The 60,948-nt window shown below is 40.4% G+C and overlaps 2 protein-coding genes across 2 annotated transcripts; one reads left to right on the top strand and one right to left on the bottom strand.

Moving 5' to 3' along the window:
* The first annotated feature begins 28,334 nt into the window (after positions 1–28,334).
* LOC308369607 (uncharacterized protein) lies at positions 28,335–34,197 on the top strand. Its single transcript, XM_080844104.1, has 12 exons — positions 28,335–28,729; positions 29,373–29,454; positions 29,616–29,772; positions 29,942–30,177; positions 30,530–30,655; positions 30,780–30,913; positions 31,034–31,142; positions 31,542–31,636; positions 31,835–32,059; positions 32,475–32,785; positions 32,911–33,039; positions 33,455–34,197. The coding sequence occupies exons 1-12, from the start codon at positions 28,656–28,658 to the stop codon at positions 33,979–33,981; spliced, it is 2,205 nt and encodes a 734-aa protein (XP_080700230.1). The 5' UTR covers positions 28,335–28,655; the 3' UTR covers positions 33,982–34,197.
* Positions 34,198–37,499: 3,302 nt separating this feature from the next.
* Positions 37,500–60,625, bottom strand: LOC308374764 (integrin alpha-L; the record flags this gene model as incomplete). The annotated part of the gene is made up of 31 exons (XM_080850692.1): positions 60,506–60,625; positions 55,354–55,474; positions 51,722–51,840; positions 51,511–51,572; positions 51,262–51,373; positions 50,872–51,002; positions 48,959–49,101; positions 48,455–48,626; positions 46,274–46,412; positions 46,072–46,145; positions 45,839–45,962; positions 45,546–45,688; positions 45,118–45,258; positions 44,418–44,615; positions 44,061–44,185; positions 43,138–43,292; positions 42,034–42,200; positions 41,595–41,711; positions 41,207–41,277; positions 40,944–41,088; positions 40,465–40,563; positions 40,219–40,298; positions 39,513–39,590; positions 39,276–39,360; positions 39,051–39,158; positions 38,889–38,936; positions 38,527–38,643; positions 38,327–38,428; positions 38,199–38,234; positions 37,868–37,978; positions 37,500–37,718 (listed from the first exon to the last, which is right to left on the bottom strand). Exons 1-31 carry the CDS (start codon positions 60,549–60,551, stop codon positions 37,500–37,502), a joined length of 3,588 nt encoding a protein of 1,195 aa, XP_080706818.1. The 5' UTR covers positions 60,552–60,625.
* Between the last annotated feature and the right edge of the window lie 323 nt (positions 60,626–60,948).

Raw genomic sequence — 60,948 nt, forward strand, 5'->3', positions numbered from 1 at the left:
CCTTGTATGAATTATGTGCTTATGAAAGCAGGAGCATGGCTTTTCTCTCTGTGTGTGTAACTAGAATATTAGGTGCCACTAAGTCTGCATATGAACAAGAGCATGTTTAGACCAGAGGAGATAAGAAAGGAACTGTGCTTCTTCCGACCTTGTGCAAAACTGCCATCCTTGCAAGACAGGGAGCCTCGGACGTGAGAAATCTACCACGTGATCATCCCTGCTCAAAGCTAAACTTCTGACTATATAAACTTGGTGCGAAGAGTTTATCATGGCTTCACTGTCAGCCTCGGCTGGGAGGGGAGCCCAATTGCAATTGTTGTTGTTTGTCTGTCTAATAAATATACTTTCATGCAGCTACGGAGTCCTGAGGTAACTAGGGTGATTTTTCACCTATCATAATTGGGGGCTCGTCCGGGATTCCAACAACCTCTTCGACTCTCCTTGCTGGGCTAATCATCAGGACCTGCACCGTACGGAGGAATACGAGACTCTGTTTTTCTAAAGACCTCCAACACGAATTGGAAGGAGGCCAGGGCCTGCCAGCAAGGAGAGCCAAGAGTGAAGGAATTGAATTTGACTATAGGGGATGGACTCCGACTGTCTGTGAGTATATTGGTTGTTTTATGTAAGTGTACGATAGTATATGGTTCTTGGTTGTTTCGGTTTTGCGTACACTTGTCTTGAAGTGGGGTTGAAAATAACTTTTTGCATGTTTGCCGCGGAGTGGCAGGGGAACAGAGTCAAGGACTTTTTCCTGTTTGCCTCGTGTGTTGAATTAATTGCTAGAGTTAAAGAGACTCCTGTGTGTTGTTTTCATGTTTTGGAGCGCTAAGGTTATAAGCACTGTTCACCTTCCCATCACCTTCCTGTCAACCACAAGAGTAGAAGGAACGGAAAGAAGGAAGGGTAGCGTTCGTTTTTGTAATGCTAAAGGCTATATGTAAAGTGAAGACACCTGTTGCCAAAGAAAAGGCTAGCGCGCGCTAAGGTTATATAAGCCCTGTTCACCTATCCATAAAGACAAGAAGGAAGGGAACCGTTCATTTTCAGAACGTTGAGGCTATATGTAAAGTAAAGAGACCTGTTGCCTCATGCGGTTGCCTCGTGAAGGCCCCATGAAAAGGATAGCGCTTTATCTGAACTTGAAAACTTTCTAGGCCTATTTTATCCGGATATTTCTGTATACATTCCTGTTCGCCTTGAATGAAGGGAACACACTTTTCACTTTCTGTTTTCCTGTTGGGCCTTCTGGTAGGCCTCTTGGTGCATTGTTAAAAAAGAAAAAAAGGGCTATAAAGAAGGATATAGTCTGAAACATATAGAGACATACCTGTCTAGCCGGATTTTAACAATAAGAAAAAATGGGAAACAAGGGATCTAAAATTGATGACATATCCCAGTTAGAAGGGGACATGAAACATATGGCAATACAAGAAAATGCTGACTGTGTAATGCACAGACATATGTGGAAACAAGATTTTGGATTTTAAGGAGTCTCTTTAAGAGATAAAGAAAAAGAGTCAGAGATACTCTAATATACTAATACTTGTGTGTTATTTTCCTGTGGGGTTGAGACAAACTTTTTACAATGGGTAAAACCAGATAAATATAGTTATAATCTATGTAATTAAAGATTTCTCATTACTGAGATGCCTTGACCCGGAACCAGTAGGGGACTGATCACCCCAGGGAAATTCCCTGGCCTCAACCTCCTCAGAAAACGAGTGAGATGGAGGACCTCTGGTCGGGCTCGGGTTGACTCAGCATTGCGATCTCAAGAACAAACTATGAGAGTCTGAAAATAGAAACATAACTAACCCTAATGTGAAGAATAAACTAACGGTAATTTAAAAGGTTTCAATATCAGTTAAAGGAGAAATACATAAAATGACTACAACAAGAAGAAAAATTGACTTAGAAATGGGAAAAAGTGCGTCAAAATCAGAAGACGTACATGATAATGGCAATAAGAGATGGATTTAAAATGTCTACAACAAAAAGAAAATTGTAAACACAGCTTTGAAAATGTTTTTGCATTATTGGTTGCGCCAAACAGAGAAAAGCTTACGTTAATGGTGGCAGGAGAGCCAATGATTTTTTGTTTTGTTTTGTTTTGTGTGACTTTGGTGCCTGCAGAACCAGAGCCTCAGTAACCAGAGAATAACATGCACAGAACAGAAAAAGAATGAGACATCTAAAAGCAGTCATACACATAACCCATTACTTTTGAAGAGTCTGAAACGGGACAGATATTTAAAATGCAGATTATGTTTAAAAAACATGCTCTACAAACTTATTAGGAAGAGATATGATGTGGGTTGGGCATTACAATTGTTCCAACAATACATGGGTTTTAGAATAAATTAAATAATGTTGTCCCAAAATGTTATGTATAGAATATACACTGTTTAAGCCAAACGATTTAAAGAGAAATTTAAGCCTGTGACACTAACTATATTAACTTAGATTGATGCATTGGACTAACACAGGATGGGTGGGGGCTGAGTGCTGGCTCAAAAGACTACATTCTCACAAGCCATGAGCTCAAACTTAGCTACAGTTCGAGAGACAGTCAATTGTTGTTGAACATCTTGTGCTGTTCTCCAGATAAGAAGATTTTAGCAGAAACAAGGCCACAAAATTAGCAGCTGTGGTTCACTAAAGTAAAGCTATCTTTTAAAAAGCACCTTTGCCAGACACAAAGAAATAAATTATACATTTTCTGGAAATAACTTAATTATGTAGATAATGGAATCCTAACCATGCGTTAGAAACACAAATGTTGCAGAGTTTACTTTATTCTCAGACCATGTCAGCTGGAGATATTATTAAAAAGCCTGAAGCGGGAAGGCAAGCATTTGATCACATTAAGAAACTATTGGTTAGTTCTACTGTCTTAGCATATACACGGCAAAGCCATTCGTACAAGCTGTAGACTGTAAAAAAAAAAGAAAAAGGAAAAAGGTTGTATGATATTTGTGTTAATGCATAAGTGGGGACTTAAAGTTGAGACCAGTGGCATATTATTCAACATGGCTAGATCCAGTAGCCCAAGCAATGTCTGAATGTTTACAAGCAGGAGTGGCTGCAGCCTTGACGGTGCAGGCCTCTGCTCCTATTGTACTAAACAGACACTTACACTGAAAGTTCCACATGCTTATTTTTTATTTGATTTGTTTTGCTCTCACAGCCTCATATCACTTTTGAGCACTGCGTGACATTTAAGCCAGCTACACTTTTACGTACAGCCAAACAGATAAAAACTATGGCAACCAGCGCTGACCTACAAGATATGCCTATTCCAAAAGCTGATTTAACCATTGTTGATGATTCAAGCACACAAACCTTGAACACATAGCCACTACTTCCACACTATTCCGCACAGGCAGCGGAACTTATTGCACTGATAGTGCACACACATGCAAAAGAGTTTCATTGGGAAACCACAAAACAGACAAAGAGATTGACCATAATTTTACTCCATATATAGCTTTTGCTGCTTGCTTTTCTTGATTTAGTGTAAAACACTTTGAGCTGCAACAACCATCTGAGACACATACACATTTGAAGAATTAAAACACACAATACTAAAACATATGCTGCAATATTGAGCCATGGTGAAAACATGCCTCAATAAGAGGGGATAGTAAGCATATATTTTTAGTTCTTGTTTTTATTTTATGAGAAAGAAGGTTAATCATGCATCATTGATTTTATATTGTTTTAATTCTTATTACATTATTTTGTGTGAAAGATGTTTTAACATTCAGTTATAGATTTTATTGAGTTAAATCCCAACGAAGAAAGAAATATTGTCTAGCCATAGACAATCACTGCTCATACAACCCCCAGTCAGCAGGACTGGTAGAAATGAATGAACCGACCTTAAAAGCAATTTGAGAATCTATTGAAAGCCAATTCCGGAAGTGAAATTAGTGAAATTAAGCATGCATGTTGATACCACTGTGAAATGATGTATGGAAGAATCTATACTGCCTAAACTCTCAAACCATTTGCCAAAACAGACAAAGAGATTGAAAATACATGGCAAAGATGATGTTGAAACTAAATGCTCTCAGACTTCTCTCCCCTACACAGGAACACTGTGAGGCTGAATCCAAGGTTGGGCCAGGAGACTGGGTCCTAATCAACAGTCTCAAAAGAAAACACTTCCACTTGCCCAAGTGGGACAGAGCATACCAAGAGCTACTGTCAACATCTACCACAGTCAAAATAGCTGAGAGAGCCACGTGGATACATCTGACTCACTGTAAACGGGTAAGCCTGCAGATGGCGGATGCAGAGGAGTAAGGACCATCTTTCTTTGCTGTTTCCAGGTATTGCCCGCAGTGACAGAAAGACCAGTCTACAAAGGGGGGTTGATGTATAGATTCTTCTCGTCTCAAACGCTGGCAGTAGATATAGTACTGTCCTGTGGGATTAGAACCGAGTGGAAATTGTGGAGTAAAAGGTCTATTCCTCTGCAAAGTCATGGGAGGTTACCCAAAGTGGGCCAAAGTATGTGGGGGACTCCTAGCAACAACTGTGAGATTTTACATTGTTGGTCTAACAACATGCTTATAAATGATAGCTATACAACATCACTGTTCACATTTTAACTGGCCCTTCATGCCAGACAATGCTTCACCACCTCCACACATCATTAGCAAAGATGCTCTGTTTGAATGCTATTTAAAACCTGGGGAAAAGAACGATGCACACCTAGGACACTGGACACAATGTAAAACCATTACATATGTGCTTGATCATGGAAGAGAAATACAGTTAAATACTTCATCTGAATGTAAAACTGCGGGGATGTGTTTGAATGGCAGACTTCTTGAAGTACAGGATATAGCTATAGCTCATATGTGGTGGTTATGTGGGAATGGTGAACTAAGAGCTACACTGCCTGTGGGTTGGTCTGGGACTTGTGCTTGAACAATGTTAGTACAACCTTTTCAGATTACCCCCAGGTCCAAGATACACCAGTACCTGAGGAACGTTCCAATGCATTCCGTACGAGGGAGGAGAGACAGCGGGATCTGGTTTCGACAGCCTGGGCATTCCCTGAGGCATTCCAGACGACTACAAGGCATTGAACCCAGCAGCGAATGGCCTGGCATCTACCCTCTGCCCCTGGTGCGTCATCGGAGCACACACAGATTGGATTAATTTCCTTTACTACGCTGAGATGATATTCCAAAACCTGACCAGAGACGGACTACAAACGATCAGAGAAGAACTACACGCCAACTCCAGGGTAACACGGCAAAACACGGCTGTGCTTGAGATCCTCACTGCCGAGAATGGAGGCATTTGTGTCATGCTTGGTACTGACCAATATTGCACACATGTCCCTGACAACACCAGAGATGGGAAAGACTTAGATCTGATCCTACAAATAAAATGCAAGCGAGTTCTGGCACGCATAATTGGTTTATGTGTGCCCTGTCGACAATGTTTTCCTCATGGGAAGGAATGTTGATGTCTTGTGTGGGATTGATTTTGGGTATTCTTTGTGTGTTGGCTACCTGTGCATGCTGTGTAGAACCCTGTATACAGAAGATGGTGGCTGGAATGATTAAAACTGCTGACGACGAATACCTTGCCTTACAAATACGTAGCCTGTGCCTCTGATGGAAACTTTGCTTAATAATTACTTACTAAGGTAGATGAAACAATGCTCATTAATGACCTCTGTTCCGAAAATCCATGTGATGAAGCTCAGAATGATGATTTTGAAGTTATCCATTGAAATTGATCATGAACAGAGTAAGAAGAATGATTTTTGAATTTGATTGTGTTTGTAATTTTTGATTATCCATTGAAACGGATAAAAGGAGGGATTGATAGAGATTATTTCCAAACACTGTTAATGACTTAAGAATATAATAATCAAGTGACTTGTATTAATATATTCCTTGTATGAATTATGTGCTTATGAAAGCAGGAGCATGGCTTTTCTCTCTGTGTGTGTAACTAGAATATTAGGTGCCACTAAGTCTGCATATGAACAAGAGCATGTTTAGACCAGAGGAGATAAGAAAGGAACTGTGCTTCTTCCGACCTTGTGCAAAACTGCCATCCTTGCAAGACAGGGAGCCTCGGACGTGAGAAATCTACCACGTGATCATCCCTGCTCAAAGCTAAACTTCTGACTATATAAACTTGGTGCGAAGAGTTTATCATGGCTTCACTGTCAGCCTCGGCTGGGAGGGGAGCCCAATTGCAATTGTTGTTGTTTGTCTGTCTAATAAATATACTTTCATGCAGCTACGGAGTCCTGAGGTAACTAGGGTGATTTTTCACCTATCACATACTTTTTCTTCGTTTCATAGGCCTCTCTGTCCTGGTCCTGCCACTGGTGTTCCTCCACCGGCATTTCTTTCATCTAAAAGGTCACGTTCACGTGAAGACCGTTAGTGTTGTGTACACTTACTATATTATTGCACGTTAGTGTTGTCTACACTTATCTTATTACACGTTAGTGTTGTCTACACTAATCTTATTATACGTTAGTGTTGTCTACACTTATCTTATTACATGTTCAAGGGAACGGAACCTCTTTTATGACTTGGTCAAGGTGAAGTGGAAATTGGGAACATTTGTGAATTACATTTACAGACATACACTGGGTGTTTTATGTCATGTGTGGATTCTACCAGATGCTTGGAAAAAGCGCATTAAATGGCAATAGAAGTGGGCTTGTGATTGAATTTAATCTCCTAACAGTGGCAGTGTATAATATTCATGATGGGTCAGCCCATATTTAACGTAGCATTTCATATTGTCACGACATTCCAAATTCAGCTCACCAAGATGCGATCGAATGTGCTCATGTTGAAGCTTTTGAAATTGTTGGCAAAAACCTTCCCGTATGCTTCAGCGTTTGTGTCTTGGTGAAGGCCACACAGCTTCAAAACCTCTTTGGTGATGTATTCCTGGATAAAGACAGGAGATTCGATTAACTCCCCAGAAGATGTTTTTAGTTGAAAATGACTCAGGGGATCCTGCAGAGGATCTTAATTGAATGAACTGGGCAGGCAGATGCTGCCTATTCAAATGCGATGCAACCTTTTACCTTAACTTTTGAGATGTCGTCCAAGGATTTCAGCTTGTTAACATAGTTGTGCCGTTCTGGCTGAGGGGTACTCCAAATGGGCTGTGTAGTTGGATCTCTGGCACAGAGGTCCTGAAGGATCTCCCAGGACAAATCAAAGATGTGCTTTACATGGACAAAAATAAGTGCAAATATACGTCAGTAAACAGTGGGGCAATGAAATCTTTTGTACTGCAAGAGGAATCTTTTATTATTTTCACTTCTACAAGCAGATGATAGATACATTATGAAATTAATAAAAGTACATTACATACAAAACACTAACCAAAACGAACAACAAACAAAAACACAAAACAGCAGAGGTTACAAATGATAATGTGCAATAAGAACATTCAAGAACATCTCAGATCTCATGATGGCAGGCTCTATGTAGTTCAGATACGGTTCCCAAATGTTACAGAACCGGTTTGTTTTTTAATGCAATATAGAGTACATGCAAGCTACTGGCAAACAGCCTTTATTAGTTGGTACCTGCCAAACCTGCAGTAAAATGTTCTTCCTTGCAGCAAGGAAGTATACAGTACAGACATGTCTTGATATTTAACTGAACTCTTGTATTGGCAATTCTACCCAGTCCCTCTACAATTGTCCGACCTTGTTGTAGCTGTGCTTGCTGCCAGTTTTAAAGACTTGTCCAGGGGGCACCATCTCTAGGTAATGCTCCGATGGCATGGGTGCAGGAACTCCGGATAGATTCTTCGGGCCTTGTCCCAGCCCAAAGATCTGCCACATCTCCTGCACAGCATAATGCACAAGCATCTCCAAGGCCTGCTCCTGTCTGGTGGGAGGTGTGGTTAGGGCCTGCTCCTGTCTAGTGGGAGGTGTGACCAGGGCCTGCTCCTGTCTAGTGGGAGGTGTGACCAGGGCCTGCTCCTGCTCCTGACTGGTGGGAGTAGCAAAGTCTGCGTCCCCCTGCCCAGCGGGAGCCCTCGGGGGACCCTCATCCTGAGGTCTGTGCTCAGGGGGATCATCCAGCTCATCTCGGAGAAGGTTGCCTACAGCCTGCTGGCCGGACTGGGTTAAGGTTCTGGGTGTTAACTCCTCACGCAGTGGGTTGTAATCCAGGGTCTCCTCCACATCTGACAAATCGCTCTCAGTTAGCTGAGGAAGAGAGCTTGAGTTTTTAAGAGGGTCTTAAAGGCACCCAGTGCAACTTTCGAGGCTTAAAAATAAGCATTCAATTTCTAGTCTTTTTTACACGTAGTAAGTTTCAATAACTCCATACCATTACATACCGACATTCAAGCAGCAAAGATGAGACGTCGTTGTGTGGTGAGAACTGATAGAAAATCGATAACAACAACAATCGCCGCCATTTTCTTTATTTTTTTTAACCTGCAATAAATAAAGCAGGCTTCCAGTCAATGGAAAAATGGCTTCTCCCCACCGGCGATTGTTGTTGTTTACGATTTTCTATCAGTTCTCACCACACAACGACGTCTCATCTTTGCTCCTTGAATGTCGATATGTAATGGTATGGCGTTATTGAAACTTACTACGTCTAAAAAATAGTAGAAATTGAATGTTTATTTTTCATTGAATGTTTACATAAAGTTGCACTGGGTGCTTTTAAAGAATCAGGTAAACACCTAAGGTAAATGTGGTGGTCTTAATTTGCTCTAACGTAAATGCCTGGAGAAATAGTTTCCATCACACACAAATGACTCAGGTTGTCCATCTCAAGACTGAGAACTCAACTGTGTCTGCTATGATCTGTGATCGGTCATGTTAGTAATGGGCGAAGGGCAGACAAGGAGAAGGTCTTACCAGAGACTGGGTGAAGGGCAGACAGGAAGGTCTTACCAGAGACTGGGTGAAGGGCAGACAGGAAGGTCTTACCAGAGACTGGGTGAAGGGCAGACATGGAGAAGGTCTTACCAGAGACTGGGTGAAGGGCAGACATGGAGAAGGTCTTACCAGAGACTGGGTACAGACATCAGAGCAGCTGGAGATGGAGCAGGTCTCAACGGAGCTCTCCACCTCGTCCTCTTCAGACGTCTCATCAAAGTCGTCTTCATACTCAGGGCAGATGTCTTCTTGGCCGTCTGGCATCCCTGAGGCATAGTGGCAAGCTGCTTCACACCCAAGTGATGGAGTGTAGAGAGTGAGGTTCTTCACACACACCTCTGGAAGCTGGGAAAGACACGACACACAGTCAGTGATGTCAAGGATTGAACAACTGTATCCATACACTTGAACAATCATTAGTTCAGCTGCACTCAATTTTTTATGTTATTAAATAAAATGTATGCTGTACTTGGGTGATTAAACTAGTGATGTTTGCCAGCTAACAGGGTCTATGCTCATCACTTACCTTCATGGAGAGCCCGTCCCATTTCAGTAAGTCTCCTGTGCTCTTCTCGGAGACGTTGCCTTCACATGAACGCACCTCTGTGGCCAACAAGAGTCATTCCATTATCGGCGGCTCCTTTTCATGCTTGGTATTCTCAAATAAAAATGCTCATCTCATTTCACACTTTTATTCAAAACTAGTGCAGTGCCCGTAGGAATTATGCATTCTGTAGTGTTAGCAGACGTAGTAGGTGTAGCTGTTGGGTAGTGTAATAGCAAGACATATTTGCACTCCACATACTGTAGGTACAGGTTACACTGAAGTATTATTGTGACGCATGTTTCCTTTTCATTAAGAAATGTTTTAATGTTAGCCTTTTTGGAGATATACCAACAAATAAAGTTTGAGATTATGTAGTGGATGCAGTTGAATATAGATGTCAAAGTTGCTGTCTAAACTATAAACTAAATGTCATAAAGAAAGACATTATTTTAAATGAAGTTATGGTTGAAATAGGATCACTTCTTTATTGTAAGGGTAAGTGTAGGGTAAGAATGGTCATGCAGTTGGACTCAAATGTAGGTTAATTTTATTGAATGTATGTAGCCTACTGTACTGTATGACTTCGATGATGCTAGCTTTGACAGCCCACTCTCAGACAGATCGTAAGCTAATAAATGTCCTTACAATGGGAACACAGTTTAAATACTCTGACTGGAGATGGCCTTACTATCCCCCACCCGAATTCAGTGCAGGACTGGGAGGATAACATGACAACGTGGCCAACATAATTTACAGCGAGATTTGCGCTGACTGGAGATGGCGTTACTATCCCCTACCATTTGTAGCGGTGTATACTCAAACGATAAAATAGAAATATCTCGCGGACTATGAATTCAGAGAGAGAGTTGTATAGAGTAAAATTCATACGTGTTGCATATGCCATGATTATTATAATAATAATCACAGTTACATTTCAACCATGCTTATGGAATGAGTTTGCCAAGTTGTAAGTCGAATAAGTGCAGAAATGTACTGTAAAAATACGCTATACTAATAAACAATATGAATATTTTGATGGATTATTATTCCCTGTCTGTTTGATGACTGTACATGAATATGAGTCATGAATCACTGTCTTAAGATTACCTGAGCAAAAGTCTGTATCTGTTCACCAAGAAGAATTTGAATGCGGACCTCCTTATCGAATCCAACGCTATTCTGAACTTTGAGTGAAGGCAGGATAGTTTAATACCGCTACGCGTATATTGTTTGATTGTGACGTAATTTCGGTGCACAATCGGTCAGTGGGACTTGCTACGGGAAACGATAACCCATAGTGCCTATGGGAAACGGTAAAATACAAATATCTCGCAAACTATGAATTCAAAAATCTTCAAAATCAAGGATGCACAGGTTCATGACATGCGTAAGCTACATGCGAAATCTCATAACTAACGTAACTACCGTCAGGGAGATACGTCCTAGACAGACTGACTGACACACAGAGATTTCTGGATTTATAGATAGATGTTGTGGGGTATTTTCTACACTTGTTCTTCCTATTTCTCCAGAGGCACCTTTCTGCGCTGACACCAAAGCAGCCTGAGCTTCCCCTCCATGACACCCCTATGAAACAGTTAAAAAGAGGCCACAGGTGGTGCTCCTACCTGAGGATGCAGAGGTGGTCGACTCCAGTGGCATGTGTGAGGATTGGGCTGTCTGCACGTCCTCAGGGTCCTGCACCTCAGGGTGAATCTCAGTGGCCTGGTCCACCACCTGGTCAGGTACCTGGAAATCAATGCACTGATATCAGGTAACCTGTGTGGATTTGGAGTCTAAAGTGTAAAGGTTTACAGGTTGAAATGCATTTATATCACGGCCAATCTGGGTGGATTTGGGTGTGTTTTACCTCATCAACTGAGGGCATGGAGTCCGTCTGGAGTTGTTGACAAACCGTCATGCCCAACAGGACCTTCTCCTTGAAGGGGCCAGAACCATCCTTAGAGCTGACATCAATGTTTGCATTAGTGTCAGAGTCAAAATGGAGATTTATCTCGGGCTCCGCAGACTGAGGTTGCCTGGACTTCAGGAAATAGTCCTCCAGCTCCTGACACTTAATCATAACCAGGTCATTAAGTCTTTCGTAGTCAGATACATAGTCAGTAGGACTCTGGTGAGCGTTCTCCTTAAACTTGACCTCCATGCTAACGCTTTGGGCCTCAGGGTCCTGCACCTCAGGGTGCACCTGGTCAGGTACCTGGAAATCAATGCACTGATATCAGTGGTGTGATTAAACTACAGTACCAATGCTGTAAGGGATCTCAGTAGATCAGATACGCTCAGTTATCCCACAGGAAGTACAGTGGTTTAAGGGGAGGCAGAGTGAATCAGCCAATGACTTACAGATGCTGAGGAAGACACCAGCTCGGCATGCTGGGAAAGCTGAATGACCTTGGGATTCTGCTGACACTTAGTTTTAATCAGGTCATGAGGTTTTGAGTCTGGAGTAAAGGATTTGCAAATCAAGATTACAATTCAGTATTAATTAATAACATTGACAATAATCCAACGAATCTCATATTCATTTGTATTTAGCCTCTTAATTAGACTAAGGTCGAGGCCATAGGTGTCTTTTCACCACCCCTCATCTCATTTGCTCACAGCTGGATCCTTTAATTGACAACTTCGCCTCCTTTAATTAACAAACATTGTGGCTACTCCTGTATCAATAAGACTGATACATATTCATGTAGAGTCGGGGCTATTGGTTGACACCCATTATTCTGTTGAGGATACTTAAACTTGGACTGTTTCAACGTCTAATCAGAGACACCGTGAATCTGCTGAGTGAAACTTTCCCCTCTCCCTTGATGTGCATCATTGCAAGAATACCCTGTAAGCAAAATGACGTCCCCTAGACGTCCTGTAATGGTCTCTCTGAACGTTCTAAAAACGTAAATGTGTATGGTTCCCGTGACAACTTTAGGACGTTTTGCACGACGATCCAAGACCGTCCCGAGGACGTTGCGGTGACAACTGGGAAACGTTTTCTATAGGTCCTGGGGACGTTATGCAGGACGTTGCAAGCACCTCCCGAGGGCATTGTGGTTACGTCTGGGGAACGTGTTTCTATAGGTCCTGGGGACATTCTGCAGGAAGTTGCAAGAACGTCCTGAGGGCATTGTGGTGACATCTGGGAAACGTGTTTTAGACGTCCTGGGTACGTTATTCAAGGATGCACCGCGGACGTAGCAGGCACGACCGTTTTTGCTGAGCTAAATGAAGAAAATAAAATAATAATAGATAACGGAGCCGTCATTTTGCTTACAGGGCGCACACACACACAAGTTCAAGTTCATTTATATTACAGATTTCATATGCATAGACACAGACACACACGACTACAAACTTGATTGCGGGCATGGGAATTGAACCGTAAACCTTCCGAGATTACCAAACCAGATAGCTACCTACTGTACTAACACTGTCTGATTACTATTGTGTCACTTTAACACGTTTATCACAGCCAACAAACTTAGTCTTTTTTTCCGAGGGAAAAGCATGTTGTAGCGATCTCAGTCACTACGCATTGAGGGTTTTCCTTAATGATTCCTTTTATAATTAACATCCATGGCACGTCACGGACGTGCGGGCAGGGAGGCAGAATAACTAGCCAAACTAAGAATGATGAAATAAAATAAATATGAATGCTTCCCTACTGATCTGTGCTATAAATGTAATGTCTGCATTATTCCAATACAATGCATACATAGGAAGGTCTATCAAGAAGCTTTAACATTGAGCTTTCCACAGGCCTTCAAAGATGCTGCAACAGAACGTATAGAGCTCACCGGTCAAAATGTCTGATTGGAATTTCTTTAAAAATCCCGTCTCGCAAACACAATCTGGATTTGACAACAATCCTAATATTTAGGCCTATAAAGCAAACGTGCACTGCCCTTATTATGTTTTAAAGGAACAGGCTAATCTGCTGTTAGAAAGTTTTTTAACAACACGCATATGCTGCATTTTAAATAAAGCGCAAACCCTCGGTTTCAAACGAGGAGCGAACTGAGTGAGAAGGATCCAACATGGCCAAGCAGACTAGCCTTAAAAGCTTTTTTTCAGAGGCCTAACACAACTGATGAGGGTAAACCTTCTGACGAGGATGAACCTATAATACCTGCAGTGTTGCGTCTGAGCACGTTTAATTTTATTATACTGTCTATGCCTGTGTGTTAGCGCCGAAGTTGAATATCCGAGAGTGGTATTGCAGACAGAGATTTGGAAAAATTAGGCTATAGCTCGCACCCGCAGCATATTGAAAATTGGAGCTGTGAACTTTTGAAATTTTGAATGATGAACAATGAACTGAGCTTCTTCATGTAGAAAGCGAACTTTCCAAACACTGAATACCTGAAGCCCTAGATGTTCGAACAGCATCACCAGAGAAAAAGCTGAAATGTCGGGCGTTTATGTCATTATGGAGTGACAAGTTCTCTTGGCTCAGGTGCGAGGTAATTGATAGTCACAGTAAAATGTTCTGTTAGCAATGCGAAAAGGCGACACAAAGGATTCACAAGAGGGTCGAATAATTTAAGAACCTCTGCTCTCATTAAACAGAGCAATGACCATATTGCGGCGCTCATTTTAACGCCACAGCAGGTTGCGATTAAAGGCCACTTATTGACGCGCATCAGACATTAATGTTTTTGTTTCCCATTGTAAACTTAGGAAAATAAACATGTTGTATTCTAAACTACCTGATTATGTTATTATTTAAGCTATGCAGTCCGTCAGTTTTCTTCAATAGGCTAATTTAGAAGCAGAAATAGATATTTGGCCGGCTTATCATTCAAATGTCTCGCAAATGAAAAACATTTTTCTCTAGCGGAACCTCTGGTTCAGAGAGGACCATCAGAGGACGTCAAGGGGACGTTTTGGAAGGACCGAATGCGAACGTCCCACCACAGGTAAAGGTTACGGGGACGTTTTTAAAGGATGTCCTGGGGACGTATGCTGAGAGACCAAATAAGAACGTTTCCTAATAGTCCGTTTTAAGGCTCATGCAAACGTCACGCAGAGGACCTGCAGGATAAGGTAACAGGGACGTTTTTAAAGGATGTCCTGGGGACGTATGCTGAGAGACCAATTAAGAACGTTCCCTAATAGTTCGTTTTAAGGCTCATGCGAACGTCACACAGAGGACCTGCAGGATAAGGTAACAGGGACGTTTTTGAAGGACGTCCTGGGGACGTGTGCTGAGAGACCAAATTATAATGTTCCCTAAAAGTCCGATTTAAGACTCATGCGAACGTCACAGAAGGACCAAACGTAGACTTGCTACGAACGTCAAAAACGTTCTGGTAACGTCCTCTAGCGAACGTTGTGCCGGGGACCAATTGGGGACGATTGGGGACCTTGCGAATGTCCTGTTAACGTCCTGGGGACGTTCCCTGTTTGCGGGGTAAAGCCTGTTTCCTGATTGATCATTCTCTGACTGAGTCTCCACCAATCTTTGGTATTAGAAAAATACCAACAGTAGCCAAGAAGAATCTTTTATTAGGATTATTAGAATATCCATGTGCACATTTAATTAAAATGATGCCTACTTTTCAAACCTTTTTACCTCCAGCAAGGAGGTTATGCGATCGGGTCCGTTAATTAATTAATTTATTTATTTGTCCGTTTGTCTGTCTGTGGACAAGATTTCTCAGAAACTACTGGGCGGATCTTTCTGAAATTCACAAGAGGTGGATGCTCCTGGGACTTCCCTATTAACATTTCAGATTTCAGGATGATCCGGATCTGGAGCAATCCGAGATTTCTGACCTCCAGCAAGGGTTGACGTTGATAGTGTTTAGACTAATACACAATCTTTCTCTCAATGTCCCAATACGATATTGATCCTAACATTGCTTGGCGTGACTAACTAAACGTATGTGATACGTTGTCACTGTAATCGAAAACTGTGCATTGGGATCCAGCAACTGCTTGATACAAGATTTACACTGAGTTTTGGGTGTATACAACGTCACTTTGTGAATACAACGTCGTTGAAACGCAGTACTGCAAATATGCATACGTCAGCACAATGTCTGGGAAAAACCCGGTCCCGGAAGATTTTGTCTTCAGAATGGAAGAAATTGTGTTCTAGTTTTTGCTACTTCAGGGGTCCCAGTATGCGAAACAAATTAACGGACCCTTGCTGGAGGTCAGAAATCTCGGATTGCTCTTGTTTAAACAATATTTTAGGGTTGCTTTTCCTTGCTATACCTCCAGAGGCACCTTTCTGCTCTGACACCAAAGCAGCCTGAACTTCCCCTCCATGACACCCCTATGAAACAGTTAAAAAGAGGACACACGTGGTACTCCTACCTGAGGATGCTGAGCATGCAGATGGGACATCTGAGAGACTCTGCCCTGGGTCCTGGGCCTCCTGCAAAGATAAACGATGAGGTAAACCCATTGCATTCTGGGGGCTGGGGCTGGGGTGTATGTTTCCTGGTAGACTCTGACCTTTCTGTAGGCTTCCACTTGGTTGTGCATCTGAACGATTGACCTTCGTTCATTTTCCACCTCGGCCAAGTGTTTCAGAAGCAGCCTCCTGTCTTCATCTGCAGCCTGAGCAGTCTCAACAAACCCCTTGATTTGAGCCTGCAAAAAAAAATAACAGAAAAGAGATTTGCAATCTCATAAGAGTTACATTAAATGTATATAAAGTCGGGTCATTTTCAGCTTGCTTAAAGACCTCTGCATATTAAGCACGACTTGATTAATTAATTAATTAATTGATAAACATTACAGTATTTGTATTATTGTTATGGTATACATTCATGTCTCTCTCTTTTAAACTACAGCAAAGAGATAATTTGCAGTAGACAGATTGGTCACCTGCTTTTGCATCATCTGATACACCACATGGTAACTATCAGTAAGAGGGTCATGACCATTGTCTCCCTCTTGGCCACATCTGCAGAGGGACGTCAGGAAAAAAGGGGCAGTTAGGCATTTAGTCATCTTAACATGTGCAGAATTGGGATTCTACAAGCAGCCCCAGCCTTGGCTAGAAGGCCTGCAAGCAGTTTGAGCTAAAGTATGTGTTGATTTATATTTGTATACCAGCCTTGGCTGTCACTAGAGCAAGTTGAGTTAGTTCAGACATGTGTGGGTGTATAAGCATATGGGCAACACCAGCCTTGGCTGTCACTAGAGCAAGTTGAGTTAGTTCAGACATGTGTGGGTGTATGAGCGTATGGGCAACACCAGCCTTGGTTGCCAGGAAAGCAGGTTGAGTTGGGCCTGAGCAGTCTGAATGAGGTTTGCCTCTTTAAACTGGAGCAGGTTGGCCAAGCACTTGGCACGTGCATCCTGCTCTGACATAACCTGGCGAATCATGTAAGACATGAACGACCTCCAGCTCTCATCAGCCACTGACTGGGAGGCAGCCGCCTCCTTTCCCTGAGGGCACAGAGAGGGACGCGTGGTTACTGGGTAACAGTCAGGCAGACATCCCAGAGAGTATCTATCTCTGAAATGGACCAGAGTGGCTTCAGAATCGTGGTCGTTGATCTAGTCAGAGCCAGACCGGTTTTCGGAATCTCAGGCACTAAAATGCACTTATTTGGTGAATAGCCTGGGTTGGTTACAGTATGTGTTACCTCATCAGCTGAGGAGATGCAGGTGGGTATGTGCTGGTATTTTTCTTCCAGGGGTTGTGTCCCCGTCTGGGTCTGCAGCCAAACCTTTAAGCCCCGAAGGATCTTGTCCTTGTTTGGGCCTTGCGCCTGTGGGTAGACATAGGGATGGGACAAGGTGAAAAAAATGTAATTGGTTAATGGACTTTCTCATTTTAAACTTTCTCATAGGCTTAAAGCGTAACAAAAACAATCATTCTGGATGAAAGCATCTGCTAAATACCTAAACCTTGAACAATGATTTTGTGTTATAAGAACAAAAGATTTTTCTTTAGCACTTTAGTTATTTGAATGTATTCATCTCACCTTCTCCATTAAGGACTGGATCGTGCAATCAGTTTGGCCTCCAAGGCCTGATAACGCAAATAAGGATGGCACGTATGTAGGTTCGCCATCCCGTGGCTCACCTGAAATTGCAATTAAGATAGTAGGCTGAGTGCCGAGGAGAACATAAACGGATCAGGCATAAATACACGGAGAATAGGAATATGGTAAATAATCTTACCTTCGACCACCGATGCACCCATCGTGTGTGAACTCACACCTTATGAGTCGAAAGTTGGTCAGTCGACCTAAAATAAAGCAATTAATCAAGAAAGACCAAAACGCGTCTGCACACTAGCGAGGTAATGTCCAGAATAAACCTGCACGCATTCTACTTTTACTATTGAACTATATTCTAATACGGTAATAAAAAGCGTAATAAAGCTTCACAATGGTTTCTATAGAAACGGAACTCCCGTGGCCCACAGCTTCCACTGCGTCATACATGTTGAAATCATAGACAGTATGTCCATTCCCGAGCCATGACCAGGTTTTGTTAGGCTATTGACTTCATTACCATCCTCTTTACCATCACACTTCATAATTGACCAGTAACACTGGCCAGCTATTCATCAAGCACCACATAACACCAAAATCAAAGAATACAAGCTAATCATTGTAGCTATTATAGTTTGTGAGATGATAAGTAATGTAATTGTATCTGATGGTAAAGGCCTACTGAGAATCAAGACAGGCCACATGAACGGAAGATCAACTCTGCAGTGTGATTAAACAGTGCCATCTAGTGGTGGGTTAGGAGTAAAACATAGAGGGTGGTTTATTCATGAAACTGAGAAGGAAGAAGGAAGAAAGTGAGGTTAGCCAGGGATAGACCGCTTGTGACTGAGTACTGTGTGTTTGTGTGTGTTAGAGAGAAAGAAAAAGAGAGAGTGTGCATGTGTCTGTGGGGGTGAGTGTGTGTGTGCAAGATTGCACTTATTAAGGAAACTAGTGCAGTGCCCGTAGGAATCATGCATTCTGTAGTGTTAGCAGACGTAGGTGTAGCTGTTGGGTAGTGTAATAGCAAGACATATTTGCACTCCACATAGGTACAGGTTACACTGAAGTATTATTGTGATGCATGTTTCCTTTTCATTAAGAAATGTTTTAATGTTAGCCTTTTTGGAGATATACCAACAAATAAAGTTTGAGATTATGTAGTGGATGCAGTTGAATATAGATGTCAAAGTTGCTGTCTAAACTATAAACTAAATGTCATAAAGAAAGAAATTATTTTAAATGAAGTTATGGTTGAAATAGGATCACTTCTTTATTGTAAGGGTAAGTGTAGGGTAAGAATGGTCATGCAGTTGGACTCAAATGTAGGTTCATTTTATTGAATGTATGTAGCCTACTGTACTGTAGGCTACTGTATGACTTCGATGATGCTAGCTTTGACAGCCCATTCTCAGACAGATCGTAATCTAATTATGTCCTTAAAATGGGAACACAGTTTAAATACTCTGACTGGAGATGGCGTTACTATCCCCCACCCGAATTCAGTGCAGGACTGGGAGGATATGACGACGTGGGCCCAACATAATTTACAGCGAGATTTGCGCGTATTTCGTGGACTCCATAGCAACAGATGGGAAAGCAATGGACAATCTGAAAGCCTCCGAGGCTTATCAATATAAGCTACCATTTGTAGCGGTGTATACTCAAATGATAACCCATAGTGCCTAACGCAAACGATAAAATAGAAATATCTCGCGAACTATTAATTCAGAGAGAGAGTTGTATAGAGTAAAATTCATGCGTTTTGCCCTATGCCATGAATAAGTGCTGTAATCACAGTTATATTTCAACCATGCTTATGAAATGAGTTTGCCAAGTTGTAAGTCAAATAAGTGCAGAAATGTACTGTAAAAATACGCTATACTAATAAACAATATGAATATTTTGATGGATTACTATTCCCTGTCTGTTAGATGACTGTACAACTCTAGACATTACTTTGAAACTTAATATAAAGAAGCTTAAAAATAAACGAATAGATACAATCAATCACTGTCTTAAGATTACCTGAGCAGAAGTCTGTATCTGTTCACCAAGAAGAATTTGAATGCGGACCTCCTTATCGTATCCAACGCTATTCTGAATTTACGCTATTCTGAACTTTGAGTGAAGGCAGGATAGTTTAAATACCGCTCGCTACGCGTATATTGTTTGATTGTGACGTCATTTCGGTGCACAATCGGTCAGTGGGACTTGCTACGGGAAACGATAACCCATAGTGCCTACGGGAAACGGTAAAATACAAATATCTCGCGAACTATGAATTCAAAAATCTTCAAAATCAAGGATGCACAGGTTCATGACATGCGTAAGCTACATGCGAAATCTGATAACTAACGTAACGACCGTCAGGGAGATACGCCCTAGACGGACAGACTGACACACAGAGATTTCTGGATTTATAGATAGATACTAAAGGAAAATGTGTATTCAATTAAATTCAATTTGTATTTCTATAGCGCCATAACAATACAATTGTCTCTAGGCGCTTCACAGAGCCCCGAGCCTGATTATGGCCACCAGAAAACCTTGTAAAGTTGTTATTATCATTATTATGTAGGCCTATATTTACCATGAAAGTGGGCTGGAAAGTAGGACATTGTTATGAGTGTCTGTGGATGAACACACCCTGGTGTGTAGAGTTATGAGTAAATCAGCAACTTTTCTAATGAAATGTATAGATGGAGGAAAGAAGTGATATATGATCAGAGAAGAATAACTTTTATGTGGAACAGTGATCACTGTAACTAGGCTGATCAAAGCTGTTTTAACACTCTAAGGTCCAAGGCCTTTTAGACTTTTCTAAGTTGTCTGACATGCCTTGATGTTTTTGTACATTTTGCTTAACTAAAAACATTGATGCACAAATGGAATATATGATTCTATTCTAGAAGACCTCAGCAATAATATTAGAAAAGGGTTCAATGTTTCCATGGTTGTTCTTTTTATGTCTCTAAGACGAAAACTAAAAAAAAAAAAATCAAAGGAGAAGAGGAAATAGCATGAATAGATTAAGAATTAACAGTGGACTGTGTATATCCCGTGAAAACACAAGCCTGATACAAGACTCTTGAGGAAGCACATTGGAACTTGGTGGGCAGCGTTCGCCCGCTCTCTGTGAATCCAGTGGTGAGGTCTCTCAGGAGGATGGCTGTGTTGAGATCTCTCCATTTTGTGGTTCTCTGGGCAGCAGGTGGGTGGCTGGTTTTACAATGGTGTTTCTTCAGTACTCTTGTCCAGCTCTCACTGCTAGCCATGCAGGGAGGGGTGAGGGAGTTAATTTCCCTCTATGATGTGTTCTTTTCAGCCCAGTATTAGAGGTTTTCTAGGCCTGATGTAAAGAGTTGCCAATATATCAATACAGTATCAGTACAGTATATCATAGATTTTAATGGAGTTATATATCCAAGCATAAGATTTAACTGTATCTCTGCCTTCAAGATAAAGCTAAAGGCCCTTCTCTATTTAATGTACAAAACATGAGAAGTGTGCTCACATTTTTGAAGTAACCTGTCAACAAAAAACACTTTATTTTGTATTCCAATGTCATGCTTTTTACAGTACTGTTCCCAGTGTCATTGATATACACTTGTTACTTTATTGCCATGAACTCTTCCTGTTTACTTGCATCTTGATTCATGCTGGTAGTTGTTCTTGATCTCCATCTTTGTTATTATTCAACTCGAATAAAAAAGCCTTTCCCCGCCTGTGAGGTTTCAGCAGTTATCCTTCACTGAGTGCTTTGCCTCACCTCTTTCAATTCAGTGGCTGCTCTAAAGAATATTCAAGTTCTTGTTTTGAGATCAAATATACCCCATTCATTGTTAATGACCAATCTATCAACCAATCAATTATTTATCAGCAATGTATTAAATAGCTGGTTTCATTTGTTTTGCGTTCATTGTGTTCAGTGTGAGAAATTAAGAAAAAGTAAGGTGGCAGATGCCGGAGGTATTGCTTCCCTCTACGGAAGAAATATGTGATTGTAAAAGAAATCACTGTGTTAGAATGAGCAATATAACGCATGCTTTCCAATTGTTACGAATTGTAGGTGAGTTGCAGAACTCAAACGCAGAACTCAGCTGTGGAATGTATGAGAAACGTTTACTTGCAGGATTCGGTACACAGGTAGGCAGTCCAAAAGCAAGCAAACAAATTCAAACTGGGCATAGGCAGGAAAATAGTCGAGGTACAGTCCAAGGTCGGAAACACGAGCAAGCAAACAAAACAAAACAAGGCATAGGCAGGAGAATAGTCGTTCTACAGTCCAAGGTCGGAAACACAAGAAAATAATTAACATGAAATATTAAAGATGGCTAGGAACATTGGGAAAATACAAGGAACAAAACACTCAACATTAAATGACGAGAACGCAACGGGTAACAAGAATACACAGACTATACACCATAGATAACGAGGGACAGGTGAAATCAATCAAGGGGGGCAGACAATGAAGGGCAGGGGCGTGAAGAGTCAGACATGAGGAAACAAAGGTAAACAAACACAAAACCATAGAAAACGTGACAACACAAGGGAAACGAACTAAGAAACAGGACAGAGACAGAGCACAGACCTGACATCAATCGCATTTTCTCTGCCTGTTGAGTTTCTGATGCTGCTGTTCTGCTGATGAGTGCTGTTTCCAGTGCTTAGTAGGGATGGGTATCGTTTTGTTGTTTTCCGATACCGGTGTTAACCGATACTTTTAAAACGATACCGGTGCCTAAACGGTGCCTGAACCGATACTTAAGAAAAAAAAGAAAAAATAGCACAAAACGACGAGTGACGACATTAAAGAAAGACTTTTTTATTGCCAAGGCACATTTTTTTTTTCAAATTGAACGATATATTAACTTTTTAAGGTATACTATAAATATAAATAAATACAAAACACTTGGCTTCAAACTATAGCTTCAAACCTTTTAACTATGAACAATATATTAACTGTTAACAACAGTTTACACTGTATTTAAATAAATATAAATAAATACAAAACACACACACACTCTGTACACACAATACAGCTTCACACTTCAGTCATTCTTTTGCAGAAACATGAGTCAAAAATGAATTATTTTGTTTGCATTTATTTCATGAAATGTCACCATTTTCTGATTTGTATATACTAGTGCTGTCAGTTTAACGCGTTATTAACGCCGTTTACGCAAACCCATTTTAACGCCGTCAATTTTTTTAGCGCGTGATTACATTATTTTTGCCCTCCCAAACTGTGTAGTAGGCTAACGTTACGTTTGAGTGAATGGTGAACGCGATACGGCGAAATGGATGATAAAAAGCTTCTGAATAGAAAGTTTACCTTAAAAAGTTGTGTTGTGCCAAAGATGCAAGCTTCACTGTTGTCTGAAAATGTCAACAGGCAGCTGGCTGAAAGCACAGAAGTAGTAGGCTTACCTTTTATTGGTAACCTAACTGTTACGGTTCATTGGTTTTGAAATAAGAGGCCTGGGCCGTATTCACAAAGCCTTTTATCTTACCACTAGGAGTGCTCCTAACTCGCGCTAAAACCTTTTACGTAGGAGTAATTTCTTAAAAGTGATGCACAACGGCTCTGAGACCTACTCATACTAAGGATAATACCAACTCCTAAGCTTAAGATAAAAACTCCGTTGCTATGGATGACGTCGCTTCTCATGCACGAGTTTAGAAGGGGTGAGGACGGTGATTGGTTGTTGACAGGCTCTCTCATTAAAAACTCATTCGTGACGTCTCTCTAACAATCCCACTATATCGACTGAAAATAAGAGAATAACCTAGGCTACAAATTAAGTCATATTAAATAGTTATGGACAGTGCAGTTAGCAGAATGCACACGCATGATGACAAGTTTGTGCATCCAACGGGAATGACACTTAGCACGTTAAGAGAAATATAAAGCGATCAATATAAAATATGGCAAATTGCATGTACTAATCAAGGCAGTAATAATTAAAGCACCCAGCAAACTGTTAGGATATTATATTTCCAGCCCTTGACCACTTCAAATATCAGCACATACGGCCCTTCAAGCCCTCCAATCTTAATTGATCAAAGCGAAACGAACGTGAACCGTAGCCTAGGCGAAAGCCTACTGGTCCCAGGACCAATAGCCACTGTCACCCCAGCGGCATCCAGCTGGTAAGTTCTCAAAAACCTGCGACCGCTCTCCGTTGAAATGCACGAGTCATCGGTACATCCAGGCCACGGTGGACGAATTATTATAATGTGTGTCCTGTCACTGGACATTCCTGCGATCGCCATGGAATTTACTTTGATCTTGTGTAATTGGCGATTGTCCAAAGGCAACTGGATAAACTGTTGGATGATGTGGGGTCTACAGTGCGTTGATAGTTTGATGAATTAAACGGCTGACTGATGATTCCCAGTGTCGTCATTTGCGTTTTCCTGAAGCCAAATAGGTTATCTTTATGTTTCCAAACATTTTACTTCGGGACACATCGTTTAAAGGCGTCATTGCATCCCGCGCTAATTCTACGACAATATTAATACCTTCACGGTTTAAGCAATGTCATTTATCAATTCCAAGTCGGCTGCAGCCATCTTACGATATTTTGTGAATAGGTCTTAGTGATTTAGGAGTCCTCATGACATTTAAGACTGACACGCCCATTATTTTTAGGAGTTTCTCCTAAATTCGCCACTTATGAGCTACTTTTAGCCCTAAGATTCTTTGTGAATACGGCCCCTGACTTCTATGTTCACAGCAAACTTGAAAAAAAGAAAATATTAAGCCATGGTTTCACTGCACTATAGGCTGAGTCCTTGTTTATCTGAAATGTGCACTTTATAATTTTATTTTGTTGCCCTGTTTGGCAATGTTGTTTTTCAATAAAATAAAACATTGCATAAAGCAAGCCAATCCAATTCACTTTTCCATGTTGATAAGAGCATTAAAATAAAAAAATGATGAAAAAAAAAATGATTGAAGGGTAATTTAGAATATAAAAAAATGTGATTAATCGCGATTAATTTTGAGTTAACTATGACAAAAATGCGATTAATCGTGATAAAATATTTTTATCGTTTGACAGCGCTAGTTTATACCTATCTTTCCTATCTTCTTTATAATTAATCTTGTTATTTGAACCCACTGGGTACGTGAATTTGTACTTCCCCTTAAAGAGATTACGTTTTGGGCTGCAGGCATTAGTCTTTAGTCTGCGACTCTGCGGTTGCTGATCTGCCTTTGACTCTTGCCTTCTCTTCCCCCTTTACATGCAATTTTTGTGTTGCATTTGCTGCACGTCGTGTTGTTTGGATCTTTTTGTGTGAAATACATCCACACTTTTAACCGTTTACCTTTCGGCATTTTCTCTGTTTAATTGATGGCTAGCTCTGTTTGTGCTTGCTCTGTGAAATGCTGCCTTGTCTTCGCTGTCATAAGACTGTTGCAATGTAATCACCAATGAACATGAGCGACACAGGCCAAAGTTTGCATTGGGTGATGGGGCAGTTTTAAATGGCCCCACGAAATCTTTCTATATTGTATGTTAGATAAGCATATCGTTTTGTTATAGATCGCTACTATGTTTTCCACCAAAAATGACTACCACGATGGCGATACATTTGCCTTTTCAAGTGAATATATAGCATTAGACATGCTTGCTATGCCTAACTAAATGTCTCCAAGACCCATGTGACGACACCTGCTCCATTAGCTCAGAGGTAGCCTAATTGTCAGGTCAGTGACAGCTGTGAGGAGGGAGAAAAACAACTAGAAAATGCATTTCCTGAAGGAAATACCAGTGCATGAAATGCAAAAGTTAAGAAAGGAAGAAGAAAAGAAAGAAGGAGCGAAACAAGGAAATAAGATACAAAGAAGGGAAGAAGGAAAGAAGAAAAGAAAGAAGAGTGAAAAAAGGAAAGAAGAGTGGACGAAGGAAAGAAGAGTGAAAGAAGGAAAGAAGAGTGGAAGAATGAAAGAAAAAAGGAAAGGGTGAAAAAAGGAAAGAAAAGTGGAAGAAGGAAAGAAGAGTGGAAGAAGGAAAAAAGAACGGAAAGAAGAGTGGAAGAAGGAAAGAAAAATGGAAGACGGAAAGAAGAGTGGAAGAAGGAAAGAAAAATGTGAACAAGAGTGCTCTGTATAAAGAGAGAGTGAAAATATTGAAAAAAGGAGATAAAATAAAGTGAAGAAGAGAGGTGGAGTGTGAGAGAAAGTAGAGTGAGAGGGATAGAGAGAAAAATGGAGAAGAAAAAGAAGAGAATGGAAGGGATCTTAATGTTCCTAGTTAGTTAAATTGAGAGGGACAGAGAGAAGAGGTTCCTTGGATTTGGCGCAGGTGTCAGTGAAGCACAGGTGCAAGCCAGTTTAAAGACCCTATTATGATGTCATAATGGCCCAATGTAAGTCAATGGGAACATTTAGATTCGTTTTCATTTAATATCTTAGGAGGAAGAAGAAAAGAAAGAAGAGTGAAAGAAGGAAATAAGAAAGGAAAGAAGAGAGGAAGAAGGAAAGAAGAAAGGAAAGAAGAGTGAATAAAGGAGAGAAGAGAGGATGAAGGAAAGAAGAGTGAAAGAAGGAAAGAAGAAAAGACAGAAGAGTGAAGAAAGGAAAGAAGAGTGGAAGAAGAAAAGAAAGAAGAGTGAAGAAAGGAAAGAAGAGTGAAAGAAGGAAATAATAGTTGAAGAAGGAAAGAAGAAAGGAAAGAAGAGTGAAAGAAGGAAAGAAGAAAGGAGAGTGAAGAAAGGAAACAAAAGTGAGAGAAGGAAAGAAGAGTGGAAGAAGGAAAGAAGAAAGGAAAGAAGAGTGGAAGAAGGAAAGAAGAGTGGAAGAGAAAAAGAGAGTGAAAATATTGAAAAAAGGAGATAAAAATAGAGTGAAGAAGAGAGATTGAGTGTGAGAGAAAGTAGACTGAGAGGGATAGAGAGAAAGATGGAGAGATGGAGAGAGAAAAAAGTAGAGAATGGAAGGTGTCTTAATGTTCCTAGTTACAGTTAAATTGAGAGGGACAGAGAAGAGGTTCCTTGGATTTGGCGCAGGTGTCAATGAAGCACAGGTGCAAGCCAGTTTAAAGACCCCATTATGATGTCATAATGGCCCAATGTAAGTCAATGGGAAAATTTAGATTCGTTTTTATTTAATATCTTAAAAAGTATATAGTTTAGAAAAGTGAAAAATACATAGCATAAGTGTCCTTTACAAGACCTACGCGACAAAGTTTGAATTAAGTTTCTACGCTAAACGGTTCGGGCTGAATTAATCGCAGAAAAAGGTAAGAAGAACTAGAAAATGCATTTCCTGAAGGAAATACCAGTGCATGAAATGCAAAAGTTAAGAAAGGAAGAAGAAAAGTGAAAGAAGGAAAGAAGGGTGGAAGAAGGAAAGAAGGGTGGAAGAAGGAGTGAAGAATAGAAAGAAGAATGGAGAAAGAAAAGACAGAAGAGTGAAAGAGTGAAAAAAGAAAGGAGAGGAGAGTGGAAGAAGGAAAGAAGAAAAGAAAGAAGAGTGAAGAAAGGAAAGAAGAGTGGAAGACGGAAAGACGAAATGAAAGAAAAGTGAAAGAAGGAAAGAAGAAAGGAAAGAAGAGTGTTAGAAGGAAAGAAGAAAAGAAAGAAGAGTGCAAGAAGGAAAGAAGAAAGGAAAGAAGAATGGAAGAAGGAAAGAAGAGAGGAAGAAGGAAAGAAAGAAGAGTGAAAGAAGTAAAGAAGAAAGGAAAGAAGAATGGAAGAAGGAAAGAGGAAAGGAAAGAAGAGTGAAGAAAGGAAAGAAGAAAAGAAAGAAGAGTGAAAGAAGGAAAGAAGAGTTGAAGAAGGAAAGAAGAAAATAAAGAAGAGTGAAAGAAGGAAAGAAGAAAGGAAAGAAAAAGGAAAGAAGAGTGGAAGAAGGAAAGAAGAAAGGACAGAAGAGTGAAGAAAGGAAAGACAAGTGGAAGAAGGAAAAAAGAAAGGCAAGAAGAGTGGAAGAAGGAAAGAAAAATGGAAGAAGGAAAGAAGAAAGGAAAGAAGAGTGGAAGAAAAAAGAGATAAAGAGAGAGTGAAAATACTGAAAAAAAGAGATAAAAATGGAGTGATGAAGAGAGATTGAGTCTGAGAGAAAGTAGACTGAGAGGGATAGAGAGAAAGATGAAGAGATGGAGAGAAAAAAAGTAGAGAATGGAAGGTGTCTTGATGTTCCTAGTTACAGTTAAATTGAGAGGGACAGAGAGAAGAGTTTCCTTGGATTTGGCGCAGGTGTCAGTGAAGCACAGGTGCAAGCTAGTTTAAAGACCCTATTATGATGTCATAATGGCCCAATGTAAGTCAATGGGAAAATGGATATTCGTTTTTCTTTAATATCTTAAAAAGTATAAAGTTTAGAAAAGTGAAAAATACATAGCATAAGTGTCCTTTACAAGACCTACGCAACAAAGTTTGAACGAAGTTTCTAAGTTAAGTGGTTCAAGCTGAATTAATCGCAGAAAAAGGTAAGAAGAAGAAGAAGAAGAAGAAGAAAATGCCTAGGAATAACAATACAGGGCATTTCATGCACTGTAATAAGAAGAAGAAGAAGAAGAAGAAGAAGAAGAAGAAGAAGAAGAAAATGCCTAGGAATAACAATACAGGGCATTTCATGCACGGTAATAATAATAATAAGAAGAAGAAGCCTAGGAATAACAATACAGGGCATTTCATGCACTGTAATAAGAGGAAGAAGAAGCCTAGGAATAACAATACAGGGCATTTCATGCACTGTAATAAGAAACGAAGGAATAACAATACATGGCATTTCATGCACTGTAATAAGAAACGAAGGAATAACAATACAGGATATTTCATGCACTGTAATAACATCCTCCTTGCCTCTCGGAGGCAGTAATGTTCTCTTACACTGAGAATTCCGCGAGAGAGTGAATGTTTGTACACCCTGTCGGTACATCAGTTCGTGGAAGTAATTGTCAATTCGTGTTTAGAACAGCTCTGATTTTGCACTTAACGTTGGTTATGTTTTTTAATTGATAATAGGACAAACACGTACTCGGTAGCCGATGTCAAATCGTGTGTAATGCTAGTGCAACTAAATACAAGCAAAGTTAGCCAGCTAAGCTTAAAAAAGTGTTGCGGAGAACCATGCCTCTTCTTCAGTTTGTTTTTATATTTCTTAACAAACGTTTTGCTCGTTAGGTCACCATGTCTGGTTTAGACTTTAACTGCTGAGGTTGGTCTGTGTTTGACTTTGCTAATTGACCTGTAGCGAGAAATGGCATTTGCGAACTTATTTTCCAGTCCACCAGGGGAGGTGGATTTTAACTATGAAACGTCAGCATGTCCCAAGTAAGTTCATTATTTTACGTTGTAGGTACTGAACTCTATTAGCTCTGATATAGTTGACATATAGTGGACGGGCCTAATGCTGCCTTCAAGTGCTTGTCGTAATGGATGATATCACACAGAGCGGGGTTGGGCGTCAGACCGATGACCTCTTAGCCTGTGAACCATAGACATAAATGGGCCTATATTTCATTGAACCATGCTTCGGCATATTACCTTACTGTAACTCAAGAAAATCATCTGCCAACAATTCACCAATCAAGTTAACTTAAATCTAACTCTATGTTTATGGAAAGGACTTTGTTCAAGCATTGCCATACGCACACATTTAATGTACAACACGATAGTATTAAACACATTCTTATAATCTATTGATGTCATGCTTTGCCATTTTTGTAATGAGGTTATCAGGTTTCCCACTAGAAATTATGTTGTGTTTTTTTTAACCATTCATGATATCTCCGATAGCACCTGAAGGCCTTCACTTTTCTCTTTCAGGCATAATACCAGTGAATGATCTAGTGAAGTTTTGAGGACTTCATTTTCTTGCTATGTACTGTTTGAACACAGGTGTGACGTCAGACAAAGGCGTTTTAATTTCCTTCACTGCGAGTTAGTCAATATTACCTTTGTTTCACTGGTTTAGGTCGGATCGGCTGTATCAAAAGCCGAAGAGGCCCTACAAGAACCCCAGGAATGGAAACCCTGAGAAAAGGAAGAAAAATAACGTAAGAGGAAAACATGCCTTTTTGTGTTGCTTTACCATGATTTACCAGTAAAGCATGTAAGCATTCTTGCAAAAATAAATGCTACGGTTGCAGAATGTATTCATACCACGTAGCAATACAACATGGCAGTTTGATATACCATTTAATATGTCTTCCTGCAGGATGGTTCAAATGGTGATGCAAGGAAGGGGTATGATTCCCAAACAGATGGACCATTTCACACAGACCCATTTAGACGTGAAGAGGACCAGGCAGATGCCCATCAAAAGCTCAGTCGTCCGTCAACTTGGCAAAGCCGATTGGGTCCTAGTTCTGATGGTAAGTGCTTTTTATCACAGCTTATGCTGCTTGGGTGTCAGAGGAATTAACACACGCTTAAAAGGGACTTCTCTGGCTCCTGGTTGTTCTTCTAGTTGATGGGTTGAGATAAGTACATTTTACAAGTAACAGAAAAAGTAGTAACAACTGGTTCCCCCCTATTGTTTAGGTCACCTGAGGAGTGGACAAATGAGGGGGTGTGGAAGGGTCAACAAGAGAGAACACTTTGCCATAAACAATACGAACAGAGCAAACCTAAAAGACATCCATAAGCGTCTGGGCCAAGATACCAACAAGGCGACAGGATGTTATCCTGAGGACAAAAAAAGAACTCAGAGTCGAAGAGGTGCTTTCAACCAGAGACCTGAAGCTGGGTCAAAAAGGGGACGAGACAAGTGGCAAACGGTAGGCAAGGTGTTGTTTTTTGGGCCCCTCAAAGCAGTTTAGTTGAAACCGAATTGTAAACATCTGGTCATAATATTCAAATGCTTAACTTAGAAGCTCTGCATTGCCTTTAAGAACTAGAGCCAGTATAACATTATTCATCTTTGGATGTATGTTATTTCTAAGGTGTAGAGGCAACTATAGGATAATTTGGTATTAATACTGGTGGGAGCAATATTATTATTACATTTGTTTTGATAATTGTAAACCAATTCCTTGTCTGGCAATGTTGATTCTAACAGAGAGCAGAAGAAGGTGAGTGGTTTACAGTCCTTAAAGCCTTGATGTTTTCTCCACTGTGTTCATCTTCCAGCAGAGACACAGGCCCATACAGGAAGAGAGAAAACCCTTCATGTCCGAGGAGTTCAAAGAGCAGAACTCCATAGCAGTGAACGGGCGCCTGATTTGCAAGCACTTTCTCCGGGAAAGGTGTCTTAAAGTGAGTCAGCTTTGAGTGATGAATGTGGGAGAGGGTAGTTCAATAAAGTAAGTGTTCTTTTTAATTTTCACCCTTTGATTGGATCAAGATGTTTGACGTGTGTGTTTTTATTATTATTATTTAGGGTGACGAGTGCCAGTTCGAGCATTCCCGTGAGCTTGGAGATTTCAAGTTGAACGACGTGTGTAAATTTTATGTTCAGGGCTTCTGCTTGAAAGGAGACCATTGTCTCTTCATGCACAATATCCTTTACCTTCAGTGATCTGATGGTTAGGTCTTCTGAATGTATGAGTTTATCTGGTCAACATCAGTAGCCAAGATATTTCTGTGTTCTGAGTGCTCTCTAAAATATTAGGACTCCTTGACCCTTTTTGCAAGAACCTTTCCCTGCAAGTTCTTCCACACAGGCAATAAGTGCTACCAGGACAACAACTGCAAGTTCTCTCATGATCCACTTACTGAGCTTACCAAAGGACTACTGGACAAGGTTAGTCCTGGACAGATTTATGCACATCCCATAATATCATAGCTCAGCTGATCTCTGAGCTATCAGCATGTCGAAACCCTCTGGGGTAACTAAAGTTTACAGAAAACAGCTTCTATCCCAGAGCTATCATTGCACTAAACAATGCTCACAACTGACCTGTAAATCTGTATAGTTCAGTCTATATTTTTTATTGTTTTAGTTTTTTTTACTTTTCAATTACACTGAAGTCTGAGAGCTGCTACCTCAATTTCGTTGTACTTGTGCAATGACAAATAAATATATTCTATTCTATTCTAAGTGTATGCTGGGTTTCCACTCATTGAGAATTCATTGTTAGTGCCTTTGTTAGACAGTGGACAGTGAAGGCTTAACATTGACCGGTTTGTATGTTTACTGCAGTGTCTTGAACAGAAGGTGGATAATGGAACTCTGGAATCTGAAACACAGGAACCGGAACCTGTACCTGCTGTAGACTTCCTGACTAATCCTGTAAAGTGTGTAACTAAAACTCACATGGACAGTCACACACATACACATTCACACACTTCAGACAAGCAACAGTGGTGCAGATTTGGCCAAACATCATTGCCTGTAGCCACAGTTAATTATGTCTGTGTCTGTTAACGTCTGTGCAGTTCTTTTCCCCTTTGTGTGTGTTTCGTTCATGTGTGCTTCCTCATCTGCTTTCACAGGCTGAGTTTTTACAGCACTGCTCCGGTCCCTGAACAGCAGCCCCCGCGTCCGTTCGGCTTTGGAGCGAACGATGCTGAGTTCTCCTCAGAGTGTCCCAGCTCTACCCATCAGCCTGCGTCCTCTACAACCCACACAGACACAGCAGCGGACCCCGCACCCGACGCCCACAGACCCCATACTGCCACACCATCGACCACCTTACCATCGCAGGCTGACCCTGTGAAGTGGGTAATACACACACACACAAACATCATACGAGCAACTTTAACTTTGAGGTGTTATTTCCAACAGGAGGACACTATTAATGCTAATTTTAAAGTGTGTATTTGCAAGCTGTGTGCACATGGCCTTCTTGATTGCATAATGACCTCATCACTGAAAAACTTTAACTATCCCTTACGTTACAGCTGAACAATGGCAAATTGTTTTTAAATTATCAATTTGGCATTTGATGCATTGTTTGTCAGTTTACAAAAACACAGCTGCCAAATAATTAAATGGATCAGTAAAGGTCCAGGTCGTTAACCATCAGCCCAATATATATTATGTGTGAGTCCATTTTTCATTTAGAAATGAATGAAGATGACATTCAACTAGTTGAGTTTGCAAACGCTCTCCTCTACTATCTCCAATTTGCAGGTTGGGTTTTTTCAACTCTGCTCCCCCTGCCGTGTCCAATGCCATGAGTCGGTTCGGCTTTGGAGCGAACGATGCTGATTTCTCCTCAGAGCGTCCCAGCTCTACCCATCAGCCTCCAGTCCACACAGACACAGCAGCGTCCACTGGAGCGGCCCCTGCACCAGACGCCCACAGACCCCATACTGCCACATCATCAACCACCTTACCATCGCAGACTGACCGGCCAACCATCGGCATCTCATCAGCTCCTTCTGCGTGTGAAGATCCTCCTCGTATCAAGACAGAGGGGTCCAGGTCCCCAACACCTCCTGGTAAGGATTTTGTCTCCTGAAAAACCTCCTCTGGGATAACACTCTTACATTGCTCACAGAGATCGACAACATGGGTTCATAAAGGATCCTTCTCTCAACTATTTTGCATTTTTTTTGGTGTCCAGGTCCCACTACCTCGGTCTTGAGCACCCTCTTCACCCATCTGAGTCCTTGTCGGCCCGATGAGGATTATGATGATGATGAAGAACATGCAGGACTAGAGATGGATACAGCCGATAGTTGTACTGACACAGGTAATGGACATCAATGCCTGCCTTTGCACAAATACAGCTATCAGATTACCTGGCAAATCTTGCAAATATTGTATAGTGCAGTCTGCTCAAACTCTTTGAGTATTCAGGCATGTATTTACAGTTGTAAAGGTATATTATTGACCTGAACAGCCTGCATTTAACCTCACCTCTCTGTTACACCTTAATCTGATGACACAGAAAGTTGTCTTGATACCTCACCATCATAATTTAATGTTGTAGAGATAAGAATCCTAAATAGGTCACCATTTAATCTATCTAAAACAGAAATCCTTGTTCATTACCTCTTAAGCGAGCTTCATGGGACAGTCTTTCCTCACATATACAGCACTTACTACAGATGGAAATTACAACATGGATATTTTGATCTGATCAGTCTCTGTTTGCCTTATTTTAGCTCCTCTGATGGATGGGACTAAGTTCTGCTCCAAGGTTAGCAGAGAAGAGACTGAGAGTCACACTATAGCCTCATCAGTGGTCTCCGAGAAAGTGCTTGCCCTAAAGACAGAACCTGCCTTCGTCAAAGTGATGAAAAAAGAGGAAGCCGTGAAAGAACAGCCTGTGGCCATCCGAAGAAAGCCAGTCCCTTGCTCCACCCCGATCTCAAACCCCCGCAGGTCCTACAAACCACTCGCTGTAGACCTGTCGCCCCTTCCTCCTCTCCCCTGCACCTCCTACCAGCCCCAGCCGCCTACTCACGTTCCCTGGAAATTCAGTCCGAAGGCTCCTACTCCCAGTGCATACTCCAACTCCCAGGAGGCTGTGCGGCAGCGTGCCCCTCTCCACACTGAGGTAGGGATGCGTATGGCACAGGCGGACTCACAGGGCCGGCACAGTCTGCCAGTGCAGACTGTGACATGGTCTGTGCCCTCAAAACGCTCGACTAGGCAGCCCAAAGATACGGGACAGAAGCCTGAATGTTGAACTGGAGCCTCGCTGAAATGTTGAGGATGTACAGAACTGCTATATGACTCTAAAGCAGCTGCTTCAACATGGCGCACACACACACACTATTAGTTCCGTCCACATGCTATTATTTTTCCCTTGAGCAAATGTATGTTTGTTAACTGTGACCACTAACCCCTGTAGTGGACAGGGCTATGTCAATGTGTACCAGATATCATTCAGTATTATTTTTATCATTAGGGATGCAACACTGTTTCTCCATATGTTTCTACTTTTATTTGTCTTTACAGTAAAACATTTTTTAGTGTGAATAAATGTATCAAGAAAATCAAGGGCATTGATATTTATTTTACAGGTGTACTAGTACATCCAGTGACCATTTTCTCTCAACTAAGTTTGAATTTCCATCAAACATGATTAACTGGTAACAAATACAAGCATACGCATTCGGCAGCAGACAACAGAAACACATTGAAAAACTGAACTTGAAAAAGCATAAGAACATGTAAATACATCCGGTATACAAAGGGAATTATCATGATTATTTTCTATACAAATAATTTGGGGGGTCCTTGTCTCGGATGTCAGGCTTTGGGGACCCCTAGGTCTTCTCTCTGGTCAGAAAGGCCTTCACGCTGCTGGTGGTGGGTGGAGCGACATTCTTGAGCCGAAAGACGAGCGGAAAGAAGCCACCCAGTGCTATGGCGTCATGCAGCTGATGAAGCAGGGGTCGCCAGGGGAGATCGCCAGGGGAGCCTTGTCCACAGAGATCGGAGCGAGGGACGGAGCAAAGAGCCATGAGATGAGTGAATACCCTACATTCATCCTCCTGTCTTCCAATTGTGTCATCACATGCTCCATCCCATGGTGTCAATTATGTATGTCAGCATCCTTTCCCGCTACTGTTTAGGCCAGGTATGCTAGATTGTGCCTTGTGTTTGCCTAAGGTAAGTCCTGATGGTTAGAATAGGGAATTTGTGTATGCACCAGAATACATATTGCCGTCATAAGACCTCAGGGACAGAAAGGAAGAGCATATCTTTCAAACTTACACAGAATAAAAAGAAAACGTATCTCTACCAAGCACCTTAAGGTACAAAAGGTACAAACTTTTTTGACATTGATAAGGTAGGTTTGGAGATTGACTGTATTTATTATTATCATTATGCACAAATTAACAATATTTTTGTACGAACAAACATTGTTGCATGAATAATAATCTCCAGAAAATTAAAATTCACAAGCTTAAAGTAGGAACCATAAAAACAAAGGAAACTGAGAGTTGGAACAATGGCAACAAAGGAAGCTAAGGGTACATTTTAGTTTGCAAGCTTCAAAAATAAATAGATTTAGAATAGAATTCAAATAGATTAAAATTCAGCTTTGAAATGTTTCATACTGTACACCTACTTCTTCTGGATGCTAAAGGACACATTATCGGGTGTTCGTTTACCATTATGGCTGCTACACTGGGTGAAATGTTAGCTACTGAAATGAACGAATCCTTCATGGTCATTGTCTTATTATAATTCATTTTTTTTTTATAAAACCTGGTCCTGTAAATGGGGAAACAATCATAGTGGCTCAGACCAAGACAATCAACACGGTGCTTCAAGAGCACAGAGAGGATAGGTGAAATTTGATTGGCTGTTGACCTTATGAGAAACCAAAACCAAATTGTGTACTGCATCTTTAAGTGCCAGAAAGAATAGAAAGAACATCCACAATTCCTAAAACTGTACAGCTTTCCACTAATTATTTACAAAGTACCTGGACTGCTTGCATACTAAAAAATAGGCTTAAAGTTCCTGAAGTCTGAAGATGTCAAAACACCTCACAGCCACTTTTCTAAAATAGGCGGTAGATGTAGTCCGCAACATTTCCACAGACATACTTGAAAGTTTGAGATACAATTTTGTTTACAAAAATAAATTGGTCATTACAGTGCATGAAATGCCCTGTATTGTTATTCCTAGGCTTCTTCTTCTTCTTCTTCTTCTTGTTACCTTTTTCTGCGATTAATTCAGACCGAACCGCTTAACGTAGAAACTTCATTCAAACTTTGTCGCGTAGGTCTTGTAAACGACACTTATGCTATGTATTTTTCACTTTTCTAAACTTTATACTTTTTAAGATATTAAAGAAAAACGAATATAAATTTCTCCCATTGACTTACATTGGGCCATTATGACATCATAATAGGGTCTTTAAACTGGCTTGCACCTGTGCTTTACTGACACCTGTGCCAAATCCAAAGAACCTCTTCTCTCTCTGTCCCTCTCAATTTAACTGTAACTAGGAACATTAAGACACCATCCATTCTCTACTTTTTTTTCTCTCCATCTTTCTCTCTGTCAACTTTCTCTCACACTCAATCTCTCTTCTTCACTCCATTTTTATCTCCTTTTTTCAATATTTTCACTCTCTCTTTATCTCTTCATCCAGAGCCACTCTTGTTCACTTTTCTTTCCTTCTTCCACTCTTCTTTCCTTTCTTATTTTCTTCTTCCATTTTTCTTTCCTTCTTCCACTCTTCTTGCCTTTCTTTTTTCCTTCATCCACTCTTCTTTCCTTCTTCCACTTTTCTTTCCTTTCTTCACTCTTCTTTCCTTCTTCCACTTTTCTTTCCTTTCTTCACTCTTCTTTCCTTCTTACACTCTTCTTTTCTTTCTTCTTTCCTTCTTTCACTCTTCTTTCTTTTCTTATTTCCTTCTTCCACTCTTTCCTTCCTTCACTCTTCTTTCCTTCTTCCACTTTTCTTTCCTTTCTTCACTCTTCTTTCCTTCTTACACTCTTCTTTTCTTTCTTCTTTCCTTCTTTCACTCTTCTTTCTTTTCTTATTTCCTTCTTCCACTTTTCTTTCCTTTCTTCACTCTTCTTTCCTTCTTACACTCTTCTTTTCTTTCTTCTTTCCTTCTTTCACTCTTCTTTCTTTTCTTATTTCCTTCTTCCACTCTTTCCTTCCTTCACTCTTCTTTCCTTTCTTCTTTCATTATTTCACTCTTCTTTCTTTTCTTCTTTCCTTCTTCCACTCTTCTTTCCTTTCTTCACTCTTCTTTCTTTTCCTCTTTCCTTCTTTCACTCTTCTTTCCTTCTTCCACTCTTCTCTCCTTTCTTCACTCTTCTTTCCTTTTGTCTTTCCTTCTTCCACTCTTCTTTCCTTTCTTCTTTCCTTCTTTCACTCTTCTTTCTTTTCTTCTTCCTTTCTTAACCTTTGCATTTCATGCACTGGTATTTCCTTCAGGAAATGCATTTTCTAGTTACTGTTTTTTTTTTTTTTTTTTTTAAGTCAAGTGATGTGTTAAAATAATACAAATAAAATAATTAATCTCATCATGCAAATCATGCAATTTAATTACTTCTGCTAAAATGATGACTGCTAATTTCAGTATTTACTGTACGACAGGCCTGATTAAACGTATGTGCTGCGTTGCAGACACAGAATGGAGAGATGTCATATGAAGAGGTTTCAAAACAGAAGCAGGCCGTACATTTTCAACTCAAATCCTCTAGATTTGGCCAGAACTCTATGTAACTTTACTCTTCACACTGAGCATCTGTTTTCTCTGAGTCAGGATTGGCAGTGGAGTCCTCCACTGGAGAGGAGCCATTTTCTTTGGAGTCTTCGCTCATAAGAGGCTTGGCCTCAGGCGGTGTTGCCACAGTATCCTGGGTTTCTGGATCCTCCTTCCTACTGGTGTTGTCCTGGTCCTCTTCACCTTCCTCCCCAAATTGGTTACGCTTGAAAAATCCACACTTTTAGGGAAACAGTGGAACGAGAAAAAGATGGAGAGAGAGGCAGGGAGAAAGAGAAGCAGAAAAAGAGAGAGTGGTCAACATTTGATGACCTTAATAAATACTAATATAGCATACACGCATTACGTATAAACGAAACCTCACTGTACCTTGATCAGAACTACAATAATAAAGATAAGCAGTAACAGTCCTCCAGCACCAGCTAAACCCATGATCAGAGGTTTGTTGATTGGAACAATGAACTCAGCCTTGCTCACACCCTAAGTAACAGGAAAAAAAGGGTCACACAGTTGTGAAAGGTTTTTAAACAGTGAACGTTACTGTCCATAAGAAAAAACTGTAAAATCCCATCAAACATGCACACCACCAATGAACAGCATATTGGTAGTGAGTGTGTGGATGGGTGCACCCTTGTCTTAAAGGCATGCCCTTCTTTATCCATTCAAACAAGTTACATTGAGAATAAAACTAGTGGATTACCTGAGTCCGATGGAAGCCTGAAACCTGTCCAGGAGCCTGCCGTGAAACAAGCACCATTGATAAATGACTGCAGACACACTAGCTGTATGTATACAACTCAGAACTATTTTAAATGGGAGCCTACTTACAGTTTGGTCGTTTCCAGTCTGTTTGTAACGTGTTTGATTATAGCCGATTTCCACAAAACTTTTGTAGTCCTTATTAAACCTCTTTTCAGTGAATGTATATTTCTGAAGAGAGTCAGAGAGTGTCAGTTGATGGGTCACACCCTTCATCTGAGTTTACATAATTTTGTGATTACAGCCATGAATCAGATATGGGGACTCACATTGGGATTGAGGTTGAAGGTTGCACTCACAGTCAGTGTGAACAGTACTGACTCAGACCTCTCTAATGTGGGAATGTGACACTCAACCATCTTGCAGCTTTCCATCTTAGAACAGTTCTGTGAAACAAATGAGCTCTTTGCTTTATTGTAAATATCAGTTACAGTTAAAGATTAATGACAGTTTAAGGGGGAAAGGCCATCAAAAGCTACAATTCTCCTGATATTGAAAATATATGCCAAGCTGTTGAAAGCATCTCTCATGTATAAGCTTTGGTTAAGTCAAAACAAATTGCCTCCTCAATAATAAAAAGTAGCAAAATCTTAAAGCCTTACAACGAAAAGTGGTTGAAAAGTCTTTTTACCTGAGTTATTGTCGCCTGAGGGAAACGGCACTCTATGGTGGAATTGCCCTTTAAAAATACAAGTAAAATGTTATTTATCTTGTGTGATCTTCCTAATAAGCTCATAGAACACAAATTGCAGATGGATCATTTTGTTGTGAAATGATTGAGATGTAAGACCACCTTAAATGGTGAAATATTGTAGCTTTGAATTTCAACGTGGTCTCCAGGTTTTGTTGGGAAGGTAAATTTTACTGTGACTGGTAGAGGAACCATGCCCATGTTAGCTACCTGTAATGTAACAAAATGAAAGATAGCATCTGATTGAAAGACACGATGTTCATTCAACAATGTTGTGCAGTTGTGATACTTATGTTGACATTGCCCTAATAATGGTAGACTGATTACCCGGTACATATGTGTGAGTGTTTTAGGCCCTCTGTCCTCCAGTGAGTAATCAACATATGTTGTCGAGGCACCAGTGGTGTCCAAGCTTAAGGGGTAAACACAAACATGTATGTCAGAATTACATAATGATAAACACAATTTCGAATACAATTTAGTTTGGTCTTTGACTATGAATGTTGTCGTAACTGTTATCTGGACAGGGTTTAATTTGTTTGGAAGAGACAACACAAGACTTACAATGACACAGCTAGGTCGACAGCAAAAAGAACAGGAAGGGTTTTTGATAGAGGAATATCCTTGGGATCCCCATTGTCACTGTAAAAGAAAGTGTTCACCATACATTTCAGTAAGTGCTGGGGTTGTCATTCAGCATTGTGGAGACTGAGTCACAGCAATAACATTAAAACACAGTAAAACATTTCTTTCTGTAGATCTATGTGCATGAAAACTTTGATCAAGACTTGAGACGCAGAGAAAGTAGTCTTTGCCTTTTTTGCTGCTGCTGAAAGACATTTGTCACTACAGGTCTCTGCTATATCTCAAAGACAGCTTTTAAGACCAAATGTCAAATGTATATTATCATTATTATTGATGTTATGTTGTTGTTCTTGTCACCGTTGTCATCATAATCATCATCATCATCATGAGCAAGCGGAATCGAGACAGTCGTGCACAGCGGATAGAGACAGTAGGTTCATCATGAGCAAGCAGATAGAGACAGTTAATAATAATAATTAATTTTATTTTAACGCACTTTGTTGAGCACAGCCTGATGGCAAAAGCTGAGGCTGTAGGAATGCATAGTTTGTTTGGGTATGCTTGCCATAGAAACTCTCACCGTGCTCCCGTCGTAAAGTATGGACTAGAAACTCTAACTGAAACCTGTTTTAAAAATATAGACGGGTGGAGGATGAATTAAATAAAAGTCAGCAACAAAGATTACCTGTGCGCAGTGATGGTCATTGTAATGAAATCATTCCAGTCTAGACTGGAGGTCATGTGAAATGACCCATTGAATACGGCCTGGAAAGGAAACAAGAACTCAGGGAAATAGAAACTGCTTAACCCCCCCCTCACATCTTCCAAAATGCCTACTGATGCGGAATTCATAACCTATCTAGGAATCCTAATTTCACTGAAATGACAGGACATGTGTAAGTGTGTGTGTGCGATGAATTGAAACACTTACCCAGCTCTGACTGCGAAAGACAGGAAGACTCACACTGCATACGGTAAGGTCGGTTTGATCTGGGTCTCCATCACAGCGAGTCAGAGTCCTCTTGTTTTGCTTTTAGAATTAAGAGATTCCAGTCAAATGAAATAAAGCCAATTTTATGTCAATTCAACCAGTTTTATTTCCCCCCTCATGCATACATATAAACTGTATATATAGATGGGTTCTTCTTGCTGGTGGATGAGCCAATATGGTGAAAAAAATCTAAAATATTAGACAAAAATGACTTTAAGTTTAGGAGCTTCACAAAGCTCCTTAGCAATGTTGTATACCTATCATCTTGCTTGTGGCTCTGATATCTGAGATGCCATTTTTTCATATTTGAAGGGGGAATCTGTGGTTGAGTTGACATGGACTGTCACATAAACATCCTGAGACAAAGTATGAGAGAAATATATTATGATTAACAGAGTTGCTGTTTTTGTTGCTTCTACCTTGATAACATCTAACTTGGAGTGAGACAGGCCTTTGGGATAGTGGAAATGGAGGCTGGTGTTAAAGGAATCATCGCCCACATTAGACAATGCCACTCTCACATATAAGTAGTCCTGATCAGTGAACACCAGCAGTTCTGGGGAGCTGTTGAAAAGACAATAGTTAATTTTACTCACAACAGCAAGTTCAAACTGTAGCACTAAGTTTTGTTAGATCTCTGGCTGGGAGGTGCTGCATAATGTTGCTTTAAAGAGTGACTCACGTGAAGTTGAAATCCAGTTTTAGCTTTGCCACACATGTGGCATTGTGTCCACAACTTCTCTCAAAGGGCACCTGCCAAATATTAGTTACATTTGACGTTTTGCTTTTGATAAAAATGTCAAATGCTTTAGTGCAGACGTGTATTTAAAAAAATAAAAAAAACTTAGACTGCTATAATATCTTGGTGGTAAATATGGTTACAGCGAAACATAACTAGCCCTGAAAATAAACTAAGGTAGTTTGACCTTAGACTTAAGGTGAACAAATTAAAAATGCCTCATGCATAAATGTAAATCAAGGTTTAATTAAAAAATAAAATAAATACAAAATAAAATGTTATTCTCATAAAAGCCAAGAATCATTAAAAACATTTAGAAATGAAGGCCTACCTCCACTATAGCCTCCCTCCTACTGTCAACATTTAAAATTCCATGAGGCTGCTGGCTCTCAGCTTGAGAGAAGATCACTTTGACTATGACAGGGGACCGCGTGTCCATTACACACCTCTGCAGCAGAGAGACTCAGTAAGTATCCAGTCAGAAAAGTCACAGTCACAAAACTTCACAGCAATGAAATCAGCATCATAGCATTTCAAACAAGTGTTTTCATGCAGAGGAGCCGCTAGATGTTCAGATTTAGAGCGTCTGAGTCCTGTAATGGTGACATTCACTCTTGACTTTCACGTCCTGGCAGTGGATTTACACTAAATACCAACAAGGTAGCATTTCTATTTCATGCAGTTGGGTTTACTCTGATATTGAGAAAAAAGCTGGCAGTCGAAAAATCATACTTTAGCTGTAGAGATGACACATTAAAGACGGGACCTACTGGCATATAGATGGTGTGATTTTGGCACATTTCGGTCTTGTTTAGATGAAGCCTTGGCTGAATACTTCTCAGAGTGATGTTTTTCGCTGCAAGAAAACCTCTGCTGTTTTTTCTCTGGGAGTCAAGCATCAGGTCATAGTCCAGTGTCAGGCCGGTGCTCAATTCATCTGGCATCAGACAGATACATAAACAAACACATGATCTCAATAACTCTTCATCTTCAGGGTTAGGGTAATACTCATCACTGAGGGGGTAATACTCATCACTGAGGGGGTAATACTCATCATCACTGAGGGGGTAATACTCATCATCACTGAGGGGGTAATACTCATCACTGAGGGGGTAATACTCATCTTCACTGAGGGGGTAATACTCATCATCACTGAGGGGGTAATACTCATCACTGAGGGGGTAATACTCATCATCACTGAGGGGGTAATACTCATCATCACTGAGGGGGTAATACTCATCACTGAGGGGGTAATACTCATCATCACTGAGGGGGTAATACTCATCTTCACTGAGGGGGTAATACTCATCATCACTGAGGGGGTAATACTCATCATCACTGAGGGGGTAATACTCATCACTGAGGGGGTAATACTCATCTTCACTGAGGGGGTAATACTCATCATCACTGAGGGGGTAATACTCATCATCACTGAGGGGGTAATACTCATCATCACTGAGGGGGTAATACTCATCATCACTGAGGGGGTAATACTCATCATCACTAAGGGGGTAATACTCATCTTCACTGAGGGGGTAATACTCATCTTCACTGAGGGGGTAATACTCATCATCACTGAGGGGGTAATACTCATTTTTTGACAGCAAGAGACTTCACGTCACACTGGTTTAAAAGACTTACAAACTACACTGGGCTACACTCATCGTTCTAGACAGACATGCAATCGCCCAGTGAGGCGAGTTCATATAAAATCCCATCTATGTGCCCAGCACTTGTCAAACTAAACAGACACCAATGCAGTGGCTTTGGATTGAGCTAAAACAAAGTTAATGAAGTAAGACATAAGGTTCCTATGTTCACACAAGATTTATCTTCATATGGTCTTAATCTAATATTGGCTGGTCAAAAACTACCTTTTGTGCTTTTTGTTTCCTCACTCATCTTGAAGCAGATGGTCAGGTTGACTGCAGGGAAAGCCTCCTTGTGCTCGGTACAGACAAACTGCTGGGTGCTGATCTCTGACGGGCTGAAGGAGAGGTGCGCTGACACATTGAAGACAGGCCTGGACCTGTGGAAGATGCCACATTAGCAGGGCCGTATCGTTATGTTAAATCCGGATTAGTGTCCCACCATACATGTCTAGTGTTAAATGCCAGCAAGTCTCTCAGCTCGATAAATACCGATATACTAACGGAAAAAAGGGCCGTAACTAAGGTTTGATTTGGGTTTGTGTGTGTGTGTGTGTGTGTGTGTGTGTGTGTGTGTATATAAGAAAATACAATAAAATAAATAATTCAAACTGTCCCCAGAGCAGGTCGCAGCCCGGGCTCACACCCTCTCCGCTTGACACCAGAGGCGACAGCGGGTATGTTTTTGATAAGAGTTGCCATAGAGCTAAGCTAACCCACCCTCCACTACGCTGATCAAGCCTGACAAAATCCTCCTTTCTGGAGTACCCCAACACCTATCAGCCATTCAAAAGAACTTCTGCTGCCGCAACTCTATTGATACCTCACACACAGTTCATTTTCACAACGGGGTAAAGCAGCAGAATTTATTTGTTTCCATATCTGGGGCCACGGCCAAAATGACCTCAGTTCTGTATCTCACAGGAGGCTGCCCACGGGATGGCACAGCTAGTGCCAATTATTAATTAACTAAAGACATAAACAAAACAAAAAATCATGTAAGAGTTCTTATGTATGTAACACTAGCCAGCCTTTTTCGGTATGTCTGATTTCTTATCATATTTAATTTATCAAGGACTTGATAATGGATCAATGAAATCAATTTGGATTTGGATGACGTTTTTGAAGCAGGGAGACCTTGATCTTACCTTAGCAGAACCAACTGTCCACGAGCGCCCACTGCAATTTCTGTCAGTCCATCCATATCAGACTTCCCCTCGATGGTCACCCCAAACTGCTGCAAACCCTCTGCCAGCATCTTCGCTCTGATTCGCTACACAGATGGAAAGGATATTATATAGGAAAACATAATTAAACAAAGGATAACATTAGCTGATCTTGGGAAAAGTCTAGAGAGTTATGTTTTAGTGCAAAATGTGATGCCAAAACAGTAATACACCTGAAAATAGCTTACAATACACACACTTCTGTTACCAGTGCAATCAATCTGTTTTCATTGTATTTGAATGAATTTACATGAATGTCAGGTATTTGTCGTTGATCACCTGGCTGTATTTTTGGCGTATTCCCATAATTTTGTCTCCCAGGTATATGTACACCGCTCCTCTGTGCTCATCCTCCAGTGGGGCTCCCACTGCCAGGTCCTGGAGCCCATCGCCGTTCAGGTCCCGGAGTGAAGCAATGGAGGACGCAAACCTGCCCTCAGAAGAGTCAGAAACGTTCTGCATCTTCACCAGCTTATTCTGTGAGGGAAGAATGCAGAAGAGTATAGTGTCTTGGCTGGAAGGAGACCAGGAAACCACTAATTTGTAAGGTAGAGCCAGCAGGTCTCTTTTTGGAAGTTACTAGAAGGATAATTGTGTGCCTCAAAAGAGAAACACTAACAACTCTGAGAGAACATAATATGACATGACATTGTTCTCATTAGTTACAGCTATTAAAAGGTTGTATCGTAGACAGATTTGCTACATATTTGTCCTGACTGGACCCACAGGGAAGGATTTAAAAAAAAAATTGGGGGCTAGAACAGACATATTTAAGAAACGTAAAACCCCATTCCAGGAGAATTGGAATGTTTTGCTACTGAGAGTCCACTTAAGTTGCGGAGTGTAGCTCACTTTTACACCACTGTCGTAAATCCAAATTGTGCTTCAAGACCCCCTGCTATATACCTTTATAATATGTGCTATAAGTTACATACAAGGTACATTTTGTACTTTTACAGAAAGAATAGCTCATAGTTACCTCTCTTGTAAGGGCATACACAAACATCTGGCCCTCTCTCTGAGGGTGATAATGTAGGGGAGCCCCGACCATGAGGAAGTCAGTGGTGCCATCAGAATCAATGTCAACAGCACACAGCTCTGCCCCAAAATAAGATCCAATCTAAAAAGACAAGGATTATCCCACAGTGGTTACCCATAAACTCATACGTGTAAGTGTTGTAATCAGATCTTACAAACAAACCATCCAAAACAAACAAAAAAACATAAGCCTGCACCCCTACATATGACACTGGCTTATCACAAAACAGCCCAGGTTAGCCAGTTCTCCTTTGGCATGAAATAAAACCATGTCACAAAGGTGATAATTGCCCATAGTTATACTATGTCAAATGATAATCATATTTAACAGGAATTGCCCAGTCATACTATAGCCGACTCTCCACTAACCTGTTCATTGTCAAGTCTTTGTATGACGGTCCAGTTACTGGTAGTTCTGCTGAAAACAATGACCTGTCCTTTGTGCTTGTATCTTGGAGCACCCGTAAAGTACAAAGGAAAGCCATTCTTCTTTCCAACAGCAACAGAGTAGCCTTATTCAAACCAAACAGTCCATTAAATGAAAGAAAAAATACTTATTACATAATTGCAAAGTATGTAGTCGGCAGATATAGTTGAATAGAATATAGTGCAACACCAAAACATCAGATTGGTAGATATATTCTGTAATCACATGAACTTACCCATGTAAGAGTCATCATGCATTTCTGGGTCTTGAATTTCCTTCTCAGGTGAGCCCTCTCCCTCAAACTGATAAAGGGATCCTTTTGAGTTGTGGGATCCGACTGATCCCAGAATCAGTGTATCCTATTGTGAAAAAAAAGAGGAAAACTAATTTACTGGGGGAAAAAAACTTTACTGTTACTATTTTGCAATGTATACATTTTTTTGTTTTGTTTCTGATCATGAATCTGACCTCAAAAAACACAGCACTCATTCCACTCTGTGAAAGTTCTTTTTCCCAGGTCTGACCCATGGTGTGTTTAGAGCCTTAAACAAATCACATCACCACAAATTAACTAAACACATGGATGCCACACTGAAGACAAAACAATCTTCACAATCTTTGTAAAAAGCAGCTGTTGGTCTGACAGATTTGTGGGACTGCATGTGCTTACCCTCTATGTTGAAAATCTTTGTTTGCAAGTTTTCCAGAAGATCACCTAGCCCAGCATAATCATTAATGTAGAAGCTATTGTTCAATTTGGGCTCTGATGCCAACAGACGGAGTTTGTCCATTTTGACTTCTTTTCCAACCTTTAAAAGAAGAAAACTGGATTCAATTAAAATGTCAGTGCCCATGGGCTTTCCAGCCATGAAAGCATAGAGACAATTTTCAAAGAGATGCTGGGCATGAGTGTTGGTGGAAGTTGGAAGAACTAAAAGCCATCTTTCAGAACTCCTTACAGTTAGAGAGTAAACCATTATGATTTTCAAATGTTTAAAATAACATACTGTTATACAGTGCCACTTTAAAGTATGTGAACCCTTTGACCACTTAGGAGTTTTCTGTTGTTTTACCATGATTTTTCATTTTTTTCATCACCAATTTTCCATAGAAGGAATGTCAGGTTTATATTTATCATTTGCATGTACTTTTTTTAGAGGGAATTGTTTGAGTAGCCAAAAGACTACATGAAACATGGAATTAGTCCATTTCAAAAGTAAGTGAACCCCCAGCTGAATTGGTAAAGTCAAGCAGGTAACAGATTCAGTGAAACTTATTTGGGTGCTTAATTAGTCAATTAAGCAAACCGATCATCTGAGACATCCTTAGGGAAAGGTTTGGGCAACACAGATTAAAAGAGGGAGGAAACCAACCAAACTACTGTAGTGCCAAGGTGTACCCACACAGATCAACAATGCCGAAAGGAAACGAGATATCCGAGAACATCAGGATGAAGGTTCTGACAGCCCATCAGTCTTGGGAAAGCTATAAGACCATATCCAAAAGATTCCAGCTCCATCCATCCATCCAAGACAAATCATTTAGAAATGGAGGGCATTCAACATGACCGCATCTCTGCCTAGAAGTGGACGCCCATCAAGACCATCACCAAGAAGCACCAGAAGAAGAATAAATCAGGTAAAAGTCAACCCACACATCACCTCTATAGAGTTTCAGACCTCTCTGGCAGCATCTGGGGTAAATGTACATGGGTCTACAATCAGACGAAAATTGAATAGACATGACATTCATGATCGAGTTGCTAGAAGGAAGCCTCTGCTCTCAAGAAAGAACAAAACTGCCCGTTTCAACTTTGCCCGAGAGCACTTGGATAAACCAAAGGACTTCTGGAAGTCCCTTCTTTAAACAGATGAGTCCGAGATAGAATTATTTTGTCACGATCAAAACCAACAATTTTCGTCTGATTGTAGACCCATGTACATTTACCCCAGATGCTGCCAGAGAGGTCCGAAACTCTTTAGAGGTGATGTGTGGGTTGACTTTTACCTGATTTATTCTTCTTCTGGTGCTTCTTGGTGATGGTCTTGATGGGCGTCCACTTCTAGGCAGAGATGCGGTCATGTTGAATGCCCTCCATTTCAAAATTATTTGTCTTGGATGGATGGATGGAGCTGGAATCTTTTGGAGATGGTCTTATAGCTTTCCCAAGACTGATGGGCTGTCAGTACCTTCTTCCTGATGTTCTCGGATATCTCGTTTCCTCTCGGCATTGTTGATCTGTGTGGGTACACCTTGGCACTACAGTAGTTTGGTTGGTTTCCTCTCTCTTTTAATCTGTGTTGCCCAAACCTTTCCCTAAGGATGTCTCAGATGATCGGTTTGCTCAATTGACTAATTATTCACCCAAATAAGTTTCACTGAATCTGTTACCTGCTTGACTTTATCAATTCAGCTGGGGGTTCACTTACTTTTGAAATGGACTAATTCCATGTTTCATGTAGTTTTTCAGCTTCTCAAACAATTTCCTCTAAACAAGTACATGCAAATGATAAACATAAACCTGACATTTCATCTATGGAAAATTGGTGATAAAAAAATGAAAAATCATGGTAAAACAACAGAAAACGCTTAAGTGCTCAAGGGGTTCACATACTTTCAAGTGGCACTGTACATAATTTGGATGTTAATTAGCAATTGAGTCTCATGAAGGATGATATCATTTTACCTTTAAATAAAATAGTAACAGAAACTAAACATAATTAATGTGATTGCAAAAAATGGAAAATTACTTTTAGTTAAAAATCCACAGATCCACCAGTTTATTATTCTCCTTCAAGCAACCTCACAGTGTGACCCAAACAGATAGCCAGAACTAATATTCAATACATACCGCAATGACAAAGCGCATGATGTGTTGGTCTTCATAGATTTCTAAAATATTCTTTGAGGTGTCATTAACTCTGAATCTAGCAGTATCTGATGGATTGCCATCAGTAATGATGACCACCACCTTTGTTGCATCTGGGTGTCGACCACTCTCTGATTTGTTAAAAAGATTCGTCCTGGATTGAACAAAATATTAAAATAAACAATATGTATAAACAGATCTAATCATATAATGTTATTAATTATATGGCAAAATGTTGATATTTGAGTTCAACAGCCAATCAAATATACACCCCCTTGTATGTGGATTGGCTGGAATAGTGTATGGCTTGTTCACTTTGTTTGTTCCCCATTTACAGAACCAGGACTGTTTACACGTTTTTTGGAGCACACACAAAACAGACTGCTAGAGGATTGCAAGGAGTAATTTCTTAATTTAAAAAAGTATACTGTATTATAATTGTGGACTACACCTTTAAAGGTCTAAAAAGGTCTTTATCATACTCACAGAGCGTAGCGCATGGCTCCATGTGTGTTTGTCAGAGATTTCATATGTTCTTCAACATCCAGTTTTTTAAAGGCTTTGTTGTCCTGGTAGTCTTTAAATGTGAAAACTGTTCGGGATATTTTGGCAAACTGAACTGCTGCAAACTAAAAGAGCAAACAAACAAACAATAAAACAAAATAGATTTGCATTTCCTGAAGGAAATATCAGCGCATAACAAGCAAGAAATGGTCAAATACATTTGAAACAATTGAATACATGGAGAGGAAGGCAAAAAGAATGGGGAGAGAGGTGTGAAAAGACTGAAAGAGGAGTAATTTCAGTTTCTTAAAGAGAGTGAGACAGTATAGTGTATGTGATAAAGACAAACAGGGGAGGTAGGGAGGGAGAAGGAGAGAGAGAGAAAGCATGGATTGAAACATTAAATTATCCTTTACACACAAAGATGTACAGCACAATAAAAGGAATGCAATTTATTTGTGTCCGACAAACTTTGTCACTATGGACTAAACAACACCATTCCCTAACCCAAATACTTGCACCCTTACACCCCTTTCATACCACGGTTCTACCGGGGTCCACCAAAGTTGAACAGTTGAAAGTGAAAGGTTTTGCAACACATCTTATTTAGTGGTTATATGAACATCACCATAGGAACCTAATAGTTGGTTTAAATTCAAGCGTTACTAGGACATCTAACAGCACTAACAATCAGTCAAAGTCTATTAGGCATATTGCTGTACTGCATAGGCTGATTCCAGCTGAACAGTGATGCTATTCTAGATGTCCCTACATAGATCTTTCTAGTGTCAATGACCACAATGCTTTCTCTACAGAGCCACAAGAAGCTGAAAGATTGCTGGAGAGTGCTCCCATGTCTGACATACACACAAGCGCACAAAGACTGCATTAAACATGGAAAATTATTGTCAAATATAGCCTTTAAGAGTGATGATGATAGAGTGGGTCGGTATAGTGTCTTTGATAAAGATAAAAGTAGGGAGAATGAAATCGAAGAAGAAAGAAAAATAGATAGATAGATAGAGTGTGATGGAAAGAGACAGTGAGAAAGACAAAATATAAGCGAGATGAAATAGAGAAAGAGAAAGACAAAGACAAAGAAGATTGAGATTGAGACATTAGATGTAAACAAGAGAACAAGAGGAAGAAAGAAAGAAAGAAAGAAAGAAAGAAAGAAAGAAAGAAAGAAAGAAAGAAAGAAAGAAAGAAGAGACTGTGATTAATGGTAGTGATTATTATTTATTTTTTTTAAGATTGGGAAGTTACATATTAAAGCAGCAATAAGGAGGTCTGTTCCAAAACTAGCAAGCTAACTACCTCAAAGGCATGCTTGAACCTTGCAAACACCAACAACAGCCCTTTTGGCACTGATGCTTGCCAACATACTAATCTGTGTCTTTTAGCAGTATAGCTGGCAATGTCATGCTGTGAAAGCTTTTCTTCCATTTCTGCAGGGTGTTTCAGCCTGTAACACAGAACTACATGGGGTACATCCTGGATGGCTAGTGAGAAAGACACAGGTCTGTGCTTCCCATGACCATATGCTTTTGATGATACCAAAACTAGTTGCCTGTAAAACCATACCTCAAATAGTGTCAAATTGTTGCATAGAGTTGCTTTAATAAACAAACACATTTTATAAGGACTGAAATATCTTTAGAAGTATACAGTGTATAAAAATGAAAATCGGTTAAAATAAGAAGAAGAAAAAAAAGAGCAGCCAAGGAAGAACAATACAGTACATAGTTTTTGATGCATTGGAATAAACAGTACAAATATTTTTTTCAATATTTTGTAAGTTAGAAACAACTGAAGCACCAGCTTGCATCCCAGGTAATTCTTTTTTACACACAAACAAAAAAAAATCATAAAATAGGCTTAAAATGAGAGCTTACTTGTATCGAGGTGTTACTCATGCCATTCACGATTTTTTTTATGAATTCTCGATTTTTTACAAAGTCTTCAGGCGTCATGCTCAGGGATCCATCAAAGAGGAATACTAGATCTACATTCTGCTTTGTGCACTCTGAAAATGCATTGGTTGAAAAAGGAACAGAGGTCAGCACATCAAGTAGGCTACACAATGATAAAGGGCAGGCCTTGAGACAGTTTTATTGTTTTGATGCTGTATAAATAGAATTGAATTCAATAACAATAATGGGGTCACCACAATGACTGGGGAGTAAAATATTCATTGTGTGGAATTGCAAAATCTAGTGGATTTCAAGTTATCTTCTAGACACATAAACAGGAAATTGCAGCATTTGCATTGCATTGCTGCAAACCTTTAAAAGCTGAGGTGATGTTGGAGACCAGACTGCTACGGTTCCACTGGTAACAAATGCTGTTCAGGTACGGGGTCCCATCACACTCATGACTCCAAGCAGGACTACAGGCCTAAATGGATATTACAGTAAAGTAATCAAAACACACTTTTACCAGCACACACACTCACGGGACACACACACACACACACCCATCCGCACACAAGGAATTGACTGTATATCTCAATAGTGAAACAGTGGTGAACGTACAGTAAACTGGAGAGTTGGTGTTGCTCTCACAGCCACAGACATTCCAACTGCCTTGATAGAACCTGTGTTGAGAAAAATAGTGTAGTTCTTGTGACACATGCATGATATGGTTGCACAGACACCCTAATTGGGAGGAGGCCGACATACAGATAAACAGGCAGTCAGACAGAGAAAACTACACAGGCTGACAAAGACAGATCAATGGACAGACCTTCAGAATTGAACTCTGCTGCATTTGGCAGCGGAACAGATTTGCAGTCTGGACTTGTGTCGTCACATATGAAGACCCCTCCAGTTCCATTCCTTTGAAGTGGCGCACTGACAACAAACCTGTGAACGGAACAATATTTTGTAAAACTTGTAACTTCTATTTTTTTGGTTTTCAACATGTCCAGGAGTGCCAGGTCCTTCAGACATCACTTGCTAAAATAGTCGATTTCCATTGATGGCCGTGATAAAGTATCTACTGTCTGTGTTGTGAACTCTCCGACCGATTGGTCAATGTTTGTTCCACAAGGGCTCTCTGCAATGTTTGCTGCGCCTGCAAGACGGTGGTCAACACCTCCTTTAACACCGGATCCATAGTCCACATCTTCACCAAGCTGGGTCACTCTGCCCGCATTTTCCACCATATGTGAACTCTCAACGTTCAAAAGCCTTGACGAGGGTATTTTCAGCAAGGCAGGTCCTTTTATTAATTCTTAAATTCGCAAACAAAGGTAGTCAAAAATAACACAAGAGCGATAAACCCCCAGACTTGCACACAGAGTTACTGGTTCCTTCCCTTGTCAGTCCTGCTTCGCACTGACTCTTCAATCCTCTGTCTTGTCTAGATGCTGCTCAGTGCCGAACTTATCAAACGATTTTGCAGGTGAGCTTCCAATTAGTGGATGACCCGACCTCATAGTCCCCAGCGCCCTGCCCAAGGGTCCTAGAGCCTGCCCGGTACAGCCCTGGTGCGGTAAAGGCCATCCACAAACTTTCTCAAGGGAATTTGCCAATATTTAGACCTAGTGGGACCCCAAGAGCAGCTTGGGGTACCACAGTGTATCTGGGAGCAATGACATGGATTACAAATTAAACTACCAATCAATGCTGTACTTGGAGTACTCCTAATTCCTTACTTTTATTTAGAAGTTGCAGCTTCTTAAAGGTGCTTTATTAAAGCTCAATAAATCATCAAAAAATGTAACTAAAACAAAGTAAGTGAAAGAAATGTGCTTATGTAATTAAGTGAGTGTATAAGTGTGGTCGATCTAAGAAGAGTGATCAGTCAACACACAGCACAGAGACATTCAGTAGAGAAGAAGGAGACTGGATAGGCCCCATGTCACTCTCTGCATCTAACATATATGAAGTGAATCTACGTAATTTGAGATATTCTGCGCCCTCCGGCGAGGACTCTGGGAGGACATCCAAATGGAGCTAACTTGGACTCCGGGAGGACATCCAAATTGAGCTAGCTTAGACTCCAGGAGGACATCCAAATAGAGCTAGCTGGCCAAAATGAAGACCTGAATTTGGATTCCCTCATTGCCCATGCAGATTGGTAATACCCACTTGTCCCCCACTGAAGCGTTCAGTTTGACTTTACCTGGATACCGAATTTCTTTTAGTTTGCTCTTTTGCTTCCGTGCTGAATTCTATGTTGTATTTAGCGAGATTGTGGATTGTTGCACTGCTCTGCATCAGTCATGAAATCTGTGATCGGCCTTGGTGAACATTAACACCTTGTTGTTCTGCACTTGCGGCTAGTCCTCTGACTCGAATCCTGACACAGGTATTTAAGGTAAATATATTAAGTATGAAATATGATACAGCAAGTATTAGCAGCAATTTTTCTAATTTTACATTGCAATTCATGATACTGACATTAAGATCATGACAATTTGACGACTGGGGAATAATGTGATAAGCCAAAACATGTGTTTATTTATTGCCTACAAGAAAGTTTCTCTTTAGGAAATAAAAGAAGAAAAAAAAACATTAAAAAACATTGTCTTTGTATTTCAATTCATAATGCTAACAGAAGATTCTATTTGACCCATGGGCGTTCTGTAATAAGCAAAAACATTATGTATATACCGTAAATCCTCAAATAAAGACCGGGATTCAATTAGAGTCCGGGCTTCAGATAGTAGCCGGGTGCGTGGTCGATACCGACAAATAATGACCGGGCCCGAATACAGGCCGGGGGTAAAATAAAGTAGCCTATTTTACTGTAGCCTACCGGCATCAGTCCATCGGCACAAAGAAGAAATCCCAATTTAATTGAATGCATTTCATGATTACATCATTGGATCATAAAGCAGTTGACTATGGCTCTAAGACGAAACTTTGATATTAAATTTAAAGAGAAGGTGTATGCTGAAGAACATTCGGCTGTGCAGCCTAAGTAAATACAAGCCCCTGCCACTTTTTGAGGATGTACGGTATATACTGTATAAAAATCTTTTTTTTTTGTTCCAAATCCAGTTTGTGTTTGTTTCTAAAATAAAAGAAATTGATCACTAAATTGTCATAAAGACCTAATTTATCAAATAAAAAGAAACATAAAAAGATATAAAAAGAAACATCATTGCCCTTCATGTAAATTACTACATTTTGTAGGTCCAATAAAAACTAAAAAAAAAATAATTGAATGTGTCCATCTTTACAGGGTTTAATTGCACATATTTATATAAATATCTATTATTCTATTTAATTCTATTCTATAATATTTTTATAAATTAATTTACAAATATATACATTTCCTAGTTTCACTTCATTCTTATTAAAATAAAATGTAGATATGATAATAAACTAAAACTCTTAGGAATGAAATAAAAACAACGACACAATGAACATTCTTGGAGGTTATGCAATGATATGATTAAAATCCACAAGCTTAAGTTCCTGATTCTGGCACTGATAAGTAAAAAATATGTCATACAGGTTAACATTAAATGATTAAGCAGTATATATTACTCTAGCAGCAGGGATGTCCCGTGTGTGTACTGAATTGCATTTTCTGCCATGTCGAGCTAGTGAGCAATGATTTTCATAATTTTAACCAATAAGTCTAGTATAGCTGTCTCACTAAATTGGCAAGCTAGCCAAAAAGTAGCTTATTTTGTGAAAAAAGAAAACCCCTTCTAATGCAAGACTAGTCAAGAAGCAAAACTATGCATATCTCATTACAGTACTGAAGTAGAATAAGTAAGCCTACTAAGTAAAATACTTAGTTACATCCTACCTCAGCAATGTCCACCCCCTGATATTGCTTATTCACCTCATAAGGATTACTAAAATATTGTGTCTGTTAGGATTTGCTCTTAGAATTGTAGCTGCATGTGAATGCGGGAAATGCAATGTATTGGTGATTGTGGGGTTGATAATGGGGTGAGGAGTGTTGCGTTGGGTATAATTTGTCACAGAAAAAGGCCACATGGTTAAACTGTCAAATCCTAAATGTCAAGAGATTCTTGGCACCTACAGATATCACAGATATCACTCAAACTTCCCACAGTCAAACTTTACCAAAGGAACAGGTTCAGTTTGTGGGGCTAGGAAGCACTGATAAAAAAACATAATGTAGTGTGACTATGAATATCTTTGGAGGTTTAAACAATGGCCTTTCAATGTTCCTTGTATGAATGTGCTTTTCTAAATACAATATTGAAAAGAATATAAGTAAGAAAAAAATATGTAAAACAACAACTACCCTCATTTTTATAATTATGTGTTACTGATTTTGTGACCTTTACCCAGACAACCCACCCATTCTCTGACCTCTAATTATTAGATCATGAATGTTCATAATGGATGGTACTTGAAAAGTGTTAACATATTGGAGTCACTTACCCTTTCTCTGTCCCAGACTGAAAGTGCAATGCCTTGTATCCAAAGAAGTCTTCAGGGGGTCCTGATCCATTGTAAATCTTTGGTCCTGCAACGTCTATGTTAAAGGCCATAGAAAAGGACACTGTTGGGAAAAGAGAACACAGTGTTGATCAGTAATTGCAACAATGTAACAAGTTAATTGAGGAGCCTGAGTATAGAAGTACCCCAATGTACATTCTGATAACCAGCCAACCACTCAGTGAAAAATATAAACACAACACTTCAAGATCTCATTCATCAAGATCTCATTCATCATCTCGTGTTTAAGGACCTCTCCTGGGCAACCAACTCTGCATCACTGGCGAAGAAAGCCCAGCGGCGCCTCTACTTCCTCCGCAAGCTCAAGAAAGCAAAAGCTCCCACTACCATCCTCAACACCTTCTACAGGGGCACCATTGAAAGCATCCTGTCAAGCTGCATCACTGTGTGGGGCAGTAGCTGCACTGAACACAGCCGAAAAGCACTGCAACGCATGGTGAACACAGCTGCTAGGATCATTGGTGCCCCACTCCCTTCCTTGCAAAACATATACACCACCCGCCTCACCCGGAAAGCCACCTCGATTGCGAGGGACACCAACCACCCCGCACACAGCCTTTTCAGCCTCCTACCCTCTGGAAGAAGGTATAGGACCCTCCGTTGCCGCACCACCAGACTCAGCAATAGCTTCATCCACCAAGCTGTCAGGAAGCTAAATTCTCTCCACTCACTCCCCCCAGCCATATCCGACAGTCTGACAACAGGCTGAAATCCCCCCCTCCAAAAATCACTCAGGACTCTGAAACAAACTGTCTCTGCACTTTATCACTTTTTATCACTTATCACTTTTTATCACTTATCACTTTTACCTCTTTTAACTTGCACTGCTAAAACGTTTATCTGTATGTTCTATTCAGTGATATGTTATGTTAAGTTATGTAATGTCTTGTCTGTATACTGTATACTGCTCTAAGTAATGTTTATCTGTTGTTTATCTGTTGTGCCTGTGCACTTATATGTTTCACTGTGGGGAGAGTGGGAAACGTTCTTTCGACTGCTTTGTATGTTCACATGTGAAGTAGTTGACAATAAAGCTACTTTGACTTTGACTTTGACTTTTGAAGATCCACCTATGTGTAACAGGTTAGATAATTGCACAAGATACATGTGTTTCGGTTTGTTTTGTTATTGCTTTTATTTTGGTATCACATGCACATGTCTCTGGTAGCCCCCCCTGTCTCCCCCTGTTTTGTTGCTCTCTCCCCCCTTCCTCTTGCCTGTTTTGCATATGCTGGAATGAGCTTTGATAGGAGAAGTTATAAAAGCTAGAGACTCATCTGTTTATTGTTGGTGTGTCTGAACAGGAATAAAGATCATCCATGCAACAGTTGTCCCAGTACTTAAATAACACAACACAGAGATTCACACCGGTTACATATGGGAGGGACATCCGTTCCTGACCTCTGCAAAAGCATCGAATTGCACCAAGTCTAGCTTTACAAACAGAAGCAGTCCAGTCCATGTAAATATAACATGTTTCTCTGCTGCTATTTCTGATGATATTCACTTCTCGCAATCTCAGCTTCACTCTGTACAGCTCGACTGCAACTCCCTTGTTTTTTCATTGAACTTTTCATAGGACGCCATATCCACCGGAGCAGCCTCCGCAGGGTATGCTTACCGAGGATTTGATTTACAGTTAGTCCGCAGCTGTTCTACAGAACTGTTCATCCTATGGAACTGTTCATCCTTCAGAACGCTCTCCATGATCCATGTTGTCCTTGTAATTTATTATGAATACACAGTTTTTCCCTTCAGGCTTGGGTAGTTCACCCGTGGGGGTTCTGCCTGTGTGTGGAAGCATGATTTGCCCCACTACGATTAACAGGACACAAGAGCCGGTTTAATATCTGCCCATACCCAGTACAGTGACCTGTACTAAGGAATATTTATTAATCACATAATGAATTGCTATTTATTATAATTAAGCTGTGGTAGTTAGTGTGCACAGCATCTTAAGTTTTTTTAGCTGTCTTGTGCTGCCAAGTCTGTCTCGTTGATTTTGTGACAGTGACAATGTACTTTGAACTTTGACCTAGAGGATGAGGCCCTTGCCTTCGGGATGATAGCTACCTCATGCAAGCAATTTTACAAGAGATTCAAATCACTCCTGCAACAGTTGCACATGCAAGGACGCTGAATTCATAGAAACTGCTGAGGGGAAGCCAATGTGAAAAAAGGGATGTTACGCTTGTGGTTGATGTAGCAATCTGACTTTATTCCAGGAAAGAGTAGTAGCGAAGCACGTAGAACATATTCCGATTCAGCTGTGCAGATCTGAACCACAAGCATCGCCAATTCTACTTTCTGTTTAAGACACTTCCTAGGCTTTGGATGTGAATGAGCTAAGCTTCTAATGCAAACAGGTCTGGCAACCTTCTGTTGTTGTGTATGATAATCAGGCTACTCTGACCTGCTGCCTGAGATGGTTCTCAATGGCCTAACTCCATTCCCATACTATAATTGGTTGCAGTCACACACACTTCAGCTTGAGATTATGCTGTTATGCCAACTTTTGGTGGTCAAAGCATTCGTTTTATCACACATGTCATGTTTTCACACAGGCTATACTGTCGTCTCTCACACCAAGGTGTTTGCTTTGCAAAGAATGTGCTGCAGTTACAAAAGAATAAACATAAAGAGGCACTATTTCTCACTCCAGTCCAGTGTGTTTTTTGGCCTCAGCTTTCCTTTTCTTGAATGTAGGTAGGGACATTGTGCAATGAAGTTACCTACTTAAATATTTAAAATGTAGTTCTTTACTATTTTTGTGCTAGCTGCAAGGCTACTACAGTCTGGCATGCAAATGGTGCTTTCATTATTAATAATGCATGTTTGTGATTTGGTGCATTCGCAGTGAGCAAATCTACACAAAGAATAAAGTCTTTTTTTAGCCTTTTTTGAGTGGTTGGGGGAAAATGAACAGTGTACTTTGATTGTCTGTTTGACCTTCCTTTGACCGTTATGGATCTCTCCCCATGATTTCGATAGGAGCCTTATCTTGTTTGCACCGAAAAAGCAATGAAGCGAGTGAATCGATCCCTATAAGCACATCTTGGCAACACCTCTGGGGAGGTTTTTTTTTTTCAAACAAGATAAGGCTCCTTTTTTTGTTTTGTTTTATAACTTGTAGATAGAAATAATTTGAGGGATGGTCTTACTTGATTTGAGAGCCGCGTTTGTCCCCAGGGCTGCCAGCTGAATAAGCCTGCATTTAGGTGTACTTGGCAGCCATTTCTGCATGTCATTTTGGCTACACTGTGGGCTTCACTGTGACACTATGGCAGGGGGACGACGGGGAGATTTCCCGGTTGGCCGGCCGGCCAATGAGCTCACGAGAAGCAGCCTGCAGACTGCCCTGCGCAGCCGTGTGAAGTTCATGAGCGGCTCATTGAGTTAAAACTAATGTCAATCAAGTCATGTTTCCGTGAAAATCTCTAAGTTCTCCAACATCTAAACTCAAACATAGTCCAACCAATATATATAACACTTGTTGTCTCTCTTCATCTCACTCATGGTGTGTTTCGAACTCATTCTCATTAATCCAGCCTACTGATTTTTGTTTAGCCTCCTGTCTTGATCTAATTCTTTTTATTCAGACGTTACATAACTTTCATGACCACAAATATAAATTGGCCAGCGATTTAATTCGTTTTTTTTGTTCATAAATGAATGTAGAATGGTTGGAGCAAAGCCTCATGGGAAATGGGACCTGCGTATCTAGTGGTCATATTTCCGTTATGTCCCTTCATTTTGTTTGTGTAGTTGATATATGGGAGGTAGAGGTGATGGGTTGGACCAGTTGTGGGCTCGTTGTGGGCCGTTGGTGGGCCGGTGCAGTCAGAATTGTCCCGGTGGACTTTTGTGTCCCACTACGCCCCTGCACTATGGGCCATCACCCCCTAGTGCCTAACCTATTATTTTCTTCCCATATTTCATGAGCGGTGAGTTCTCCATTCTCTCAAAAGTATTTTTTTCTCTGTGTCCAATTTCATATCTATAGCCTTAGCTGTGTGGTAGACATTGTTGACTGACTGATTTGCAACTTAATTAAACAGTTTTAAATTGTACCATGTCACATTTATGTTTTTACACATGAGACAAAAGATAGAGCACAGATCACCCAGTAATGTTAGTGACAATGATTGAACCAGATGTAGATAATGCAAATACGTTCACAGGAAAGACAACACTCAGTCAAACAGAACCTGAGACTGAGGGGATGATGTGAATACGTGCAGACTGACATTAGTCACACGTCTAAGCACTGAAAAACAGCACTCATCAGCGGAACAGCAACATCAGAAACTTTTCAGGCAGAGCAAGCACTTTTAGAAAGCCATGCGTTATATTGCTCATTATAACACAGTGGTATCTTTCACAATCAAGGGAAACTCAGAACAATTCATATTTCTTCCGTAGAGGGAAGCACTACCTCCGGCATCTGCCACTTTACGAAATTTCTCACACTGAACACAATGACTGCAAAACAAATGAAACCAGCTATTTGGTACATTGCTGTTAAATGATTGATTTGTTGATAGATTGGTCATTAACAATGAATGGGATATATTTGATCTAAAAACAAGAACTTGAATATTCTTTAGAGCAGCCACTGAATTGAAAGAGCGAAGGAGAACTGCTGAAACCTCACATGAGGGGAAAGGCTTTATGTTCGAGTTGAATAATAACAAAGATGGGGATCGAGAAGAACTACCAGCATGAATCAAGATGCAAGAAAACAGGAAGAGCTCATGGCAATAAAGTAACTGGTGTATATCAATGACACCAGGAACAGTGCTGTAAGAAGCATGACATTGGAAATATCATTCAAATATATAGACATACTTTACTGATACTTTATATGATACTGTATTGATATATTGTCAGCTCTTAAGGAAAGCATAAACACACTTGCACAGATGTTTAACATCAGGCCTAGAAAACCTCTTATACTTGGCTGAAATGAACATATCATAGGGGGAAATAAACTCCCTCACCCCTCCCTGCATGGCCAGGACTGAGAGCTGGACAAGAGTACTGAAGAAACACCATTGGAAAACCATCCACCAACCTGCTGCCCAGAGAACCACAAAATGGAGAGATCTCAACACAGCCATCCTCCTGAGAGACCTCACCACTGGATTCACAGAGAACGGGCGAACGCTCCCCACCAAGTTCCAATGTGCTTCCTCAAGAGTCTTGTGTCAGGCTTCAGATACTGTTGACATGGGCGTTACTCAGTTCCTTGATCTATTCGCCTTTTCGCGTCATTTCCTCTTCTTCCCTTTCTTCACCTTCTAGCTCTTCTGAAAAACAACCTGAACAAGTGTTTAACCGTTGCACCGCCACATATGGTATGGGGTTTCCTTAACAAATGATCAAAAAGTCTCTGTTCTGTGTCCTTGCCATAAAAAAAGTAATGTTACCTTTTCACTTAGTTTAGCTCTTTCCAAATCCTCACAATTCTCTCTAGATAAGAGATAAGGCAAATATGATGGGAAAAGCACCTCTTAA

Source organism: Sprattus sprattus (genome assembly GCF_963457725.1).
Source record: "Sprattus sprattus genome assembly, chromosome: 1".
NCBI classification, from domain to species: domain Eukaryota; kingdom Metazoa; phylum Chordata; class Actinopteri; order Clupeiformes; family Clupeidae; genus Sprattus; species Sprattus sprattus.

What these genes read in the sequence shown, in the direction of transcription:
- LOC308369607 (XM_080844104.1), top strand. Translation starts at nt 28,656, where the DNA reads ATGGCATTTGCGAACTTATTTTCCAGTCCACCAGGGGAGGTGGATTTT. An exon ending in GACGAGACAAGTGGCAAACG is followed by an intron (nt 30,178 to 30,529) that starts GTAGGCAAGGTG and finishes TTCATCTTCCAG; the next exon opens with CAGAGACACAGGCCCATACA. An exon ending in CCAAAGGACTACTGGACAAG is followed by an intron (nt 31,143 to 31,541) that starts GTTAGTCCTGGA and finishes TGTTTACTGCAG; the next exon opens with TGTCTTGAACAGAAGGTGGA.